Here is a 72,089-nt window from a genome sequence, read left to right on the forward strand (position 1 = left end):
TCTTTAAAAAAAAAAAAAAAAGTGGCTCTATAGCCACCGTAGGGCTCCTACTAGTTCATTTTGTGTAGTTTGTTTTTTAACTTTTTTTTTTAACATACATTTTTTTAACACTTTAAAATATATTTTTAAAAATAAAAAAAAAAATTCAGAAGGGTCATTGGGGTTTTTAAAATACATTTCCCTGTGTAGAGGTTTTTTTTTCCTTGTCTGAGTAAAGGTTCTCTATTTTTCCTGTTTCATTGGGGTGACGTCTGCTGGGTGATCGGAAGGGTCATGATGGAGGTAAATCTGGAGGCAATGTACAAGAAACTCTCTCTGATGGAAACGGAGAGTGAAGAGATTCTTGTCGACGTGTGGAGGTTGCAAGATGCTGTTTTTTGTGGTGGAAAATGTTTGTTAGTCAAACTTATCACTCAATGCCACTATAATCGGGAGGCCTTCAAATCTACGATGAGGAGAGCTTGGAGGCCGGTCAGGGTTATAAAGTTCAGAGATCTAAATTCAGTTATCATGTTAATCGAGTTTGATGATGAACGTGACAAGGAGCGAGTCATTAGAGATGGTCCTTGGTCTTTCAATAAACATTTGGTGTTGGTCATGGAAGTTGAAGGCCATCAACAAGTGCATCAAATCTAGTTCACGGAGGCATTTTTTTGGGTTAGGTTGCACGATTTGCCATTCATTGCTCGAAATGAGTATATGGGTAGTCTGATAGGTAGAAAGATTGGCAGAGTCATTGAAGTGGATATAGAGAAATGAGAAATGGCGTGGGTGAGTTTCTGCGTGTGAGGATTTCCATGGACATTTCTAAACCTCTATTACGTGGAAAGATGGTGAATATTGGCCTTGCAGAACCTGTGTGGTCCGATTTTCTTATGAATGGTTACCCAATTTTTGTTATTGCTATGGTCTCTTGAACATGGTCATTTGGAGTGTGTGAAATGGCAAGAGTTTCAGAATAGTGTAGAGGTGGAAGGATTCCCTTATGGTAACTGGTTACGTTTTGGATCCCAATTGATAAGACGCTGGCCTCGCCGGGAAGTGGTCCAAGAAACTGGTAGCAATACTTCGGTTGCACCTCCGGTCTCACCCAAAAGGAAGGAAGGTGACTCTGCCTCAGATCTTGGTGAAAATCACAAAGTTGTTTTGGAAGTTTCGGCGGCTTCAACAGAGGTGTTAAATCCCCTGAATCCAGCAATGATTGTTGAGTCTGAGAGTGCAGTTAAAAAGGCAGTTCTTAAGGAAACAGAGGCAGCTGATATGCATGATTTGATGAAAGTGGACAAGGGAACACAGAAAGAGGAATCGATTACTCAGAATGTAGGCTTAGTGTGTTTGACAACCTCAGGTGAAGTCTCTGAAGTGGGCTTAAAAGGCCCTCTTGATGAGGTGGAACCCATGAGTTTTGAGCTTCAGGAGTGCCCAGATGGGCCTAGGCTTTGTAAGCCCAACGTGCTGGAGGGGTATAAATGGAAACGGTTATCCATTCTTGATAAACCGAAGTCTCCACTTTCAGTTTCCCCCCAACGTCTTTTTTTAGCATGAAAACGGAAGGCAAAGGTGGAGGATGAGGGAGCTGAGGTTCGAGTTTCAAAACTGACGATGGTGTCTCCTCTTTCGAATGTTGATTTGGAGAAAGCCCATGAATTTTCAACGGCGGTGGCTGGGTCCCAGCACTACCGAGAGCCATGAAATGCCTCAGTTGGAATGCTCGTGGGCTTGGGAACCCACACGACATTCGGGTCCTTCGAGATCTAATCAAGAAGGAAGCTCCCGATATAGTGTTTCTCTAGGAAACACGATTGATGGTACATGATTTTGATCGGTGCAAATTTAAATTTGATTTTGTTAATTGTTTAGTAGTTGATAGTGAGGGTAGAAGTGGGGGACTTGCTTTGCTATGGGGGAGGGAAATTAATCTCTCAATTCTGAGTTACTCTAAGTACCATATTGATGCTTGTGTTGAGGAGGATGGCTCTAGTCCTTTGAAGTATTTTATTACGGGCTTTTACGGCAACCCTGATGCTAGCCAAAGACATAGATCTTGGGATTTACTTCGTTTTTTATGTCGCAATGATGATGAGGCTTGGCTGGTCTTTGGGGATTTTAACGAGATTCTGTTCAATCATGAGAAGTTGGGGGGAGGGATAGGCTGGAGAGTCAGATGAGCGATTTTAGGTAGGCTGTTGATGCTTGTTTCCTTAGGTACATTTGTTTTAAGGGTCCTAAATTTACCTGGTGTAATGGGCGAGATCCAAAAACCAGAGTGTGTGAACGTTTAGATCGTTTTTTTGGCAATCCTCATTAGTGGTTCTTGTTTCCACAAGCTGATGTAGTTCATGGGGGAGTGGCATACTAAGACCATATTCCCGTTAGTTTTGTAACTGAAGTCTATCAAGCTGAGAAGAAAAAGGATAGAGTGTTCAGATTTGAGGCCATGTGGATTAGGGAACTAGGTTGTGAATGCATTGTGCATGACACTTGGGTCCTCTCTAGTGGTAGAAGTACGATGGAAGAATTTATGCCAAGAATTGGGGACTGTGGTCAGAGACTTCAAGCTTGGAATTGTATGGATTTTGGGAATGTCCAGATACAGTTGAAGCAGGCTAAAGATCACCTTCAACTGTTGCAAGATTGTGATCCAATGGGCTTGAGTAAAGAAGACCAGAATTATGCCAGGGAAGAGGTCCATAAATGGTTAGAAAGGGATGAGGTTATGTGGAGGTAGCGGGTGAAGGCTTTGGGGTTGCAAGAGGGGGATCAAAATTCTAAGTTTTTCCAATCAAAGGCCTCTCACAGGAAAAGAAAGAACTCAATTGGCAAGCTGCAAAATGAGGTTGGGAAGTTGCAATTTGGTGAACAGAGAGATCAATTGATAGTCGGTTATTTCAGGAATATCTTTTCAGCATCTACTCAATGAGGCACTAGTGATTTCTTGGAGGCTTTAATAGGGAAAGTGACAAGCGAGATGAACGAAGAATTAACCAAGCCTTACTCCGAGGCTGAGGTATATTCAGCCTTAAAAGAAATGGAACCAGCTACAACACCTGGTCCCGATGGCATGGTGCCCTTGTTTTTTTAGAGCTACTGGCCTATTCCAGGTAAGTCAGTTTCTATTGTTGTTTTGGAAGTGTTACACTCCGGCATTATGCCTTCCTCCTTGAATCATACCTTTATCTCTTCGATTCCTAAGAAGAAGCATCCTACTAAAGTGTCTGATTTTAGACCTATTAGTCTATGTAATGTGCTTTATAAATTGATTTCAAAGGTCATTGCTAATAGACTTGAGAAGGTACTGCCAGGCATCATCTCAGATTCTCAACGTACTTTTGTGCCTGGTCGTCTCATCTCTGATAATGTGCCCGTAGCCTATGAGTTAGTCCATTATTTGAGAATGAAGAAGAAAGGAAAAAAAGGTTTTATGTCTATTAAACTTGATATGAATAAAGCATACGACCGAGCTGAATGGGGTTTTTTAAAGGAAGTAATGAGTATGTTGGGATTTAATGCTCGGTTTATTGAGTTGGTTATGAATTGTGTTCAATCCACCTCTTTTTCAGTCTTAGTTAATGGGCACCAAAGGGCTATATAGTCCCAAGTAGGGGGATTCGGCAGGGGGATCCTTTATCCCCTTATCTCTTCTTGTTTGTCACTGAAGGTCTGATTGCTTTGCTGAATGCTGCAACCACCCATCAAGAGATCTCTGGCATCAAGCTGTGTAGAAATGCCCCCTCCATTAATCACTTATTATTTGCTGATGACAACATTATATTCTGTAAGGCTAATCTGAGTGAGAATAGGAAAATCCAAGTTCTGCTAGAAAGGTATGAATATGCTTCTGGCCAAAAAATTAACATGGAGAAAACGGCAATGATTTTCAGTGGCAATGTTTCAAGAGATAGACAAGCAGAGCTAATGCAACTATGGGGTGTCTCTAAAGTGCAGAACTATGAGAAGTATTTGGGCCTTCCTCCTGCGGTTGGTCGAGCTAAGTCTAAGGCTTTCGTGGAAATAAAGCAAAGGGTATGGAAGAAGCTTCAAGGTTGGAAAGAGACTATGCTGTCACAGGGGGGACGTTAAATTTTGCTCAAGGCAATAGCCCTTTTGATCCCAACTTATTCAATGAGTTGTTTCCTTCTCCCAAATACTCTTTGTTCTAAGTTGGAAACTACGATGTCAAGGTTTTGGTGGGGTCAGAAAAAGGATTAAAGGAGAATTCATTGGATGAGTTGGAAAAAAATGTGTGAATCGAAAGGGAAAATGAGGACTTGGGTTCAAGGATTTATGTGTGTTCAATTTGGCTTTACTAGCCAAGCAAGGTTGGAGGATTCTGCATGAGATAGATTCTTTGCTTCACAAAGTATTTAAGGCAAAATATTTCCCCCAAGGAGAATTTTTAAGTGCTGGATTACGGATAAGACCTTCTTTCACCTGGCGTGGCATTTGGGAGGCTAAAAAGTTGATGAGTCAAGGATGTTCTTGGAGAATAGGCAATGGTAAACTTACTAAGCTTTGGAAGGAGCCCTAGATTCCTAGCCATCAGTCTTTGATGAAGGAAGCTATTTTAGTTCTAGAGGCCTTTCGGGAAGCTTCTGTTGACAGATTGTTTGATGCAGCTCAAAGAGGATGGAATCTAGCTCAGCTTTGAGCTCTCTTCAATCCAAGTTTGGTTTCAGATATTTTGAAAGTTATGATTTACCTAAATGACCAACCAGATAAGATGATTTGGACCTAAGAAAGAAGTAGCAGATTTAGCGTGAAAAGCTGCTGCAAATTTTTTAAAATGCAATTAAAGGGCTGTAAAGGGGAGTGCTCTAATGAAAGGCAACAACAATCCCTATGGAAGGTTTTGTGGATAATGAGAGTTCCTAAAAAGATCAAGGTCTTTGCATTGAGGGCTTGTAGGGAGATTCTCCCATCTCAATAGAATCTTCTTAAAAAGCATATTAATGTTGAAGGTCCCTGTTGTTTTTGTGCCCAACAAACTGAGACTACAGCACATGCCTTACTTTACTATCTTGCAGTTTTCCCATGTTGGACTTCATATGTTCCTCTTATTCAGCAGCTCGAGATAGACTTATCAATCCAGTAAGTAGCTTTGGCAATGTTAAAGCAAGGTAAGGAGTATGAGCTAGCTGTGTTCTTTGCTATTGCTTGGGGCTTCTGGTGGAGAAGAAACCAAATGGTCCATGAGCAGAAAATACGTGAGTTTTATGATTGGAAGCCTCCTCCTTCTGGTTGGTTAAAATTAAATGTAGATGGTGTTGTGTTTGGTGAGATTCATAAGGCTGGGGTGGGTTGGTGCTCATGGATGATGTGGGTAGAGTAATTTCAACAGCAAGTAAGGTTGAATATGAAGTGTCTGATGCTAAAGCCATTGAAATGTTGGCTATTTTCCGTGCTCTACAGCTATGCGCCAGTATGGGTCTCCGAAGACTAATTGTGGAATCAGATTGCTTGATGGTTGTCCAGGTGCTCAACAATGAATTGGTCCCTGATGCAATGTTAGTACCATTATTGAGTGAAATTAGAAAGTTGAGTGGAATGTTTGTTGAATGTAATTTTCAACATGTTTATCGAGAAGGTAATCGGGTTGCTCATATCCTTACCCGATATGCTTGGAATGTTGAAAGTATCTCAATGTGGAATGACTGCTATCTAGACTTTATTTCTCAGACTGTTTGGCTTGATAAATATTTGTAAACTCTTTTTTATTAATGAAAGTTTGAGGTTTTCCTATCAAAAAAAAAAATCATTAATTTTAAAAAATTAATAACGAATAAATAAAAAGTCCAAGTGGGAGCTACTAGAGGGAAAAGTAGCATTTAAAAAAGTGCATTTGAACACTATTTTTTTCTCAAAAAATTTAATAACATATAAGTTTTTGGGAAAAAAAAAATATCCGCCTTACAGTCCTAAATATGCCTATCAAATATGTCCACTTATGTATTTTTGTTTTTTATTTTTTTAAATGATTAAGGATGTTTAAAAAACGCTTAATAAAATAAAATAAGAAAGCTGGTTTACACTAGTGTACATATTTTTGTTACACATTGGATGTATATCATAGCATTGTCCCTTTTTTATATGGGCGGTGCTGCTCCGACTGCTGGGGCTCCTGCTTGTGCTTTTGAGATATTTTTTACATATTTAAGTATTTTTTAAAAAAATTACAATATTATTAAAATATATTTACTTAATCATTAAGTAAAAAATAATAATAATAATAATCTAAGCGGTAGAAACCATTAGTAAGAGTAGCATTTTCCTTTTTATATTTCTAACCTGTCAGTTTTGTGCATTTCAAGATGTGATATTTTTATTAAATAAAAATAATAAAAGACAATCGTTTCCTTTCGAGAAATTATTTGTAAGTACAAATCTTGTACACTTTTTGTTAAAAACACAAATTGTATTGTATCGGATTTTAAAAAATTATAAAAAAATATATTAATTTTTAGTGAAATTTATTTTTTTATAAAAAATTTGTACCAAACGTATTTATTTAAAAATTTTACTGAGTACGTCTCTCTATACGTTATTTGTTAGAAGATGAACCAAGAAGAGGGATCTGAGTCCCCTCTTAGGAATGGATGTATATGAGTGCAAATTAGAGGGTGCATCCTTTCTTGTTTCCTTTTAGCTGTTTCTCAGTTGCACATGGAGAGATGCTCTCTTTCCCCCAACAAAAGCATTGGTAGTTGAAGTTCTCTTAACATATCTTCACCTGTTTTCTTTTATTTGTTTTATTTTTACTTGAATTTGTCTAATTTAAAATTATAATAATTAGATGAAAAAATTAAAAATTAAAAATTAAAAAATATTTGTATTCGAGTAATATTTGGAAATGAAATGAAATGAAAAAAGATGATATAAGATAAGATGGGATAAGATGAAACCATCCAATCTCCCAATCAACTCCTAAGATACTGCGGTTTGGATAGTAAGATGAGAAGATAATTTTTTTTTTTTTTTTATTTATCAACAATGTAAACTATTTTATTCAAAAATACCATAAAAATTACATCAAAGCATCATGCCATATGACTTGAGAAACACTCTCAGGAAAAGAGTCCCACCAAATCACTAGATCATCTATATGCCATGAATGTTTCGCCAAACAATGGGCTACAGCATTGGCCATGCGACCTCTATGCTGGACAAACACCTTAGGGAACCTTTGTAGTAGTCTCCTAATCTCAAAGACCAAATTCCCTTATATAGACATAGAATCATATTATGTATTAAGCTCTTGGACCACCAATAAAGAGTCACTTTCCACTTCCAGCTCATTGAAGTAGTTGGGGATCGACGGCTTCTCTCTAGACTCTCTCCTTTCTCTCTAAGAAACCCTACATCCAATTTGTTCTTCGACCGGGGGGGGGGGGGGGGAGCCGAACCCTTCTCTTCCCTCCCGCTCCCCTTTTTTCTCTTTTCTCTACTCAACATTCTGTTTTTCCATCTGTTTTTGTTTAGTTTTCTTTTGTAGTTTGTGTTTTTAGGCAAATAAGGGGGAGTGCCGATCGGGTTGCCTTCTAACTGCCGTCTGCAAACAAGCGCCCCGCCAGGATGTTTGCCAACCACCGATCTTCAAGTCCACCGAACGTGGCGCCAAACAGAGTGGCGCGTAACCCACACTCGCAGGATGAAGTCTCGAACGCTCCAGAGCGTGGCCGCCACGCGCCATCGAGGAGCTACCGACTGATTCAAAACTGGGCTTTTCTGGAATCCCAGACCTCAGGAAAGTACATTCTGACCGTCAGCTCTCCTCCAGCTACTCTTGCACCACAACCTCTGGTTTTTGTGTCTTCTACCTCCGTTTCAGTGGGTTTGTTGGTGTCTGTTCGGTATTTGTAGTTTCACTACCTCTGCTGCCATGTTTTGTGTTGGTTTTTGGTGTTTTGTACGCTTTATTTGAAGTCCACGATGAGGTGGTGAGCTGTTGGGCGGCCTCAATCTGAGGCAAAGAGTTTAGAGCAGCGGGCGATGCTACGGTCGGTGGTCCTACGGCTGGCCTTCGCTGAGGAGGTTTTTGTGGTCCGTATGCAAGTTGGGTGCTCGTGCCGTTAGTGCTCGTAATGCCGATTGCCTGTGGAGGGTGTGCCGTCGGAGCTCGTGGTTGGGTTGTTTTTGTTGGCTCTGTTTTGTAGGTTGTCTATGTTGTTTAGTTTTAGTCTAGGTATATGCTATTGGACTATTTGTTCATAGTATTTGTCTTCGCATTCTGCCTCCTTGGAGGTTGGAGGGGCCATCCAGTCTCTGGTCATACAGAGCGGTTACTCTCTCTTTTGAGAGTTTTAGAAGTTTTAGACAATGTCCGTCACTTTGTGTGCGGGGAAGCTCCCGAGCAGTTGCGTTAGTTGATTTTATAGTCTAGTTCTCTTGACTTATAGGTCACAGTTATAACTTCATTTACTGAATGAATGCAATGAAGCATATTTCCATCAAAAAAAAAAAAAAGGCAAGCATACTTGGGGCCCCTAAAAACTGCCAAAAATTCTATTTCCATAGGGTCACTCACTTCATGTTCTGGTTTACTAGCTGTGAAAATCACATGACCCCCCTCATCTCGAAGAGCCATACCTATACCAGATTTGCACTGGTCATGGAATATAGCACCATCGATATTAAGCTTTAAGACCCCACAAGAGTGGAGGTTTCCAACTGCATTGAGGCATCACCCCCTTTCTCTGCTCCTCTACTACTGACTTGTGTTATTGCTGAAGTCAAAAAGCATGATCTAGCACTTGCTCAGGAGACAGCTTCTTCTGTTCATATAGAAATTTATTTCTTCTATACCATAGTCCCCACGAACATAGGACAAGTTGTTCCATCTCCCCTTCTCTATTCCTTGATGCCAACTGTGTCATAACCTGAACAAAATCCATCTGAACTTGGATATCTTGCAAGAATCTGAGCTGGGCCAGTAATGCATCCTTGAAGCTTGTACAATTGAGCAGGGTATGATTGATATTCTCCTCTTCCACATTACACCATTGGCACAAAGCTTCTGTCACCACTTTTTTTGCCTGTAAATTCTTTAATGATGGTATCCCATTTTTACACACCCTCCACACAAAGATCTCTACTCAATTAGGAACTTGCAATTTCCATATTTTTCTCCACATTCTTTTTTGCTCCTCTTGATTTGATACCTCACCTTTTTGACTATCTTCGGCAAAAGACATGAACAACCTGTAAGCACTTTTAACACTAAAATATCCATTCTTTTCATTTTCCCACACCAGATCATCAAGCCTACTGTTAGAAGCTAACACCATATGTAGCACTTCTTTAGCTTCCCTTGGAGGTAGACAGCTTCTAACCTTATCCATATCCCACCTATTAGTGTTGTCATCTATCAACTCAGAGACCTTCCGAGTTTGAGTAATTGAATCCGAGACTGGGACCAGCTTATGATTTGGTAACCAGTAGTCAGACCAAATATTAATAGCCTTACCATCTCCTACCCTCCATCTACACCCTTGTAGTAAGTATTTCTTAGCTTCCCATATGCCCCTCCACACAAAGGAAGGTGATGCTCCCAGCTTGGCCTCTTTGAAGTTGGTAGAAGGAAAGTATCTAGCTTTATAAACCTTGTGTAACAGCAAGCCTTTCTCCTTTAGAATACGCTAAACCTGCTTAGCCAAGAGGGCCATATTAAAGGTTTCCAAGTCCTTAAAGCCGATTCCCCCATGCATCTTTGAAATACACATCTTCCTCCAACTAACCCAGTTTATTTTATTTTCCTCCTTTTGCACCCACCAAAACTTTGCTATCAAACTCTCCAACTTAGAACACAAAGAACCAGGCAACTTAAAGCAACTCATAATGTAAGTTGGGATAGAGAGGGCTACTGCTTTAATGAGCACCTCTTTACCTCCTTGAGATAATAGCTTCTCCTTCCACCCTTGTAACTTAGTCCACAACTTGTTCTGCAACCCAGAGAAAGCTTGATATTTTCCTCTACCCACCATAGGAGGAAGGCCCAAATACTTGTCATAGTTTTGATGCTGTTGGACACCCCAAAACGGCATAATCTCAGCTTGAGTATTAGTAGAGACATTTTTGCTGAAAACCATAGAAGTTTGATCCCAATTCACCATTTGACTAGATGCTTTTTATTATACTCTCAAAAGATGAAGGATATTTCTATTAGTTTGTAATGTGGCCCTACAAAAAAAAAACACTATCATCTACAAACATAAGGTGATTAATTTTTGGAGCACCTGTACAAACACAGATCCCCTCCACTACATCTTTCATATCAGCTTTCTGAAGAAGAGATATAAGGCCTTCAGTGCAAAGAAGGAAAAGGTAATGGGATATGGGATCCCCTTGCCTTAGCCCTCTTGTGGGGTATATTGGACCCTTAGGCTCCCCATTCACCAAAATAGAGAATGAGACTGATTTCACACAATGCATCAACAAACTAATCCATCTGGCTCCAAACCCCATCTTGTTCATAACTATTTCTAGAAAATCTCACTCTATTCGATCATAAGCCTTACTCATATCAAGTTTTAGGGACATGAAGCCATTCCTTCCTTACTGTTTTCTTCGAATAAAATACATTAATTCATAGGCAATTAGCACATTATCTGTGATTAACCTTCTAGGAACAAAAACACATTGTGAAATAGAAATCAACTTAGGAAGAATTCCCTTTAACCTGTTTGCAAATACCTTTGACACCAACTTATACATGACATTATAACGGCTGATTGGCCTAAAATCATATACCAACTTGGCCTTTTTTTTCTTGGGAATCAGAGTCACATAGGTGTGATTTAATAGAGAAGGAAAACTGCCAGTGTTCAAAGCATTTAAAATAGCTTGAGTAACATCCCTGCCCACAATAGACCAATATCTTTGATAAAAAATAGGAGCCATACCATCTGGACTAGGAGCCTTTTTAGGATTGATCTCCTTTAAAGCTGCTTCAACTTCTGTTCCTACAAACTCCATCTCAAGTCTTTGCTTCATCTCATCTTTTACTCTACCCCTCAAGTCATCTAAAACCTGCATACTGTCTCATTGGGTTGAAGCTGTGAAAAGCTTTTTGAAATAGTTAAGGATGACTTCATCTCTTGCCTCTTCCACTTGCCAATTACCAGTATCCTTTATCATATTCTTAGCTTTTCTCTGTGATGCCTTGTGATGGAAAAAGCTAGTATTTTGATCCCCCTCAGTCAACCATAGAGCTCGTGACTTTTGTCTCCACATGATTTCCTGTCTTTCCAACCATTTCTGAACCTCAATTCTAGCCTTCTTTAAATCATTTCTCCTATGACCCGTAGGATCAGAATCCTCAGTCCTTTTCAAATGCTCCTTTGCCTTTCTTAGTTGTTTCTGCACATTACCAAAGCTAACTTTGCTCCACTTTTCTAGTTGTTCACCACATCTTTGAATCTGACTCATGACCCCCATCATTGTTCTCTCCTAGGAGTACTTAACCAAGCCTTCTCAATAAGTGGTTTACAAGTCCTATCCTCCACCCACATGGCCTCAAAACGGAATAGCCTTTTTCCCCTCATCTGATATATGTCATATTGCAACTGTAGCTTAATTGGCACATGATCAGAATATGCCAGACTACCATGACTCACACTGGCCATAGGATAATAGGACTTCCATTTAAGATTAGCTAGCCCTTGGTCTAGCATTTCACTTATGTTGTGATCAGGTTCCCTCTTATTTCACCAGGTGAAACGATTGCCAATATAACCCAGGTCCAACAACTCACAATCATCAAGTACTTCACCTGTCTATCAGTTCTATCTCTTCCACCACTTTTCTCATTAATACTTAACACCTCATTGAAATCTCCCATCACTAGCCATCCTTGATCACTTGGAACTTGTATAGAACGTAAAAGACTGCAAGTTTCATGTCACCTACTAGTCTTAGGTTGACGATACACCCCAATAAAATACCAAGGTTCACTGTCAATAGAAGAATCCTAGATAAAGGCATGAATGTGACTCTTAGAGTAATTCTTAATAGCCAAACTAACATTATTTCTCCATAAAAGAGAAAGTCCACCACTCCTCCCTTTACTACTTACTACCAAACAATTCTCATACCCCAAACTATATTTAAGTTTCTCCATTTCCTTTTCATGTAACCTGGTCCAAGACCTTGGGACCTTCCTCCCTGACTAATTCAGAGAGAGCTCGAACTCCCCGTTGCTTCCCAAGCACACAGAAGTTCTAATTGAGTAAAATCATTGGGTTCGGCAGGGCTTTTCAACAGCCTCTACCGATTTCAAATTATCTTGATCAATATCATAATTCAAACTTCCTACTTCCACTCCTTTCACCCCTACTTCCACCCCTTCCAACTTAACCCTCTTCTTCCCTTCATGGACTAAGCTGGTACTACTCCTACCCTCAAATTGTCATTTTTTGCATCACTTGCAATTTGAGAAATAGTACTTGTACCTGAGTTTCGAGACCCTTTTTTCCAAGTTGACCGAGGGGACCTTCTCTGGGGATGTTGTATCACAAAAATTAGATGGGCTTCACTTCCTATGGAAACATGGGCTTGGGAAGACTCCACGTTCACCTAGCCCACCATAGTAGAATCCACGTGGACAACATTCAAATTTCCGTTAAAACTGCCACCTTCCAAAATCTGTGTAATCGATATACCAAGATCATGCCTATCCATTGGAGATTGATCATTTTCATAAAAGCCTCCCTCATCCACCAACCCCCCTTTATCTTCATTTAAATTTTGAATAAGATCCTCCATTTCTCCTTCTCCAACATTTCCTGAAAATCCACTACCCATTTCTGAAGGTTCCAAAGATTCAGCGCTGTTACCATTCAAATTAACTGCCATCTTCTCTCCAACTTTTGCCGCTACTGGCTGCCCTTCCTCCGACTGGTTACTCCTCCAAGTCATGCTATTCCCTCATTGAAGATTAAACCAACATCAACGACCTCCTCTGTCCGTGCGAGGCTAGCTACCAAACTGTGTACTCTCAACCTCCTTCCCAGTAGGTTTTTGGCACTCTACATCATCATGGATAATTCTACCACATTTTAGACAGAATTGTGGCAGCTTCTGATATGTTATCGGAACCCATGTTTTCATCCCTTGCAATTTTATGGCTCGACCCCTTGCAAGAGGCTTCTTCAAATCCAGTAATACTTTGACTCTAAGAAACATTCCCCACCCGACATCATCCATATCCACCTCCACCTCTTCCACCACCCCAATAGAATTTCCTAGCCACACGCCTCACTCCTTTGACATCCCTACAAAAGAAAAATTATGAAACTGCACCCACATTGCTGCCTTATCAAAGGACATCTTACTCAATGGGGTATACCCATCAAAAGCATTCATTACAAATAGATTGCTATCGAATAACCATGGTCTCCCACTCTCCACCCGATTCTTATCTGCATGGGTAGCAAACGTGATAATAAAGACGTTCTGTCCCACTTTTGTAAATGTTGCAGGTTTACTTAGCCTCCACACCTTAGCCATAGCATTTTCAACTATGTTTTTCCCAATCACCCTATTCGACCATATCTTACTAATCAAGTTATGATCACCCTTTTGCAACACCTCAGTACTTCCCTCCCCCTCAATATCAATACCCTCCCCCTCAATATCAATAGCCTCACCTTCTTCCTCATTCAACTGGAAATTTCGCCACATCTCCTGAAGTTTTTCCATCACTCGCACTCAAATTGACTTGACAAACCTTTAGAAACACCACCTCTATTTTCTAGAGAGAAACATAGAGAGGAGACTCATATCCGCCAATAGCCACTCAAGTTGGCTGCATCTTTGATATGGACATTAATTCGGAAAACATTAGGTGCAAAATAAAACGAAATTACTTCTTTGCCTTGCTTTCAAATTGCATGAGATGAGATAATTTTATAAGAAAGTTGAAAGTTAAATAAAATATTATTTTTAATATTATTATTATTTTGAGATTTGAAAAAATTGAATTGTTTATTATATTTTGCATAAAAACTTAAAAAAATTATAATGATGAAATAATATAAAATAAGATGAAATGAAATATTTTCACTGTCCAAACATGAAATCTTTCAAATGTGAAATGAAATAAGAGGGATAGCGTCGACTGGAACTCAAATCAATTTGATATGAATATGATGAAATAATATATATATATATATAAGCATGATCGGTCCCTAAACAAATTAATGGTTTCATAGACTCTATATATACTTTATGTATATATAGGTCAAGATAGGGTCAGACCAAGGAACCTTTCATCGGAGGGCCAACCGATGTAAATACATGAGCATGAAGATTCATGCGCTCTCCTCTCTTTTTTTTTTGATAAGTAAATCATGCGCTCTCCCTTTATATGGGTATATGCACATTACTAAATATCTTCTATACATAAAAAGTGCTTATGAAACGGAATTTATAGTTCTAACGGAAAATCTTGTTTTACCATTAATTTTATTGTTCCTGTTAAGTAGCAGTTAAGCCACCGTTTGTGGCCAATTTTGTTGTGTCTGTTTGAATTCCATTATCTAATAACTTAAAATCTGCAAGAAAAACAGTGCCAAATTATAAGGATACCCATTAGTGCCCATTTGTGTTGTGTCCGTTTGAATTCTATTATATAATAACTCAAAATTTTTAAGAAAAACAATGCCAAATTAAATTCATTGAGTCTAGGCAATGATACCATTGTCTTTTCCTATACATTATAATGGCAAAACACTATAATAAGTTACAATTTGAAAAAATTACAATCCCATTTGCTCTCCTTTTTCCCCTTTTGTACGTGTGCCAGCTATTGAATTTGTAAATATTGTCCATGCATTGGAATGGAAACTGCAAATAGAGAGAAAATATAAGTTATAAATCTGTGGAGGCAGATTTTAATCACATGTAATAGAAATTTATAATATGCAGTATAACTTATAATTTATAATAAGTTACTTTTTATGTTTGTGTGTGTAGGTAGGGAGAAATTAGTAATTTTCAATCACTTGATGGGGCAGCTGAATTGCCAAACAATGCGGTAGTCATGTTCAAAGTTTGAATACAAGAGACATATTTCGTCGGAACCCAAGAGGCATTGAATTGGGTTTAAGAAAACCCTTCTATTACTTTCAGTCCAGTGGTGCTAAGGTTTGAAAAGTGACTAATACCTTCTATTACTTTCAGTGCATTGGTGCTACGGTTTCAAGGAAGATTGAAAAGTGAGTCTAACTTTCTTTTTTTTTTTTTTTAGTATAAGTCTATCTATGCATTACATATGTTTGATCATATTTCTAAGAAATGAAATAACTGATACCATGAAACCATGAAATTCATAAAACTTATTAAAAAACATATCACATAACTCAATTCAAAAACCTTATTTGTACTCTGTCTCTCTCAAATCAGGTGTGGCAAAGCAGCAGTGGTGCAAAGGTTTGAAGGTACATTAAAAAGGTCAGTCTTATTGCTTTTTGTGTGTTTATATTATATATAGTCCATCTATGCATTACACATGTTTGTTCATATTTCTAAGAAATGAAGTAACTAATATAATAAAACTTAGAGATCCATAGAAGTTATTAAAAAACTTATAAAAAAAAACTCAGAAACACATAAAACCTAATCCCTATAGTCAAGCAATAATAAGAAGAAGAAAAATGTAGCAGAAATAATCAGAAAATCAAGCCCAAAAACTGAGGTGATAAAAAATCAGAAAGTACCTAGAAAAGTGGTCCATCCTATAGTGATAGATTATAAAACCATGAAAATAGTACGATTATCAACAATATTATTTAGCAAATTAGAATTTATTTGTGGAATTTTAAATATCCCTATAGATTTTAAATATCCCTATAGATTCTAAATATCATTGGTATTATTTTAATCTGAGGTTTAGATTTTACATAATCACCATGTATATTTAAACTACAAGAAATATGCTAACAATACTTTAAAACTTTGTACTAACAAACACAAAATAAAAAAGAATAAAAATATACATTGCTAATCTAGAACTATACCAGCCAAACAAACATAGAATCATAAATTCCAAACAGACCCACAAAGAGAATGATTTTTAAAAAATGAGACTTTGTTATGGACTATACAAGTTAGAAAAACGATACCAGGAAAAATATTAAAAATGTGCCCATTGATGATCAAAAGAAACTTAAATATCTTCATACCAGATATAAAACAAAATAAGCATAATCAGATTCCGTTTGGTCTATGCAGAAATCAGTATTGTCATTTGGACTAATTCCCACATAAAGTTTTAGGGAGAATCTTCAAATGCAAATTAAAATGTACTTCACAGTTTATATTGCTCCAGTCATGAACTGAAAAACCAGTAATATATGCAAATATGGATAACATACTTCAAGCACACAAAATAAAATAAAATCATTTAAAAGGTAACAAAATCTCAAAAACAAATAAAACCTAATCCAAACAGTCAAGCAATAATAAGAAGATATTTATATTTATACAAGAAACTCATCAAAAGATCTGAAACCTCATTAAATAAAATAGAGTCTTGCACTTACAAAAGACACCCCCTTATATCTTTTCATCTTTCTATAATTTTTCTTTTCCCTCTTTTGGACAGGTGCATGAAACAAAAACCCATAATCTATAGTCAAGCTTTATTATTGAAACGTGGAAACTAAACTCCAATAGGGAAAATTCATTTATATTTAGCTCATTCAATAACACAAACAACAACAATGATTAATCACTATACTCTTAACATTTGCCATACATGGATATTCAAAATGAAAAAGTTTTACATAGCAATCTGCCAATCAGTGCGTCAAAATAGAGATGATAAATGAGATATACACATACCTAACCTCTCCAGTAAAAGCACCACCTTTGCGAACCCAATAGTTCTATGCCGAGACATGGAAATCAGAGCACAATAAGATTTTCACCAAAGGAAGAAACACAAACGAACAAAACGGATTGCACAAGGATAATGAATGGTAAAAGGGGAGAGACTTATATTAAAGTTACAAGAAGAATATTGTCAAATACATACAAGGCCACCAGATTGACGTATCATGAAGAAATTAAAATCATTTGATAAGCTGTAAATACATATTTTTTATTTAACATTTCAGTAACTAATTCTCTATAACTATAAATAGACATTGTACATGACAAATCAATACACAAAAATTATTCTTTCGGACCAGTTTATGCGCCTCTGCCATTCTATTATTCCTCTCACGTCTGTGTACGTCCAAGGCAGTTAGATGATCTTCATCCTTGCATTTGTGTCATTCTTAATATGGTACCAGAGCAATGAATGAAGACCCTAACGCCAACATGACATCCAAAACTCAGAATACTCCACAAAATCCCGCTAGCCCATATTTCATTCAACCAGGTGAGGGTGCTTCTTCTCCCTTAGTCCCTGATATTCTAACTATCGAAAATTATGTCACATGGGCGAGGACGATGCATAGAGCTCTCAACATTTTAAACAAAGCTTGGATTTATTGATGGAACCATCACCAAGCCTAAAAACACTTCTGATCCTCCCTTTGCTCCATGGGAGCGCTACAATGACATGATTATAGCATGGATACAACATTCGATTAGCTTAGACCTCAGATCAAGCATTGCGCATGCCAATACCGCTAACAGTGTTTAGAACGATCTTAGGGAGCATTTTTCCATTCACAATGCCCCTCAGATCTTCCAACTCACTTCGCCAAATCTATTTCATTCTCCATGCAGGAATTTGACCCCGTTAGCCAGTACTACAATAAACTCAAGACATTTTGGAATGAGCTTGAAATCTATGAGCCCATGCCAACCTGCACTTGTGGTGTGGTCAAAACCTTGCTAGATTACAGCCACACTAATAAGGTGATGCAATTTCTAATTGGTTTAGACAACTCTTATGACTCTGTTCATGCCCAAATTTTGCTTCAAGACCCTCTTCCACCTCTCAATCGAGTTCTATCACTAGTCCAACAAGAGGAGAGTCGTTGACAACTACACTCAGTACCAGCTCGCTTGCTATGCCCACTAAGACTTCAGAAATTCGCAACTCAAGCTATGAGCCCCACTTTTTCTCTCATTGCAACATTCCTGGACATTCATTGGAGCGCTGTTTCAAGGCAAACCCAAATTTGTCAGTCTGCTCTCATTCCCGTATACCTGGACACACGCAGGAAAAATGCTACAAGTTGCATGGCTTTCCTCCAGGACACAAGAACAGCTCAAAATACAAGTCCAGTGCTAACCAATCTTCTCTTGCGTAGGAGGAAATTAAACATGGTCCACCTCTTACTCAAGAGCAATACTCTCAGCTCATTGCCTTACTCGATTCTCATCACAGTGAACCCACCACGCTTGTTGCAAACAACATTCATGCCAACTCCTCTCCAGTGTTTGGTATTTTATCCCCTCTTTCCACACACACTCTAGCTTGTGCCACCACTACTCAAACACCTTGGGTCATAGACATTGGTGCTACAAATCACATGATCTGTAGCCCCTAATTCTTCACACATAATATCACTCCAACATCTCACACCGTCAAATTGCCAAACGGCTCCACTACCACCGCTTCACACATTGGTGATGTCCACTTATCACCTCAATTAATCCTTCGTCATGTTTTATGTGTTCCTACCTTTACCTTTAATTTAATTTCTTCCAAATCCTTAACACAGCATTCTAATTGCCGTCTGATTTTTTTTTTTTCCAATTCTTGCTATATTCAAGGCCTTTCATCTTTGATGGTGATTGGAGTGGGGACGGTGTGTGACGGCTTGTATCACTTGCAATTATCCAGACCAAAGCCTTCTCTCTTGCAATCAGTTTTCCACAACTTATCTCCTTCAATTTCTGTCAATCATACATCTAGTTCCAAACTTAATCAGTTTATGTTATGGCATTATAGGCTTGGACATAGTTCCATGACTAAGCATATCTTGCATGATATTAATTTTAATTTCAAACACTCAGATCATTCCCAACTTCCCTGTGATGTTTGTCCACTAGCAAAACAACACAAACTTCCCTTTCCTAAATCAGAATCCAAGGACACCATACAGTTTGATGTTGTTTCAGTTGACATCTGGGGGCCAAACCCAACACAAGGCTACAATGGTGCAAAATATTTTCTAACCCTTGTTGATAAATTCACAAGATGCACTCGGATTTACCTACTTAAAAATAAAGCTGAAGCTCGAACCTCCCTAATAAAGTTTTTTGCACTCATTGAGACCTAATTCAGCCATCCAATTAAACTTCTCTGATTCGATAATGGCGCTGAATTCACATACCACATTTCTACACATCCAAAGGTGTCATCCACCAATTAACTTGCATTGCCACACCTCAACAAAATGCCCTTGTCGAGCGCAAGCACCAAAACATACTCAACGTAGCGCGTGCCCTCAAGTTCCAATCCAGTTTGCCCCTGCAATATTGGCCTGATTTTATCACCACCACAGTCTACCTAATCAATAGAACACCAACACCAATTCTTCACAATAAAACCCCGTTTGAAGTCCTCTATCATACCAAGCCCTCTTACTCCCACCTCAAGGTCTTTGGGTGCTTGTGTTTTCCCTTTACCCTCTCACATTCCCGAACCAAATTTGACCCTCGTGCCAAGAAATGTCTCTTCCTTGGATACCCATACTCAAAGGATATAAATTACTTGACCTCACCACCAAACAAATAATCATCTCTCGAGATGCCATATTCCATGAAGAAATTTTCCCACTCAAACATCAAACACCGTCTCCTACAAGCATCATTCCACCTACACCCACTGTTGCCCCTTTCATCAAAACCCCTTTTACTCTAAATTTTCCCAACCCACCTACCTGTACCAAAGAAAACATGGCCTCACCTCCAAGCACCCAGATTGATGATGCCAACCCAAACCCCAACAACGATTCCCTCTCATTACGTTCTACTCCAACCACTCCCACTCACCACACCGCTGATCACACCCTAACAATTTCTCCATCCACTTCCAAGCTCTCTCATTGAACCACACGTACTTGCAAAGCTCCTGCTTACCTCCGTGAATATCATTGCCAACAAGCCTCCACACCTGATGTGCACCATTCGACATCCACGATAACACCTCCTGAATTGCATGCTCCCTCAGGTAATGTTCTCTTTCCCATTTCTTCAGTTCTATCTTATTGTTGCGTCTAAACTTTGACTCAAACTAATGAACCAAAAATTTAGTGCAGTTTTACCTGCAAGTATACAAGTATTGTAGTATCTCACAGGGTTGAATCCATAGGGATTGACTTTTGTGATAAAGAAAATAAATTCAAACAATGAAAAGAAATTATTAAAAGAAACATGCAATCGAATATAAAATAAAATTACTGAGATGAAGATTTGTAAAATAATTGAATAAAAATAAAATGATAAAATGAATTGATATAGAGAAAGACTAAAGTTTCGAGGATCCGTCTAATAATTTATAATATTGTTTCCGATTGATTTATTTCAATTAAACTAGAATAATGATTCCATTTAATTGGAACATTTAGCATTTAAGTCAAGAAAAAAAGTTGCTAATGATTGAGCACGATCAATTGATGATTAAAACATTCACAAATCTATTTGAATATCACAGGAATTCTTCAAGCATTCATTGTATTCAAAAATCGCAATGAATCAAGATAAATATATAGATAATCAAAATATCCAATAATAAAATCCTTCAATCGATCAAGCTTACAAAATAAATTTTACGTTGATCTGAAAATAATATTTAAATCATTAAACTTCACCTCTAACCTTAGTATGAAAATTTAGCCAACCATGTTCATCACAAGTGCTATAAAAATCACATAAATATTTTCCATTAGAAAACTAAAATAAAACACAAGAAATACTAGAAAACAACTTAGAAGCAATAAAATCTGGAAACCCAGCCGAAAACCAAATCCAGTCAAACGAAAACATAAGTATCACAAGAGCAAAATAAATAACTAGCCGCAGAATGAAAACTGAAACAAAATAAAACAAATTGTGAAAATGAAAAATAAAATGAACATCCGAGAGAGCTTCACGCTGACTGTCCAGCCAGTACACGAAAACTAGAGAAATTAATCAATTCCAACCGACCCCTTGAAAAATATAAAACTGAACTGCAGAAAAAATAAATAAATCCAGCCACTCCTCAAAAAGTCTGGACGAAGAAGAACGCTAGACGTTCCCTCCCCTGTCCGTAAATTTATTCCAACCGACACCCCCTTTCCAGACTTACATTCACACTCCCACGTCAATACTCTCAGCAAAATAAATTCATTCCAACCGACACTCCCTTTCTTCCCCTACCGACAGTCTCTCCTCTTCAATGAAAACTCCAGAAAAAATCCAAATGACCGACACCCCTCAACTCCCCCCACGTCAAACCAACCGACACTCCCTTCCTCTCTCCCTCAAGAATAGAGCAAGCAATATATATATGCCTCAAGTCCAAGTCAAAGATGCCAGACGTGAAGTTCTTTCCTCCAAAAAAATAATATCTCTTGCCTTTTTCTCTATAAAATCCACCGAACTTTTTATTTTCCTTTCTGTATACGTCTAGCTCCATTTTCTTTTTAAGGTCACTTCCGAAAACTTTCGTCTAACTTCAGTGTGTTATTATTACTTTCCTTATTTTCGTCAATCCTGTTCCTCTTTTTTTTTTTTTTATTCTCTTCTCAGATTTTCATTCCAACCGTTTTTTCTTCTTTTGCCAAACCTGCTCTTGACTTTCAGCCTATTTCTATGACTTTTACATTGCATGTGTTGTCTATCACAAACTATTTTCTTCACCGCGTGCGTCTATGAACAACCAAGGTAAGAAAGTCACCATCGAAATCATCTGCGTCTTTTTTCAGCTGTCCAAATACACCGCTTCATTCCTTCTCTTCATTCCTCTCAATTAGTATTTGCTTTTGGTCAAAAGTTCCAACCAGATCCCATGTGAGTTTTATTTAAGCTGAAAATAAGTAGATAAAAATAGCACTAAAAAATAAATTAAAATGAGAAATAGATTGTCAAAAATATATTATATTTGTGAGAAAATATTGTCCAATTAAATCATAGTTATAAAATTAAGCATAAACATGATATCAATCAATTAAAAATCACAACTCGTATTTATGCTTATTAACCATTTTTCCATCTAAAACCAATAGTAGTGTCACCAAGAATTTAAAATACGTTAGTTTTAAAAAATGAAAATATGCAATATTTTAGCTCAATCACTTATGCCTTACTCTCACCTTGATTTCGTGGTTTTACCACCTCTGTTTCCCTCAATTTGGGCCTACCTCATACAGTTAAGCCATCAAACACCCTATTTGTTGTGAGGCAATGAACCAAGAACTCACTGCACTTGAGCTAAATGAGACCTGGACCATAGTTGATCTTCCTCCAGGTAAGACCACGATTGACTGCGAGTGGATTTACAAGTACAAATTCAAGGCTGAAGGCACAATTGAACGCGCTAAGGCGCGACTAGTCGCAAAGGGATTCACCCAACGTGAAGGTATTGACTTTCACGATACATTTTCCCCTGTTGTTAAATTAGCTTCCATTCATTGTCTCTTAGCAGTTGCTGCCATCAAAGGTTGGGATCTCCAACAACTCGACGTCAACAACGCCTTTCTATATGGCGATCTCAACGAAGAACTCTATATGCAACCACCTTCTGGTCACTATGCAGCTAAAACCAAACAAGTGTGTCGCCTACAAAAGATCTTGTATGGCCTCCGCCAAGCTTCTTGACAATGGAATACAAAGCTAACCTCAACTTTAGCTACATTCGGCTTCATCCAATCAAAAGCGGATTATAGCCTATTTACCAAATGCACAGATGACTTATTTGTTTCCCTCATCGTGTACATTGATGATATCATCCTCCTGAGTTCCAATCCCAACTCAAGCTTTACTACCAAACAATTTTTGGAAACCAAGTTTCGCATCAAACAACTGGTCCCTTACGATACTTCCTCGGCATGGGAATTGGACGTTCCAAAGCAAGAATCCAAATTTGTGATCGCAAATATGCATTGGACTTACTCTCGGAGACCAGTCTCCTGGCCACAAAGCCCTCCCCATTGCCCATGGAACCGAATAGCAAATTCAAGAAAGATGAAGGTAAAATTTCCATGATCTTACACTTAATCGGAAATTAGTTGGCAAGCTGCTTTATTTAACTAATACAAAGCCAGATTTGAGTTATAGCGTCAACTTGCTAAGTTAATTTATGAAAAATCCTGGTGTCCCGCATTATGATGCTATGATCAAAGTTCTTAAATATATTAAAGGAACCCCTGACCAAGGTATTCTTCTTCCTGCTAGCTTGAATATGGAGCTTGTAGCCTATGCCGACGCCAATTGGGCAAATTGCCTAGACACGCGAAGATCCACCATCGGATTCTATGTATTCATTGGAACCTCTCTTGTCTCATGGAAATCAAAGAAACAAAACACAATTTCCAGGTGTTCCTCCGAATCAGAATATAGAGCAATGGATGCCGTTGTATGTGAACTCACTTGGATTCGCTACTTGGTTAGTGATCTGTGTCTCACCATTGGAACACCCTCTACTCTTTACTATGACAATCAAGCCACTTTGCACATTGCCGCAAACCATGTATTCCATGAATGCACAAAGCACATTGAATTAGACTGCCACCTAGTTCATAACAAGATCTCCGAAGGCCAAGTGAAAACTGCTCATGTCTTCTCATCCTTCCAGTTAGCAGACTTGTTCACCAAGCCATTACACTTTTATACATTCAATCGTTTATTGCTCAAGATGGGAATCATCAATATTTACTCTTCGTCTTGTGGGGGGCTATTGAAGTTACAAGAAGAATATTGTCAAATACATATAAGGCCACTAGATTGATGTATCATGAAGAAATTAAAATCATTTGATGAGCTGTAAATACGTATTGTTTATTTAACATTTCAGTAACTAATTCTCTGTAACTATAAATAGACATTGTACATGACAAATCAATACACAAATATTATTCTTTCGGACCACTTTATGCGCCTCTGCCATTCTATTATTCCTCTCACATTTGTGTACGTCCAAGGCAGTTAGATCATCTTCTTCCTTGCATCTGTGTCATTCTTAATAACGTATGCATTTCCAGTTGCCTCCGAAAACCATGTTTAACATAAGAAGCTCCAGGATCTAAAAAATAAAATGAAAACTAAAAGATCTAAATGAACACATATAGATTTGATGTTGTTTGCAAAAAACAAGAAAAAAAATAGAGAGGTTCCAAGCGGGAGAGAAAGAAAGAGATGTAAAATAAGTTAGGGTTTTTACTTGCTTCTTAGCTCCTCCTCAAGATGAAATGGAGGGCCGGAAATGGGTTAAGAGAAAGAAATGCAGTCTGCCATCGAGACCATTGAAACAGAGGGACAAAGAGAGAGATTGAGATGGAAGATGAAGTTGATTTAGAGAGAGAGAGAGAGAGAGAGAGAGAGAGAGAGAGAGAGAGAGAGAGAGGTTGGGAGGGAGGGAGAGGAAGGAGAATCATAATTGAAGAGGAGAGGAATTTATGTGGCGTAAAACCGATTTGGGAAAAATATCCCTGCCACGACATCACCATCATGCAAGCTGCAAAGAATAAATTGCCTCTTGAAACCTTCAAATTTGAAGCTTTAAACCTGTTTAGTTGGTACCCATTGCTCAATTTCATATAATATCAATTTTTTTTTACCTATCTCGTCAAAATCCTAATGCCACATTATATTATTCATTTAAGTTTTATATAATAAAAAATTTTTATTTATTTTAAATTTTTTATTATTCCATTAGAATATTTTTTTTTATCATATTTCACAAATCTACTGGTTATATTTTATTTTATAATCAAATAAATACATTTTTATTTTAATTACCATAATTTTTAACACACTTTTTTGATATCTTTTCAATATCAGAAAAAGAATTTTATTTATATTTTCAATATTTATTATTTGCAAGCTAGAATCTAATTTTAATGATTATTATTGTATTCATCCCAAAAAAATGATTGTTTTAGTTTCAATTTTACACAACTATAAACTTTAATATCTTCATGATCTAACAATCCAAATATTTGTAAAATTTTTATGTCTATATTTTTAAAATACATTAAACAGCAAACTGTACATTAAAATAAAACTATAGTCAATAAAAAAACATGATTATTAAAATTTATTTAGCATTTTACCTATACAGAGAAAATAACATTACATATAGTATATGTTGTATATGGTAGAGAAAAAAATAAGACTAATGAAATATAATATTTTATAATAATATTTACATCGTCAGCGTGCATAGAAAGTATTACCTTCCATTTCGTCATGAAAAATCATGTACATGTGAGCTCATGCACATGCATGTCCCTTTTCATTATAGAGTTGGTCAACTTTGGTCTATTTGTTTACTTTTCCAAGATACCAACTCTCTGACTCGAAATTTAAAGTTAGAAAAAAACTCATCTGATTTGACTACACAAACCTAGGAAGGAAGAAAGAAGAAGAGTATCATATTGATTTCATTATTCAAATGGTAAGAGACAAATGGTTAATAAAACATGCATCTGAAGTTACGTGTTTAGACCAAATAATAAAAAAAAAAAAAGTCAAATTGAAGTTTGAACAACACAGCTGATGAGGCAGGCTAGCTAGAGACAATGTTTAGTCCTTATTTCCAGTTCTTGTTATTTTCTTTTTATATGGGCCAGGCCGAATGTAGGCCGGTTGTTGCATTTCTCTTTTATGCTTAATTGTTCATGTGGACTGAGATTGTTTGAGAATACAATTGTTACTCTCATATTTACTTCACTATTATTCTCAAACTATTCAGTATTCACTTTTATTCACTGATTGTTTAAAACAGTTTTAGTATCCAAACGATTATTCAACATACCTAGGATTTCCTTGTACCCAAACACTATGTGTTGTAAGGCTTTCTGGACCTTAATAGAACTTTCTTTTCCAATCACTCCTCTCTATTTCCTTTCCCCATTTCAAAAGAGGAGCTCCTCTCCAAGAAAGCAGTTCATTCTTGCATTTTGTCAAACACTTGGGGTGTCCCCCCCCCCCCCCCCCCCCCCCCCCCCCCCCCCCCCCCCAAACAAAAAAAAAACACCTCTCTATTTATATGTGTGGAACTGAAATGGTTGTAGATTGGTATTCATTTTCTTGCTTGAACCATCTAGTTTATAGCTTATATTGGACCCTGGCTACATGCTAACCTGATAGATTATGGAATTTGTGACCCACTCTAATTTTCTACATCCTTTGTTATTTCAAGTATAACCAAATACATAAATGTATATACATGCACAAGTTGTGGGAAGGTGGGAATGGCCGTAAAGTGTTAAGCTTCTAACGGAGATCTGATGTTCAATATACGATTCTTTATGCCTGATATAAGCTATTGGCTGAAAAAGGAAAACTGGCATTGACTAATGGAATTTTTGACAATGCACAAAATTATTAAACAATTTGTTATGTTTTTAAAAATTAGCAATTTAGCACACAATTTGGAGCCCCCTGCATTGTTGAAGGCTCCAGTTAGAGTACATTAAATCAAGTTTCACACACACACTCTCTCTCTCTCTCTCTAAAAGTTTCACATTCTCTTTGTTGCAATAACTCTCTCCTATCTCAAAATTTTAAATGATACTAATTAAAAATTAAAAAAAATGTGTAAATTTAAATGATCTAGGTATAATAAAAAAACCGATTGATACAAATCATATGCCACATTCATTGATTTATTTTCTCAAGACTCAAATCATCCTTTTTCTCTAAAAATTAACAATAAAAAACTAAAAAATCATAACATCCAAATAAAAAATTAGTAGAGAAATATTTTTAAATAATTAGTAGAGAAATAGTTGATAGTTGCTTGGAATAGGGAATTAAGTTTGACAAATAGTTTCTAAAACATTTTTTGTATGTGATATTGAAATATGCTTTTGTTAGATTCCAATTTCATAGTATTTTATCATTTGATTATTTATTTAATTTAGCGTAGGAAATAATTGTTATTTATTTCCTTCATCTTGCTTGTGTAGAACAATATCCAACAGTTGAAACAATCACTTCCTTAATTAACATAATGAGAAGTGGTAAGATTTTGTAAAAAATTTTTAAAAAAAAAAAGTACAAACAAAAATATAAATTTCTGTAAAATTTAAGTTTCTAAACTGTGACACCCCGTTTTTATGTGTATTTTCACTGAAAGAATATTTTAATTTAATTAATATAATATTTCTTTTATTTTAAATTATCGAATTTTAATTGGATTTTAATTGCTGTTGAATTTAAATTGCTGTTTAATTTATTTTAGCTTGTCTTTGGATTTAAAATTAAATAGTTTATTTTTACTAGTTAATTATTATATTTTAGCTTTACGTTGTGTTTAAAATATTTTCTTAGTTTTATTGCTTTTAAACTTATTTTCGTTGGATCAGTTGTTGGACTCCAGAGGTGAGGATTGGACCTCATTTCTTTTCTTTTCTTTTTCTTTTTCCCTTTTTCCTTTTCTTTTCTTCTTTTCTTTCTTTTCTTCTTTTTTTTTTCTTCTTCTTTTTCTTCCCGTTTCCCCCTCTCCCCGTGCGCAGCTCCTCTCTTTTCTCCTTCCCGTCACCTCCACTTTGACCGGCCAGTTCTCCGCCGTGCGGCCACCGTTTAGTGCACCATTCTCCGCCGTGCGACCGGCCAGTTCTCTCCCGTGCGACCACCATTCTCTTCCCCTTCCACCAGAGATCATCCCCACCAATTTTCAGAGCCATCGGACCAGCTGTTAGCCTTCGAGAGCCGCCGGAAGTCGCTGCACCTGCTCTGTTTTTGCCCCTGTCGCCGGTTGCTTTCGCAGCCCAGAACCGCCGCTCGTCGGCGGCGTGGCCTACACCACCCACCCAGTTTTCTTCCCCTCTCACCGGTGAACATCCCCACCAAGTTTCACCTCCATCCGAGCCACCGTTAGCCGCCACGAGCTCCTCCAAGCCATACGGTTTTTCACCGTTTCCGGCACCATCGCACCACCTCCGGCCACCATCTTTTCACAGTTTCTTCCCCTACCTCTTGCCGACCTAAACCACTCATTTCTGGCCTCGATCCGTTGCCAGAGCAGCTCCCACGAGCTCAACTCCGTTCAGCCCCTTTTTGGCCTTCGACCGCCATTTCCACCACCACCCACGACCAAAACTCATTTTCTTTAGCTTCATAAATATCTCAAGGCCATTTCCTATCAATCCCGAGCCTTGGTTTGTCCCCGTTCAAAAGTGGGTATTTTACAACCCACGGCCACAGTGTAAATTACACTGTTACGTTGCTTTTCCTCCGCCGTTTGCAATGCCGCAAGCTTTCTAAAAATACCGTATAGCGCTGTAAGTATTTTCCAAGCCCTACTTTTAAATTTAAATATATTTTGCTCTTACAATAAATTATTGCTGCTGGTTGGTTGATTCCGGACTGAGTCCGAGGAGTTCGGGGGTCGGATGGATGGAGGACGGAGTTGCTTGTTTTATTGATTTATGGTTGGTTGATTTTTTTGTGCATTGAAATTGCATTTACATGGTGCATGCACGTGCATTTTATTTTATTTGAGAAATCCTGTTTTGCTGGCGTGAATGGATTTTCGGGTGCGTGTGTCTCACGAGCCCAAGCCGGGATGAGTTATTATCTCGGTAGAGCTCCTCTGGTCACTTGGGAGTGGATAATACTGAGTGACGTCCCCTGAGTTGTCGCTGGGCGACGACGGGAGCGGGGCTAGAGGATGGCCTGGCCAGGTACTCGCTGGGCGCAAGTCTGGGTATCGCTCTACTCACCGACTCCGTGGCCCTTCGCTGGCGAGGGCTGGAGGATGGCCTGGCCAGGTACGCGCTGGGCTCGAGTCTGGGCATCGCTCGTTTAGGTGTCACATGCGTAGTCGTTACCTGTGGTGTGGCACAGAGCCAGGGTGTGCGGGTGATCCTTAGGGGAGATCATGGTGCATGCATAACCAGATTGTTTTTATGGCTTTTGGATGTGGGCCATTTTCTGGGAGAATGATGATGTTGATTTTCGAGGCATTGATCCATTTTCTGGGAAAATGGTGATTTGGGCCATTATCTGGGATAATGGCGAGGCTTGGTTTTAAGGATATGTTTTTATGGACCAAATGGGTTTTTGGCGTGCATGGTAAAAATGTGGTTTTGCGGGACATGTGCATTGACTTTTCTTGCATCCATATTGTTTGAGTTTTATATGTTTTTATCTAGTGGTGTTTGGAGTTTACTTACCTGTGGCACCATTTTTGGTACCGTAGATTTTGGTACAGAGATCGAGGATGAGGAGGAGGAGGCTGAGCCCAAGGATGCGGCTCCGCCGGGATGCTGAAGTTATGTTTTGTAGTTGATATTAAATTATATTCGTGTCTTGTAATATTTATTTATGTATGTTTTGAATAGCTTTGTATTAAAATTAAGAAAAATTCTGGTACTTAGTTATTGACTTGCTTTTCGCTGCGTATTTCTCGTGCACATTCGTCGCTTATACACACACTTGGCACACGTCGATACGGTGATGACCCGTGATGTCATCATCCGGACGTCTCGATTTTTCCGTGTCCGTGCATGGGGATTTGGGGCATCACAGGTGGTATCAGAGCGGTTCGGCTCTGGGTAAAACCATATGTCCCATAGGTGGAGTACCAGAAAGTTTTAAAAGCTGGTGTTATAATTATTTTAATTTATTTAAGTTGAATTGTTTTTCTTTAACTTGATTCGATTTTATTTGATTTGAATTTATTTTATTTAATTCCATTTGATTTGGTTTGGTTTGATTTGATTTTATTTGAATTGCAAGTATGTTGTTTATTTGTTTTATTTATTTTGTTTTAAGTTGTTTTGTTTGGTTTTGTCCGGAGTTAAAAAGTGGGGTTGAGAATTGTGCTATGGCAGGAGGACAGTACTATTGAGAATGTCGTTGATAGGAAAAAAAAAAATACTTAGTGAAGTAGGGTTGAATTTTATAGAGGTGAGTTACTTTTATAATATTGTGGCTAGAAGGGAACGACATGGATTAGGCAATTTCTTGGGAGTAGGAATGTAAGTTGCAACTAAGGAGGGGAGTTAGCTTTAAGTCGCTTAAGATGGTTGAGGTCTTAGGTTTTGTAGAATTTATGTAATGAGGCTATAGAATAGGAGAGTGTAGGTTCAACGAACTTTAAGGATTGGTCTAAGATAACTTTATCTAAGGTTTGAGGCCTTATAGATTTTAGGAAATAAGATTTTGGTAATTAAGGTTTTAGGTTCGACAAGCTTTGGGGGAAATAATTAAATTTCAAGTTTTAAATTTCGCTAATTCGGATGAACAATTTGGTGGCAATTGGGGTTTTAAAATTTACAGGTTTTAAGGTGAATGTTTTGGATTAAAGCCATCAATCTCGAAGATTTCAGAAAATGATTTATTATTCGTTAATGTATTAGATTTTAAAAGCTTTGGGAGCCAATTGTTCTATTATGGGGTGTAAGCTCATTGATCTTAGAAATTCTAGAAATTATTCTTATTTGATTTAAGGATTTAGAATTGCAGAGTTGAAGGACCAATTTATAATAAGAGTTGAGTTCTTAGTTTTACAGACTTGGGGTGCTAGCTTGATCCACTCTAGAGAGTGATTAGTTTGCAACCATTAAAATGGGGTTGATCAGAGTTTAGTTAATAATATGAAATTTTTCTGGGGTACATTTCTTTGAGAATGGAAGGTAATGATTTAGCTCATATACTTCTTTGAGGATTGTAGATATTGATTTAGTTCAGAAAATGACTATTGTTAACTCGAGGTTGTAGTAATCGATTTTAGGAAATGATTTTTGTCGGTTCGGAAGAAATAGATCCATTGAGGTTTTGGAAGCAATAGTTTAATTGTTGGTATTGAATTCGATTGAAGTTGAGACCTTATGTTCTAGAGACTTTTGGGAACGGATTATTAGCAGGTTTAAGGTTATTTTCAGTACAAAGCTTTAAGCGATATCTATTTGCTGATATTAAGGGTATAAGTTAAGCAAATATAGGAATGATTCATGTTGATTTGCGGATATAAGTCCAGATGATGGAAATAGTAGTAATGGATTACTTGTACGTTGGAATGACTATTGGTTTCGACTAAGGACGTATGAGACTGACACGTGATAGTGGTGAATCGATTGGAGCGTTCAGTCGAAGCGTGTTACTCAATGGAATGTGGGTTGGCAATAATTGTTATAGCTCGAGGTTATAGTGACAAGTTTTAGGATTGATTCATACCGAGTTGAGGATAATAGAAGATGCAGGTTTTGGGAAATGAAATTTTGTTTATTTTGAGGATAAGGTACGGATGTTGGAAATGGAAGTGATGGATCACTTATACGTTAGAATGATTATTAATCTTAGCTAAGGGTACATGAGATCCATTTATAGTGGTGGTGAGGGTGTATGGATTTCGGAGAGTACAAATCCTAGTCTCTTTTTGGCTTGAGAGAAGTGGCTTTGGTGAGTACTGAAGTGGATTAGATGTGATAGTATTAAATTCAATAGATTTTAACTTCGAGTTCTTAGTGAGTTGATCGGAGTGTACAGTTGAAGTGGGTTACCAATTGGAGTGATGGTTGGCATTTATTGTTGAGACTATCTTCAAGAATTAATTGTGACTTGAGGTCACACAGGAATTTAAATTTTGAGGCTATACTTTCCTTTGGAGTTTGAGTGTCCATCTGGGAGAATTATATACATTTTATTTAACTTGAAGAGAGATTGTTGAGTCGCCATGTGTAGTGGATAATAAAATCTTGAAAGTGGAAGTTTGGGAATCAATGGTGATTAGCCTAAACAGGTACGTAAGGTAATAAGCAGTAGAAGTCAGGAGGGTAGTGCCATAGTTTTGATGGATTGGAGGTTTGAATAGCATGGCCTATCTTGAGATTTAATTTTGTATGCAATTGAAGGAAATAGTCGTGCTCATATTAGGGTTATGAGAATAGAAGTAGCTAAGTGAGTTTATAAGAAGGGTTTATTAAGGTTATCGTGAATTTAATCATGGTTCGTAGTGAATTTAGTTATCTCTAAATTAGACGATATTCAGAATTTAAGTGATGATCTTGAAAGTGTAAGTTGTTAAGTAGGAGTTATAGGTGCTTTATTAGTTGGTCGGGACGGATTCGAGCCCTATGTTCTTTATCTTAGATGAGATTGGCGTATTTTGAGATAATGATACTTGTTTTTAATTTGGAAGGTTGCAATTGATTGATATCGTCTTCTTTGATGATGATCATGGGTGTCGTTGCGGAATTTTGATTTAGTTAAGGTAGCTAGAGATAATTGAGGAAATAAGAGTGATAGTTCATGATTAGGTGTGCTGATTTTGAGTAATTAGTGATGACTTAAAATTTTGAGAAGGTGCTTGTAATTGGAGAGTAATATTTTGTTTGGGCGAATTATGTTTATTGATGGTTTATTTTGGGAGTGACTATTAGGTTACCAAGATATAGTATACAATGAAAGTTTCGATGATATAGCATGAAGGTTGATTGAGGTTAATACAATTCATTCTAAGAAGTAATAATTTTTAGAATTTTCTTGGGTGTGTTTTTGAAGTTCTTGACGATATGGTGATTTCGGTTCACGTGGCTGCTTTAGGAGTTTTAGACGTGATGCGTCGCTGGGAGACTAGTACGAATATGATGGAATTGCTTTAGGAGTATAATTGGAGAGATCTTTAATCATACTTGTGTGGAAATGGCTGATGGTATGATTTTCTCAAGTATACTCTGAGTTGCGTAGTGTATCCTACTTGGCGCTGATATTAATCTCACAAATTTCGAGGACGAAATTTATTTTAAGGGGGGAAGGATGTGACACCCCATTTTTATGTGTATTTTCACTGAAAGAATATTTTAATTTAATTAATATAATATTTCTTTTATTTTAAATTATCGGATTTTAATTGGATTTTAATTGCTGTTGAATTTAAATTGCTGTTTAATTTATTTTAGCTTGTCTTTGGATTTAAAATTAAATAGTTTATTTTTACTAGTTAATTATTATATTTTAGCTTTACGTTGTGTTTAAAATATTTTCTTAGTTTTATTGCTTTTAAACTTATTTTCGTTGGATCAGTTGTTAGATTCCAGAGGTGAGGATTGGACCTCATTTCTCTTTTCTTTTTCTTTTTCCCTTTTTCCTTTTCTTTTCTTTTTTTCTTTCTTTTCTTCTTTTTTTTTTCTTCTTCTTTTTCTTCCCGTTTCCCCCTCTCCCCGTGCGCAGCTCCTCTCTTTTCTCCTTCCCGTCACCTCCACTTTGACCGGCCAGTTCTCCGCCGTGCGGCCACCGTTTAGTGCACCGCCACCACCATTCTCTTCCCCTTCCACCAGAGATCATCCCCACCAATTTTCAGAGCCATCGGACTAGCGGTTAGCCTTCGAGAGCCGCCGGAAGTCGCTGCACCTACTCTGTTTTTGCCCCTGTCGCCGGTTGCTTTCGCAGCCCAGAACCGCCGCTCGTCAGCGGCGTGGCCTACACCAGCCACCCATTTTTCATCCCCTCTCACCGGTGAACATCCCCACCAAGTTTCACCTCCATCCGAGCCACCGTTAGCCGCCACGAGCTCCAAAACTCATTTTCCTTAGCTTCATAAATATCTCAAGGCCATTTCCTATCAATCCCGAGCCTTGGTTTGTCCCCGTTCAAAAGTGGATATTTTACAACCCATGGCCACAGTATAAATTACACTGTTACGTTGCTTTTCCTCCGCCGTTTGCAACGCCGCAAGCTTTCTAAAAATACCGTATAGCGCTGTAAGTATTTTCCAAGCCGTACTTTTAAATTTAAATATATTTTGCTCTTACAATAAATTATTGCTGCTGGTTGGTTGATTCCGGACTGAGTCCGAGGAGTTCGGGGGTCGGATGGATGGAAGACGGAGTTGCTTGTTTTATTGATTTATGGTTGGTTGATTGTTTTGTGCATTGAAATTGCATTTACATGGTGCATGCACGTGCATTTTATTTTATTTGAGAAATCCTGTTTTGCTGGCATGAATGGATTTTCGGGTGTGTGTGTCTCACGAGCCCAAGCCGGGATGGGTTATTATCTCGGTAGAGCTCCTCTGGTCACTTGGGAGTGGATAATACTGAGTGACGTCCCCTGAGTTGTCGCTGGGCGACGACGGGAGCGGGGCTAGAGGATGGCCTGGCCAGGTACGCGCTGGGCGCGAGTCTGGGTATCGCTCTACTCACCGACTCCGTGGCCCTTCGCTAGCGAGGGCTAGAGGATGGCCTGGCCAGGTACGCACTGGGCGCGAGTCTGGGCATCGCTCGTTTAGGTGTCACATGCGTAGTCGTTACCTGCGGTGTGGCACAGAGCTAGGGTGTGCGGGTGATCCCTAGGGGAGATCATGGTGCATGCATAACCGGATTGTTTTTATGGTTTTCGGATGTGGGCCATTTTCTGGGAAAATGACGATGTTGATTTTCGAGGCATTGATCCATTTTCTGAAAAAATGGTGGTTTGGGCCATTATTTAGGATAATGGCGAGACTTGGTTTTAAGGATATGTTTTTATGGGCCAAATGGGTTTTTGGCATGCGTGGTAAAAATGTGGTTTTGCGGGACATGTGCATTGGCTTTTCTTGTATCCATATTGTTTGAGTTTTATATGTTTTTATCTAGTGGTGTTTGGAGTTTACTTACCTGCGGTACCATTTTTGGTACTGTAGATTTTGGTGCAGAGGTCGAGGATGAGGAGGAGGAGGCTGAGCCCGAGGATGCGGCTCCGCCGGGATGCTGAAGTTATGTTTTGTAGTTGATATTAAATTATATTCGTGTCTTGTAATATTTATTTATGTATGTTTTGAATAGCTTTGTATTAGAATTAAGAAAAATTCTGGTACTTAGTTATTGACTTGCTTTTCGCTGTGTATTTCTCGTGCACATTCGTCGCTTATACACACACTTGGCACACGTCGATAGGGTGATGACCCGTGATGTCATCATCCGGACGTCTCGATTTTCCCGTGTCCGTGCATGGGGATTTGGGGGCGTCACATAAACTATTTTTTGAAGATCATGGAAAACAACCTGCAAAAAGAATCTTGTATAGAGATTTACTAAAAGAGAAAAAGGAAAAGATCCGTAAAAAATAAAGAGAAAGATATGCTAAACAAAAAGCATCCAAAAGGAACTTGATTTGTATAAATGATTTTGATACATCTGTTGGTGATCAAACGACTACGTTCATTGCTCGATATTCAAACAATGATGTCCAATATACAGATAACATTCAAGACTTTAGTCTTGTTCAAAGAGTATCAAAGAGACAGCGGAATTCTGATGTTCATACTGATATTGTTGAAGAGGATTCGTCTGGTGAAGCATTTGGTCTTCCTGGTGTTGAAGTCTGTGTCATTAATTTAGAGGCAAATTTATCCATAAACAATGTCTCTGAATCTTCTAATGAACTCTTTATCTAGCAGGTTCTCCTCTAATCATTTTTCGATATTTCTTATTCAACCATCATTCTGTTCTTTTCCTCTGATATTTCAAACTATATTATACAAATAGGATCCATATGTTGTTCGAGAGGAGTCGAGCTACGATACAAATATGCTACCAATAATATAAAATTATTGGTAGGGGTAAGAAACAAAAATAAAATTAGTTGGTTCTTTTAATCCAGTCATAAAATCTTGCTACCAATAATGTCCTTACTCAGATAATTCAAACAATATGATGAGCTTGCGTCTGTTGCCTTGTTTTGATTTTTTAACCAAATAGGTCAGTCGCATCACATTTCTATCAGATTTAGACAATTGTTGAAGGTAGTGTCATCTGAAGCATATTCTTTGCCATTAGTACCCAGCTGCATACATTGTAAAGCAAAGTGATTCCACCATGAAACAACTGGCTTTTGTTGTGCTGATGGAACAATTTCTTTAGCCACAAATGATGTTCCTGATTAGCTTTATGTGTTGTTTACCTCCAACACAGATGAATCTACACATTTTAGAACATACATTCAAACTTATAATAACAAGTTCGCTTTTACATCCTTTGGAGTGAAATTTGATAAAGATCTTTGCAGGAGAAATAGAGGAATCTATACTTTTAGAACTCAGGAACAGATCTATCACTATATCAATGATTTGCTTCCTTCAAATGGTCGTCCTTCTTATCTCCAGCTGTATTTCTATGATACAGAACATGAATTAGAAAATTACATTTCTGATTCAAACAAAATGGATCCATCAATTGTAACGCAACTCATTGATATTCTTCGCATCAATCCGTATTCTATTTTTTTTCACTCTCTTGGTGATTTTCCAGATTTGAAAAATTGAATAATTCATATAAGATCAGATGCCGGCCTAGATCAATGTGTATTCAATGCCCCCAACATCATCATAAGTTCAACAATATGGGTAGAAAATGATGATGAAGATCCACTAAGAGGACGTGACATTTTTGTCTTTAACCATTCTGGTGGAAGTCATATAGTTCAGTACTATTTTGGGTGTTATGATCCATTGCAATATCCATTGTTATTTCCATTTGGCAATGTTGGTTGGCATCAAGAGATTGAAAGGATTAGTAGAGGAAGCAGATCTACATATAATGAAACAAACCGATCAATAAATCCTCAACAATCAATGACTGCAGAAGAATTAGTTGCAAGAGAACAATGAGGTAGTATTAATATTCAAAAATTTCATTTAGTATGTACGTCCAACTTGGTAATGTTTCATTCACATTCAACTTTTGTAGTATTAAACAGAAAAATGAATGATCCAGTATGAAACTGAATGTTATTGCTAAAAATTACAAATTAGAGAAAATGTTAGATCAATTTTGCTACTTTCTGGTTGACTATTGCAACAATTTGTAGTAGATTATTATGTCAAGATTAGATTATTTTAGGAAGAAGTGACAACATATTCGATCAGAGTTATATCAAGGTATAGTTGATACAATTACGCTTCGGGAAACAAACGTTTCTAATGTTGGAAAACAGATTATACTGCCTTCATCATTTATTGGAGGTCCAAGAGACATGAGAAAAAGATATATGGAAGAAATGGCTTTAGTTCAGCGCTATGGCAAACCAAACATTTTCTTAAAAATAACGTCCAATCCAAACTGGAAAGAAATTACAAATGAACTAAATCTGCATGAGGAGAGTCAGAATCAACCTGATTTGGTTGCTCGAGTCTTTCATGCAAAATTCGAAGAATTAAATGACTAATTATTCAAGAGGAAAATATTTGATAAAGTCTCAGCATATGTCTACATTATTGAGCATCAAAAGAGAGGTCTTCCACATGCGCATTTTTTAATTATCTTACAGAAGGATTGGAAAGTCTATGCTCCTAAATCTTTTAACGAGATCATATCAATAGAGATACCTGATAAAAATACAACCTTGCACTTGCATAACATTGTTATAAAGCATATGATGCATGGACCATGTGGAGTCATGAACCCATCAAATGTTTGCATGAAAAAAAAAATGGTTGTTGAAAAAGTAATTATCCAAAGAATTACGCATCTGCTACAACCGTTGGAAATGATTGCTTCCCAATATATAGGCTTTCAAACAATGGAATAACTGTCAAAGTCAGAGGCCAAAATTTAGATAATCGTTGGGTTGTTCCATATAATCCATATCTGCTTGCAACATTTGATTGTCACATTAATGTCAAGATTTGTTCTACGATAAAAGCTGTCAAATATATTTATAAATACATTTATAAAGGACATGCTCGTGTTGCTTTCAACTTGATTTCTTAACAAAATAATCAACAAGCTTATGAAATCCAACAATTCTAATCGGCCTGATGGATTCCCCCCCCCCCGGGAAGCTATGTGGAGGATATATGGTTTTACTATTAATGAAATGTACCCAGTCGTGTATAGTTTACATTTAAATCTGGAGGATCAACAGCTAGTGACTTTCCAAGCAAATGACGATCTAATCAATGTCGTCAACGTAGATCGTTCTAGGAAATCGATGTTAATAGAATTCTTTGCATTAAATCGAGTAGACGAGAATGCAAAGAGATTATTGTATAAAGAATTTCTAGAATATTATGTTTGGAGCCAACAAAACAAAGATTGGACTCCTCAAAAAAATAAAACTGTTATAGGCCATATTGTTACAGCAAATCTATTTGAAGGCGAGAGATATTATCTGTAGATATTGCTAAATCATGTAAGAGGACTTTTGTCTTTTGAAGATCTTAGGACAGTTGATGGTGTTGTGGCCCCAACATTCCGTGAGGCAACAACAATGCATGGGTTGCTACGCAGAGACAGTAGCTCAAAAGATTGTTTGCACGAAGCATCTCTATATTAAATGCCATCCAGTTTAAGACGATTATTTGAAAAAATATTGGTTGCAATCCAATGGAGCTTTGGGAATGTTTTGAGCAAGATATGTCGGTTGATTTCAAATCAACAAAAGATTCTATATCAAATGTAAGAACCCAAGTATTGAGGTCAATCTCTTTTACAATTAAATCAATGGGGAAAGAAATTAATTCCTACCATCTTCTTGATGACGACATTTGCTTCGATGAAGAAGAATTTCAATCTAGAGAAATTGATGATGAATTGACTGTTGAAATTCTGGAAGAGGATATTGCCGCATCACAATCTCTTAATAGTGAACAGCAACATGTCTATAATGCAGCACTGGAAAAAGTATTTGCAAACCAAAATGCTGCATTCTTTGTGGATGGCCCAGGTGGGACAGGAAAAACATTCCTGTACAAAGCACTTCTCGCAATAGTATGATCAAGAAAATTAGTAGCACTTGCAATGTCGTCAAACATAGTTGATGAAACCATACAAAATCTAAATAGGATGCTTGTTCCCTATGATGATGACAACACTTCTTTAGATCATTTGATAGAAGATGTTTTCCATAATATTTATGAATATTCAATAAATATTTCAACTATGATGAATTGGGCCATATTAACACCGAAGAATGGTTATGTTGGCGAAATAAATGCATTGTTGATTCATAGGTTCCTAGGTGAAATTCAGCGATATTACAGTTTCGATGAGACAATAGATGCATCTGAACAATCAGTTTTGGATGATTTCTTAAATACTCTAACCCCAAACGGACTTCCGCCTCATGAATTATTACTCAAGCAAAACTGTCCCATCATGCTGCTTAGAAACATTAATCCTTCAGAAGGGCTATGCAATGGAACCCGTTTGACTTATCGGGCTTTTGATCGAAATGTCGTAGATGCAGAAATTGCAGTTGGACACCATATCGGAAAAAGGAGTGTTCATTCCAAGGATACCATTTTTACCAAATGTTGATGAAAATAGTGGTTTTTCATTCAAACAAACTCAGTTCCATATAGGATTAAGTTTCGCAATGACTATAAATAAGTCACAAGGGCAGACATTGGATTATGTTGGGATTTATTTACCTCAACCAGTTTTTTCACACGGTCAATTATATGTGACATTATCGAGGGCAAAGACAGCATCTGCAGTGAGGATGTGACGCCCCCAAATCCCCACATACGGACACAAGGAAATCGAGATGTCCTGATGATGACAACACGGGTCACCACCTTATTGACGAGTGCTAAGTGTGTGTAAAAGCAACAAATGTGCACGAAGGAACACGCAGCGGATAGCAAAAGTCTCATAACTAAGTACCAGAATTTTTTTCTTAGTTTAATACAGAGCTGTTTAAAACATACATAATAAAATATTAAAACTACAAATATAGTTTCAAAGCCAACTATAAAGCATAAACTTCCACTCAAAACTCCGGCAGAGCCGCATCCTCAGTCTCAGCCTCCTCCTCCTCCTCATCGATCTCTGCATCAAAATCTACACTACCAAAAATGGTGCCGCAGGTAAGAAAAATCCAAACACCACTAGATAAAAACATATTAACTCAAACAACATGCATGAAAGAATGCCATGCACATGTCCCATAAAACCATATTTTCCCACACACGCCAAAAACCCATTTGGCCCAAAAACATATTACTTTACAACTCACACCAAAAGTCTCATTTGGCCTATATTCAACTCATATCCAATAACCAATTAATTCGAATGACCATGACCTCCCCTAGGGGTCATCCGCACACCCTAGCTCCTGTGCCACACCGCGGGTAACAACCATGCGTATGACACCTAAACTAGCGATGCCCAGTTCTGCGCCCCGCGCGTTCGTAGCCAAGCATCCTCTAGCCCTCACTAGCGAAGGGCCACGGAGTCAGTGCGTAGAGCGTTACTATCCCGCCCTCTCCCGTTGTCGCCCAGCGACAACTCAGGGGACATCACTCAGTATATTACGCTCCCGAATGAACAGATGAGCTCCACCGGGATAATACCTCATCCTTGCTTGGGGTCATGATACACACGCACCTGAAAATCCATTTATGCCAATAAAACAGGATTTTTTTTCTTAAATAAATAAAATGCACATGTATGCTCCATGTAATGCATGCCCCAAGGCATAAATAACCAACAAATCACAAAATCAACCAAAACAAGCAACTACGTCCTCAATCCATCCAACCCTCGAACTTGTAGGACTCAGTCCGGAATCAACCAACCAACCAGATAATTTATTCTAAGAGAAAAATATATTTAAATCTAAAAGTAGAGTTTGGAAAATACTTACAGCGCTGTACGATAGTTTTTTGAAAGCTCACGGCGTTGCAAACGGCGAAGGAAAAGCAACGTAACAGTATAATTTACACTGTGGGGACAAACCAAGACACGAAATTGATAGGAAAGGGTCTAGGGATGTTTATGAAGTTAAAGGAAGTGAGCTTTGGCCATGGGTGGCGATGGAAGGCCAAAAAGGGACTAAACGGAGTTGAGCTCGTGGGAGCTGCTTCGGCAACGGATCGAGGCCGGAATTGAGTGGGTTAGGTTGAAAAGAGGTAGAGGAAGAAGCTGTGAAGAGGTGGTGGCCGGAGGTGGAGCAACGGCGCCGGAATCGGTGAAAATCCGTGTGGCTTAGATGGGGCGTTGGGGTCTAACGGCTGGCCAGATGGGAGAGATATTTGGTGGGGGTGATCACCGGCCGGAAGGGGAGATTTTGGTGGGGCTGGTGCCGGCCACGTCGCCGGCGAGCGGCGGGTCTGGGCGGCTGGGCCGAACAGCAAAGGGGAGAGGGAAGAGAGAGAAACGGGCGCACGGGAGGAGCAGAAGAAAAAAAAAAGAAAAAGAAAGAAAAAGGAAAAAGGGAAAGAAAAAGAAAAGAAAAAGAAAAAAGGGAAAAAGAAAAGATGAAGGAAAAGAAATGAGGTCCAGTCCTCACTTTCGGAATCTAAAAACTGATCCGCTGAAAACGATTTTAAAAACATAAAACAACTAAAATAAATTAAACATCACATCAAATAAAATAAAAATCAATTAAAATACAATAATTTAAAATAAAAGAACTAATATATTAATTAAATTAAAAACACACCTTCAGTGAAAATACACGTAAAAACGGGTCATCACAGAGGATTCTAATAGGACCAGTACCCACTGAACAACTTAAAAAAAACTACACAAAAAATATTATGTTTACAAAATTACTTACATTATCATGTTTGAATTAATGTTATGCAGGTAACTAGATTGAATTGTATAGTTTCGATTTATTGTGTATTATAATATTTTCTCTATATGTCTAATATTCAGTCATTTAATTAAATGTCTTCGTCAATTGTTTTAGTAGTTTATGAATTTAAATTAAGATATGTTATATTTATACATCTGATATTTTTGTATCTGAAAAGGAAAAAAATGTGGAAGGTGTATACATCAATAAAGGATATCACTCCGAATACCAAAAACTGGAAGATTAAGATGATCATTTCGAAGAAGTTACCTAAGCGAATAAGCCAACGCACAATAATGAAGCACAAAATTTGATATTAATTGATCAAGAGGTATGATATTTGTTAGCATATATTATGTTTCCAATTTCCAATATCCTTTGAAATTAAAGGTTCTTAAATTCTATCATATTATATAAAAATATTAATTACGTTACATTTATTTATTTATCTTTTTACAACATATTTTGTTTAAAAAAATAGAAAATACATAAATTATTTAAAAAAATTAGTATAGTAAAATAGTCCTCACAATTTTATATAATACACTATTAATCACAATTATTTTTATTGTTGGTCTAGGGAAATCGAGTGCAGGCAGCAATGTTTGGAACTGATATTGACCCTCGGGATGACACTTTAAAAATTTTATAGTCGTATTATATCATAAATGCACATGTCAAACCAGTGGATCCAAAGTACAAAATTGGATAATATAAATATCAATGGACTCTGAACTCAAAAACAATAATAGAAGATGTTCCACAGAATGAAGAGCAAATAGATGCACCGAAATATGAGATCGTCCCATTCAAGGACTTAGAGGCTTATAGAGGGTCGATTGGAGAAATAGGTAATTTAATTTAAATTTTATTATAAATTAATTATCAATAAATTAACATTTCATATTTAAATATTTAGATATTTTAGCTGTTGCAATCAAAATTAAGCCAACTAAAGAGGTAACGACAGCATTTGGACCAGCAACAATCCAAGAGATATATGTTACTGGTGAATGGTAAAAAATTCTTATAACTTCTCATTTCTTTTAAAATTGAATTCCAATATTAATTTAGGAATATTTTATTAATTCTTTTAATTATCTCAATTTTGTAGCTTGAACCCCATATGTTTGACCATGTGGGGTTGATTTGTCCAAGACGAATGTCAGAAAATATCAGATATTATTGAAGATAAGTCAATAATACTTGGAACAAAAATACCTATTAGATTATATAACGGTATTTATAATAATAAAACATCTTAGATATTTTTCCATATTGTATATACTTGCACTAATATTGATCTCAATTTCAACAAAGGATTGTCTCTGTCTTCATGTTCATCAAGTACCTTTATAATCAATCTTCTTCTTCCCGAGGCAGCTACAATGAAGCAATGGTAATTCTCGTAAATTAACAATTGCATATTAATGCATTTATATTAGGGTTAATTATGTGATTTACATAATTTACCTGTATATTTCATTTCCTTACATTATTCTTCTTTTCTGAATTTTAAGGGCCGAGAATAATGATTTGATAATTAAAAGATTGTTGCAAGATCCATGACATACCCATCTGCACCACTGCCATCTGTTGGTATTTGGAAAATTGTGAAGAATTGCGATATCACAGAGTTGATTAAGGGTTTACAACCTATGGCGGTAAATATTATTTTATTAGTAATAAATTAAAATATTTACACAAACATTCATTCTAAAAATTGATTATGATTTAATGTAGAAAGCAAAATTCTGAATAAAGACGAAGATAAATGTGATTGACTTTGCCCAAGTATTTTATTACATGTCATGCGATGACTATAATAAAGGAACTGGATATAAATAGAATGAAAGTTTCGTTTGTATATATTGAAAAAGCCAAGCGGTCTACAAACCACGGTATTTATCTTACAACTTTAATTTATAATTTAACACTTTTCAAATTGAAATTAATATATTCAATGCATTTAAAGTGCTAGGTCATATGTTGAACTGGACGATAATACTAGAAAGCTAGCTACTACTATGTTTGATGAAGTAGCAGAACATGCACTTGGTTGTTCAGCAGTTGAATTGATGGAACATGCTGGAAAGGTATCTCTTAAATTTTTATTCAAAAGTTGAGTTTTTTTTATAATGAGTTAATTAAAAAAATTTGGGTTTTTTTTATTAATCATGTAAAGGTATTCAAAATTTATTTTGTAGGAAAATCGACCATATGTTAAAAGCGTTGTGGAGAAATTATCAAAAAAAAAATTGGAAGATTCAAGTTTATGTAGATCCAAAGAATTTGAAGGAGAAAAAATATAGGCATTTTAATGTCCTCTCTATTGAAGCAGTGCAAGATGAGAAAAATGTTGGATCATCATCTTATAATCAAAATTATCTCAAACCGCTTTCATAAAACTATGAACGATGTTTATTTATAGGACCATGCTATATATTATATTAATGCTCTTCTTTTTTAATATATCACAACATGTAATTATTTATCAATTACATAAATATTACATCATTAGTTATTTAATTAACCAAAAATATTACATCTTTATTAATAAAAAATTATTTCTTAACCAAAAAAATTAAATATAAACTAAGCAAACGTGCATTGCACGTTGCTTTTCACCTAGTATATTCAAAAGTCTTAACAATGTTTCACAAATCCTTCACAGTGCATAAGTAAAGATAAAAATTAAGAGAAGAAAAAATAAATTTCTTTGTTGAATGTTATAACTTATTAAGCATATATAATATATATTAAGAATAGTCATATTAGCTACTAGAGATTTGTTGCCTGCACTCTAATTGTTAACTTAATAGTGATCTAGATGTAACTAGGGGTATAGAACTGGACCAGTTTTTTTCTTTTCTTTTTTCCTTTTCCATTTTCCTTCGGTCTGGTCTAAAACCCGAAATCCAAGTGAATTGGGCAGATGACTCCCAGATTACACCCAGGTGGGTAAGAGTATTTCTTACCCGCCTAGACCCAGTTATGGTTCTGGTTATATAATCAAATATCCGTAACCGATTTAACTTTAAAAAAAAAAAATTAGATGCACAAAACAACATTGTTTTGTGCATGACAAAATGACATCATCTTGTCATCAACATATGAATTCAGCCAGCCCCTTCAGCCTTCACAGTTCAGAACTTCAAAGTCTTCAGACTTCAAGTGAACCCTTCCACTCGAGTCCTCTCCCCCCTCCCCCCCACCCCGCCCCCCTCCCCCCCCCCCCCCCCCCCCCCCAAAAAAAAAGCCCTAACTTTTGCTCAGCGCTAGATCCGTCGTTGCTAGTGACAAGGCCGTCGTCTTGTTACAATCCGGGTTCCAAATCTTGATATCCATCCAGATTTTGATCGAATTAATTAATCCGGGTGAATATCTACTTGCTTTTTAAAATTGGGATCCGGATGTGGATGTTCCCGGATATCTAGATCCAGATTTGGATGCACACTTATTAATGATGGAGAAAATGTGCAAGTATGAAAAAATTATTGAAAAAACAAAAGAAACCTAAGAGATCTAAAACTGAACTCTCAAAATTCTTATCGCAATCACAAAATTCTCATATTATCATTACAACTTTCTCAAATTTCCATACAAAATATAATAAACAATTCAATTTTTTCTTAACTTTTTCAAATTTCAAAACAATAATAATAGTATAATATAATATTTTAATCTTTCATTTAAAACTCAAAATTTTCATCTCAAAATTCTTAAGTCACCAAAGCGGTAAATGACCCTAAAAATAAAGAAAGGGTATAAAAAACTCGTTAACAAACAAAAATATTTCAAAATGAGATTAATGCGTTCAAAGTTGTCTTGGGGGGCCAAATGACCTAATTTTTTGGGCCTCTTAAAAAAATTTAGGTCCATGGTAAGGTTTTAAAAATATTTTGGGGGGCTAGTTCTACCCTTATCAGTAGCCAACAAGCATAGATGAAGCTAAAAATCTAATTTAGGGTAGCCAGGGCACATGTATAAACTTGGCTAAAAAAATATCACATAACTCCATATATATATATATATTAGAAAGAGAGAGTAGTCACATGTCCAATAGTGACACCCTCCCGCATTTATTAATAAAGCCCTCACTTACGGCAGAAGAAAACCATGGAAACAAACAAGGCCCTTGAGAAATAGCCTCAAAAAGCCCAAACCCAGAAAAGACCCTAGACAAGCCTATGAACATAATCAAAAATGAAAACCAAAAACAATAACAAAACTATCAACACCTTAAGGAGGGAAGACCAGATAAATCTAAACAGAGCAACCCTTTAAGGGCCCGAGGCAAGATAGAATTATTGGTGTAGACCACATCAACGCCATTGGTACCATCCTTGGCCAACCAATCCACCACCTTATTTCCTTCGCATAATACATGCTGAAAACGAGAATTAATAGATTGAGTCAAACCAACAATATCTTCCCAATTATCTTCCATATACCAAACCCCACACCGTCCTTTATTCCACCAAGACATAATCACCATCGAATCAACCTCAACAATCACATTGGAAATATGAACTGAGTTGCACATCCGCCGGCCATTAAGAAGCGCAAGAAGCTCCACTTTATTATTGGAACCAAAACCAACAGGAGAGGCGAAGGCTTGCACAAGCCTTTCTAGATCATTGCAAATAACTCTACCAATACCACTAGAACCTGGATTTCCAAGACTGCTACCATCTGTATTCAGTTTAAACCACCATGATGAAGGTTTATTCCACTTGACTACTTTGCACCGCCTTTCTTTTAAAGGTGTTGGTTTGATCCGTAAGGCCTCAAGGATCAGTCCATCAAACCAGGATAAACAATAGGAGTTATCAATCACTTGATAGAGGTAACTAATCCATACACAAATAGATTTGACAACAACTTCATGTGATTCCAATGTGCCCTCCATTCGAGCTCAACATCTTCTCCAAAGTCTCCAAGTAACTATGACAGGCATAAGACCAATTAGAACACCCACCTGAGAAGAGGACTTAGCACGTCGGAACCAAGAGGAGACTTGATGTGTCCAATTGCTACCAAGCAGAAGTCCAAAGAGGTTGCCAAAAAATGATTAGACTTTTTTAGGAAAATCTCCTGCAAAGAGAATATGGTTAATGTCTTCATAATGACCTGCACTATAGCAATCACATTCGAAAACAATTGGAACGCCAATACGGTGCAACCTATCATCCACACTTTGAGCCCTGTTGTGATGCCCCCAAATTCCCACGCACGGACACGGGAAAATCGAGACGTCCGGATGATGACAACCCGGGTCACCACCCTAAGACGAGTGCCAAGTGTGTGTAAGAGCAACAAATGTGCAAAAGGAAACGCAGCGGATAACGAAAGTCATATAACTAAGTACCAGAATTTTTCTTAATATAATACAAGCTGTTTAAAACATATATAAATAAAATATTACATAACACAAATATAGTTTTAAAAACAGCTACAAAGCACAACTTCAACTCAAAACTCCGGTGGAGCCGCATCCTCGGGCTCAGCCTCCTCCTCCTCCTCGAACCCTGCACCAAAATCTACGGAATCAAAAAATGGCGCCGCAGGTAAGTAAAATCCAAACACCACCAGATAAAAACATATAAAACTCAAACAATATGCATGAAGTATGCCCAATGCACATGTCCCATAAACCACATCTCAAAACCCATAAAAACATATTTTTTTCCACGCACGCCAAAAATCCATAAGGAGTCTTGCTGCAAACTTTCCATAAGGAGTCTTCTCATCCCACAAAGCAAAGAATCCAATTTTGACGGCTCGGCTTCATCTTCCAAGTGCGATTTTCAGCTCAAAGCATCAGCAACTATATTGGCCTTCCCCGGATGGTACTTGATCTCACACTGGTAGTCACTGATTAGCTCTAGCCATCGCCTCTGCCTCATGTTCAGATTTTTCTGGGAAATCAAATGCTTCAAGCTCTTGTGATCAATGTATACCTCACATGCTTCCCCATACAAAAAGTGCCGCTAGATCTTGAGAGCAAAAACAATCACAGCCAATTCCAAATCGTGCGTCGGATAATTCTTCTCATGGTCCTTTAACTGACGAGATGCATAGGCAACAACCCGTCCTTCCTGCATAATTCGCATCACTGAAGACTACGAATGGCTTATGCGGTTCTGGAAGCGCTAACACTGGTGCCATCGTCAACCTGTTCTTTAATTCTTGGAAGCTTCTCTCACACTCATCTGACCAAACAAATTCTGCATTCTTCCGAGTCAAAGCTGTGAGAGGTCCGGATAGGCGAGCAAATCCCTCTACAAATCTTCGATAATAACCAGCAAGCCCCAAGAAACTCCGGATCTCGCGCACTGTAGTCGGACGCGGCCATGATAAAATGGCTTCCACCTTAGTAGGATCACCAGCCACTCAGTCTTGAGAAATCACATGCCCAAGAAATCTGACTTCCTCCAACCAGAATTCACACTTGCTGAGCTTGGCATATAACTGGTGTTCTCTCAATTTTCCAAGTGCCAGACGAAGGTGATACACATGCACTTCAACATCTCGGGAATAAATCAAAATATCATCAATAAACACTACCACAAAGGAATCCAGATAAGGTCGAAATACTCGATTCATTAAATCCATGAAAGCAGCAGGGGCATTAGCTAACCCAAACGGCATCACCTTAAATTCATAATGCCCATACCTCGACCTAAAAGCAGTTTTAGGCACATCCTTATCTCTGATCCTCAGCTGGCAGTATCCTGACCTCAAATCAATCTTCGAGAACACGACTACTCCTTGAAGCTGATCAAATAAATCATCTATCCGCGGGAGAGGATATTTATTTTTGATGGTCACCTTATTTAATTCCCGATAATCGATGCACAAACGGAGGGTTCCATCTTTCTTTTTAACAAACAAAACTGGCGCACCCCACGGCGACGTACTAGGTTGAATAAATCCCTTATCTACTAGCTCTTGCAACTGAGTCTTCAACTCTTTTAATTCAGCCAGTGCCACGCGATAAGGAGCTTTATGTACAGGAGCCGCTCCAGGTTCCAAGTCTATAACAAACTCTATTTCCCGAACAGGGGGTAGTCCGGGCAAGTCATCCACAAACACATCGGGGAATTCTTTTACAACTGGAATGTCTACCAAAGACTTCTTCTCGGACGGCGTAGACACCATCTGAACTAAAAATGCATCCGCTCCCCATGCAATCTCTCTTCTTGCTTGAATTTCCGATATAATTACTGGCTTTTCTTTTAACTTACTCCCCACAAATTCCAGACAATCACCATCTGGAAGCTAAAAGGTAATTACCCGACTTCTGCAATTAATACTCGCAGAATATCGGTATAGCCAATCCATCCGGAGGATGATATCAAAACCCAACAGCTTAAACACAACCAAATCAGCGTGCAAGAACCTTCCATCAAAATTTAACGGGCATCCCAAAGCAACCTTGGAACACCACACCATTTCACCATCGGGTAGAGCCACTACCAATGACTTTGGCAAAGGTTCCGTGACCAAATTACACATTCGCGCAAACGTGGAAGATACAAATGACTATGAAGCACTGGAATCAAACAAAGTGCAAGCATAAAACTCATACAAACGGACTCTCCCTGAACCAAACACATAACCCATGAAATCCAAAATAACAAAGGAGAAACCAAATACACCAAAATTAAATCCAACATAAAATTAAATTAAATTAATCCATACCTGTAATTACTCCAGCATCATGGGTCGCTGGTGCCTCATCATCCACCTCTCCGGGTGTGACAGCATAAACCCAAATCCCCACGCACGGACACGGGAAAATCGAGACGTCCGGATGATGACAATCCGGGTCACCACCCTAAGACGAGTGCCAAGTGTGTGTAAGAGCAACAAATGTGCAAAAGGAAACGCAGCGGATAACGAAAGTCATATAATTAAGTACCATAATTTTTCTTAATATAATACAAGCTGTTTAAAACATACATAAATAAAATATTACATAACACAAATATAGTTTTAAAAACAGCTACAAAGCACAACTTCAACTCAAAACTCCGGTGGAGCCGCATCCTCGGGCTCAGCCTCCTCCTCCTCCTCGAACCCTGCACCAAAATCTACGGAACCAAAAAATGGCGCCGCAGGTAAGTAAAATCCAAACACCTCCAGATAAAAACATATAAAACTCAAACAATATGCATGAAATATGCCCAATGCACATGTCTCATAAACCACATCTCAAAACCCATAAAAACATATTTTTTTCCATGCACGCCAAAAATCCCATTTGGCCCAAAAACATATCCTTTCCAAATATCACACCAAAAGTCACATTTGGCCCATATCCATCTCAACCCATTATCCAATTAATCCGTATGCACCATGACCTCCCCTAGGGGTCATCCGCACACCCTGGCTCCAGTGCCACACTGCAGGTTACGACCACGCATGTAACACCTAACGAGCGATGCCCAGTTCCGTGCCCCGCGCGTTCATAGCCAAGTATCCTCTAGCCCTCGCCAACGAAGGGCCACAGAGTCGGTGCGTAGAGCGACGCCCGGTTCCGCTCCCGGCGCGTTCGTAGCCAAGCATCCCCTAGCCCCCGCTCCCGTCGTCGCCCAGCGATAACTCAGGGGACGTCACTCAGTTTATTCCGCTCCCGAGTGACCAGAGGAGCTCCACTGAGATAATACCCCATCCCGGCTTGGGGTCGTGATACACACGCACCCGAAAATCCACTTACGCCAATAAAACAGGCTTTTCTCAATTAAATAAAAATGCATGTGCATGCACCATGTAAATGCGATATCAATGCACAAAAATAAACAACTATCCATAAATCAATAAAACAAGCAACTCCGTCCCCCATCCATCCGACCCCCGAACTCCTCGGACTCAGTCCGGAATCAGCCAACCAACAGATAAATAATTATTGAATGAGCAAAATATATTTAAATCTAAAAGTAGGGTTTGGAAAATACTTACAGCGCTATATGGTATTTTTAGAAAACACTCGGCATTGCAAACGGCAGAAGGAAAGCAACGTAACAGTGCAAATTCACTGTGACCGTGGGTTGTAAAATACCCACTTTTGAACTGGGAAAAAACAAGGCTCAGGATTGATAGGGAATGGCCTTGAGATATTTATGAAGCTAAGGGAAATGAGTTTTGGCCGTGGGTGGTGGTGGAAATGGCGGTTGAAGGGCAAAATGGGGCTGAACGGAGTTGAGCTCGTGGGAGCTGCTCCGGCAATGGATCAAGGTTGGAAATGGGTGGTTTAGGTTTGCAAGAGGTAGGGGAAGAAGCTGTGAAAAGATGGTGGCCGGAGGTGGTGCGACGGCGCCGAAAACGGTGAAAAATCGTATGGCTTGGAGGAGCTCGTGGCGGCTAACGGTGGCTCAGATGGAGGTGAAACTTGGTGGGGATGTTCACTGGTGAGAGGGAAAGAAAATTGGATGGGTGGTATAGGCCACGCCGCCAGTGAGTACGGTTCTGGGCTGCGAAAGCAACGGGCGACAGGGGCAAAAACAGAACAGGTGCAGCGACTTCCGGTGGCTCTTGAAGGCTAACGGCTGGTCCGATGGCTCTAAAAATTGGTGGGGATGATCTCTGGTGGAAGGGGAAGAGAATGGTGGTGGCGGTGCACTAAACGGTGGCCGGGACGGCGGAGAACTACGCGGTCAAAGGGGCGGCGACGGGAAGGAGAAAAGAGAGAAGTGCTTTGTGGGGAGAGAGAAACCGGGAAGGAAAAGAGGAAGAAAAAAAGGAAGAAAATAAGAAAAGAAGAAAAAGAAAAAGGAAAAGGGAAAAAAAAAAGAGAAATGAAAAGAAATGAGGTCCAATCCTCACTCCGGAAACCAAAAACAGATCCGCTGAAAACGATATTAAAAACCGTAAAACGACTAAAATAAATTAAACACCACCTCAAATAAAATTAAAAACCAATTAAAACACATTAATTTAAAATAAATAAACTAATATATTAATTAAATTAAAAACAACCCTTCAGTGAAAATACACTTAAAAGCGGGTCATCACACCTGTGCCAAGCCTTCCAAAACTAAATAGACATTTTTAAGGGAAGACTTTTATGCCAAATCTAAGAATGATAATCGAAAGAGGAGCTCTGACTCTAATACAATGCCATGCAGATTTAGTAGAGAACATACTTGTCTCAGTTTGGGTCCAGACAAGAACATAACTCCATATATATGATAAAAGTAATACATGTTATATAAGTACAAGTTTAAATGCATATAAAAAAGTAAAATATAATCAATTATGCTAATTAAACTCGTGCTCTTGCATTGAATAAAATTAATCAATTATGGCATTTGTACTAAATCTTATACTAATTTCCATCTCAATATAGACTATCAAATAATCTCCTAGAAAGTCATCCTCCATTAGGTTTCTAAGCTTGTCTTAATGATGTTCATAGTTGAAAAAACTCATTTAGTAGTAGTTGTTGAAACTGGAAGTATCAAGACAAGTCGAATTAATCTATCAACCAGATAATAAACATTGGCCTTTTCAGTAGTTTTCAATGCCCGACATAAATAAGAAATTGTGAGCAAATATTGTAGATCTAGATGATAAGGCACATCGTGCTTGTAATGTTGTAACTAAGATTTTAGTTGAGATTTTTCTTGTTTAGTAAAATCTTTGAGATAAAACTTCTCTACTAGACTACATATATTGTCTGTAACACCCAGGCCCAAGCCTTGGCTTACGTTTGCAGAGGAGCCCAACCTACTAGAAGGAACGACGTCACTTTGATTAGTAGAGTTTCTCCTCTTTTCCCTCTTTTTCTTCCCTCCCCAGCGATTTCTTTTTTCACCCTTCAATTTTTCTCTCCTACGTCACTTTCTTTAGCTGTTCCCCCTCGCGCTATTTCAATTTCACTCATAAATGCTCTCTCTCTCTCTCAATAGTTGCTTTCTTCATCTCTCTCTCATTCCTACGTTTGGTTTGGTGTTGCTGGCCACCGCCTCTAGTTCTAGGGTTCTTGTCGCCAATGAGTTTCTTCACTTGAGTTCGACGTCGATAAACTTCTCACCATGCCTATCAGAGTTTCTGTTCACCCTCTCTCCTTTGTGTTTGTTTCTTCTAGCACTTTGCTCCCTCTCTAATTTATTTTCTCCATGTCTCTCATGGTTGGTTGTTCCTCTGCATTCAGGTTTATTTTTCACTGTACACTACACATTGAAGCCTCTGTTTGCAAGTTTCATTTCCAACACCTCCATCCCTAGTTTCTCTCGCCAACGCCCATAAGTCTCTTTGTAATCTCTGTTCATATATCACTTTCTAGATATTTTTTTTACTCTTTGTCTCATTTGTTCTCTCCCTCTCTGTAACTGTTGGTTCCTCTTTTCCAGAAACACACATGATTATGCCCAAAGAATAATGTGGTAGTTGTAACATAGTTTTGAGGTTTCAATCCATAACAAGACAAATTAAAAGAATAGCAGAAGGAACAAAGAAATAAAAAAAAATATTAAATGATTAATAGAGAACAAAGATTAATTTTAAATTCAAATTAAAGTGAAACAAAGTGACTAACGAAAAAAGTACTCAAATTTGACAAATAGTAAAGCTTCGGGAATCCTTTGCACAAATCTGGTATTTTAATTATTCTTACTTCAATGACTAACTCACTTTGGAACTCAATTCCCAAAATTTCCAATTGGAAGGTATAGAATTATAAACCAAATGTAATCATTTGAAAAATCATTTACCACTTTTAAAATACGTAAATAATTATCACTATAAAGAAAATCCAACAACGACAATATACTCAAGGAGTGATATTGCAGTAAAGAATTAAATCAATATAGAAAAATAATTTATCCAAACATTATCAAAGAACTAACCCATTTAATAAAAAAAGTATAACAGAATCCATAAACAGAATAAATTCTATGACTATTCGGAGAAGAAAACATAAACAATGAATTGAGAATGATAAAATAAAAAAGTTTTAATAATTGAAAATCAAATACATAAATTAAAAATATCATCTAATTTGCAAGATCATCCCTAGCCGTACTTGAGAATTTAGTTACCCATTCAAAAGAAGAAGAATTATTTTTTTGGAAGATGCATTTTTCCAAACCCTAGCATCCTCTCTCCCAAAAGCCAGAAGAGTCTTTTCCTTTTTGCCTCGTGCCTCTCTTCCCCCACAATTTCATGCTAATGATATACTTATATAGGGTAGAAAAGAAACCCTAATGTCTTCATAATTCTTGCATAAAAAAATCGCCTAAATTTTAGGACTCATCTTGGTAGCCATCTACGTGCTTCAGGAGTTTGAGTTTGGAAATCCTTATTAGAAACAAATTTATAGCCCTTTAAGATAGCTTTCCAACCCATCAATCTAATATGTGAGTGGAAAGATATGATTAAAATACTAAACTATATCTAGGTTGTCTCCTAGCGAATTTTAGACTTGGGCTTCTTGCAGTTTCCTTTTGTGATTTTGTTTTCTTTTTTTTCTTAATCCAAATTGCTCTCAAACCCTATAAAAGTCCTCCTTTAAATTTTACTGGGCTTTGACTTACTCTTTTATAAACTCTGAAATTAATCATAAAAATCTGCTTAGGAGTATCCAAAGTAAATAGAAACTCAATTTAAGAACACACATTAATTTCTATTATTTCTATTCACATTTTAGCATTTTAATCTAATAATAGGATATTTAGAGTGCACTTTCGCGCACTCATCACACCCCCCAACTTACTTATTGCTAGTCCCTTGCAATTTTCATGCCAAAACAACGAAGGAGACCAAAGCAAATCACACACAAAGGCCATCAAGTCACACTTTCTAGATTAACATATCAAAACAATATTAGGAATTCAATAACCCTATCACAAGCAATCCACCTATAGCAATCCACAAAGTGTGTGTGTGTGTGTGTGTTCCAAAATATATCCATCTAACCATAAACCCTAACACATGCAACATCAAGAACATCTCAAGTGAAAGGTTCAACTCCATAACTCACGGGTATAAAAGTGTTTCATGTGAGAATTCTCTCTATGGAGTTGACAATGGGTGTACACACACTCTCATGGAGAATTAGGAAATTATGTACAAGCAACAAGCAAACATTGATCTTATGATAGGAACACTAACAAATGAGATTTCCACCACTTTTTCCAAAAGATTCCACTTTTTCCATAAGATTATAACGTGGCTTGGGCTTGGGGCTATATGAAAAAAAGCATGAAAATGATTCAAAAACTTCCAAGTACATACAAATGGAATCTTATTAAATATCTTAATAGACCACCCTTTTCACTTGATGCACTCTCCAACTTTTCATATCATTGAATAATAATGTTTTTCCTTCTTCTTCCTCTTTTTTTTTTTAACAATTTAATGAATAAACACACGTCACTTTGGTATTCTTGCCATTTCTACCAAACCTTGACTTTTGTTTTTCAAGAACCCAACACAAAAGAAATAAAATACAAATTCCACACCTAGTTTACACTTGGAAGTAAAAAGGGTAGAAAAATTAGTGTATAGGCTATACTCCAATGTGAAGGGGCATGGATGATATGGGCATATGAAAAGAAAAAGCTACATGTACTTATTGGCTCAAAGTTGGCTACTAGGGGTCTATGATGGAAAGAGTTAGCTTGAACGGCTCAAACATTGATCCTAAGTTGACCTTCATCATATCCCAAGTATATCCACCATCTTACAACAAACCATATAAAGATATTCTCAAAAGAAGTGCCCAATTCAACAGATCAATGAACGCTTATCACAATTTACTACATTTGTAGGCTCTCAATCCTCTCTAAAACTCACATGAATACTTAAGCAAAAGAGTTCTCTAGTTACATATGTCAAGCCACTATCTTACCACAAAACTTGGATGAGTAGATTAGGGATTCTATGAATCTATCAGCAAAAAATGATTATGGTGGGTTTGGTGAATTCATGAAGATGGCTATGAATGAAAATGAGTATACATGTGAAAATGATGCACATGTGATGCAAAAAATTGACACATGAAAATATGCCACAAAGTTCCAACAAGCATTTGAAATACTAAATTTGCACCACCACCTCCTAACTTAAATGAAACATTGTTCGCAATATTTAAGAATCAAAATTGAATGGGGAGTAACTAAAAATGGTAGAATACACTTGATGAGTGACGTAGGTAGCTTGCTAAGCACCAAAGATGGTAACTTGAAATGACAAAATGAAACTAACTTACAAACAAAAAACAAAGACAACAACAACAAATAAATAGGAAAAGAAAGAAAATAAGAGAAAACAAAAATAAAACAAAACAAACAAAACAAATAAAGAAAAATATACTTATATGGTGTGGTCAAGGTTGATAGACTGGATTCACAAGTGGAATGTCTTCCACTTCCGAAACTTGCCTATCAATTAATATTTTAAGGCATTGACCATTTACTTTAAAATTCTGACCATTCTTAGGATCTCCTATTTCTACCACCTCATTTACAAAAACATTCTTCACTACAAAAGGGCCGGTCCACCTAGACCGAAGTTTTCCTAGTTGCTTATGGAGTCTAGAATCATATAAGAACACTTGATCATTAGGTTTAAACATTTTTCTCAAAATATGTTTATCACGAAACTCTTTCATTTTATCCTTATAGGTTCGAGAGTTCTCATAAGCATCATTGCTCAACTCCTCTAACTCAGTTAATTGAAATTTCCTAAGCTTACCTACTTCTCCCATGTCAAAATTGAAATGCTTGATGGCCCAATAAGCTTGATGCTCAATCTCCACAGGTAAGTGGCAAGGCTTTCCGAAAACAAGCCTATAAGGTGACATACCTAAGGGAGTTTTGAAAGTTGTACAGTAGGCCCAAAGCGCATTAACTAGTCTCAAAGACCAATCTTTGCAATCTAGGTTGATTGTTCTTTCTAAGATTTGCTTAATTTTCCTATCCGCAAGTTCTACCTGTCATCTTGTGTGGGGGTGGTAGGCAGTAGAGATCTTATGTACCATTCTATATTTTTTCATCAAAGCCTCAAAAAAATGGTTGCAAAAATGTGTACCTTGGTCACTAATGATAGCACGGGGTGCACCAAATCAAGATAACACATTCTCTTTGAGAAATTTAATTATCGTCCAATTACCATTCCTCCTGCAAACTGCTGCCTCTACCCATTTTGACACATAATCTACTACCACAATAATATATTGATATCCAAAAGAATGAGGAAATGGTCCCATAAAATCAATGCCCCAACAATAAAAAATTTCAATCACTAAAATTGGGTTTAAGGGCATCATAGTACGATGGGACATAACTCCTAACTTTTGACACTTTTCATATGAACAATAATAGATGTTTGCATCCTTAAACAAGGTGGGCCACTAAAATTCACACTGCAAAATTTTTACAGAGGTTTTCTTCATTGAAAAGTGGCCCTCACAAGTTTGGGAGTGACAGAATTCCAAAATGCTAGCAATCTCTTTATCAGGGATACAACGCCTTAAATTTTTGTCAGGGTAGTATTTGAAAAGAAAATGGTCATCCCAATAGAAATTGCGTACCTCATTCATGAACTTCCTCTTGTCATGAACACTCCAATCCATTGGTATCTCACCTGCAGCCAAATAATTCACAATATGAGCAAACCATGTTAGAGAAGTAATAAAAAGTAAAGGCTCATCAGGAAAATCATCCCTGATTGCCAGGTGGTCAGAGGTGTCCTTAGATGTGACCCTCGAGAGATGGTCAACCACTACATTCTCTACTCCTTTCTTGTCTTTGATGGTGATGTCAAATTCCTGCAAAAATAAAATCCATCATATTAGTCGTGCCTTAGTATCCTTCTTTGTAAGAAGGTACTTAAAGGCTGCATGATCTATGAAAATAATAATAGGGGAACCAATCAAATAAGCACGAAACTTATCCAAAGCAAACATTACAACTAGCAACACTTTTTCAGTGGTGGAGTAATTCATCTAAGCACTATTTAGAGTTCTACTAACATAATAAATGAAAAAAGGGTTCCCCTCCCTTCCCTGTCCAAGAACAGCACCTATAGCAAAATTACTAGCATCACACATGATCTCAAAAAGTAAAGTCCAATCAGGTGGTTGTATTATAGGCGCTAAGGTAAGCTTGCTAGTTAGTGTTTTAAAGGCCTCTTGACAAGCTTGTGTCCACTCAAATGGGGCATCTTTAGCTAGAAGGTCACATAGTGGTTTATATATGGTGGAAAAAATCTGTATGAGCCTTCTATAAAAGTCCGCATGACCAAGAAAGGATCCCACATCCTTTGCTATCCTAGTAGGTAATTTAGAAATTAATTCAATTTTAGATAGATTAACCTCTATCCCCCTAGAAGAAATAATATGCCCCAAGCCAATACCTGAAGGTACCATAAAGTGGCATTTTTTCCAATTCAAAACCAATTCCTTCTCCTCACAATGAGTCAACACTCTCTCTAAATTCAATAAGCATGAATCAAAAGAAGATCCAAAAATAGTCAAGTCATCCATAAAAACATCCATGCAATTTTCAATCATTTTACTAAAAATGCTCATCATGCAATGTTGAAAAGTAGTAGGTGCATTACACAATCCAAATGGAATTCTATGAAGAGCATGAGTACCAAAAGGACAAGTAAAAGTGGTTTTATCTTGGTCTTCTAATGCAATTTCAATTTGATAATAACCAAAATAACCATCCAACAAAAAATAGAAAGGATGACCAACCACACAGTCAAGAATTTGATCAATAAAAGGAAGAGGAAAATGGTCTTTCCGGGTGGCAGCATTCAATTTTCTATAATCAATGCACATCTGCCACCTGGTCATAAGTTTCGTAGCTCTCCCAGGTCATTCTTCACCACATTTACACCTGAGTTTTTAGGAACAACCTATGTAAGACTTACCCATTTACTATCAGCAATAGGATATATGATTCCTGCATCTAATAGTTTCAACACTTCATTCTTCACCACTTCTTTTATAGTGGGATTAAGCCTATGATGGGAGTCTCTACAAGGGCTAGTTCCTTCCTCCAAATTAATTTTATGAGAACAGACTAGGGGACTAACACCTTTTATATTAGCAATGCTCTAACCTAAGGCTGACTGATGCTCACTTAGTGTCCAAATTAATTTCTTACTTAGTGTCCAAATTAATTTCTCACCTTGAGACTCACACAATTCAGATGAGATAATAACTGGAAAAGTACCTGGACCAAGGAAAGCATGCTTTAAACCCTTAGGCAGAGGCTTCAATTCGACTTTGGGTGCTTCCACACTTGAAGGAATTTGTTTTTCACTTTTCTCAGGCAATTCCTCAAACTTCAATTGCCATGCTCGACTGTGATAATCATGAGTTCTATAAAAAATAGTACAAATATCAACACATCAAATGGATCACTAAAAGAATCAAACTCAGAATTAATAAGAAAATATTCAAGGGGATCAAAATAATGAGCTGTAGTAACTCCCCCATCCATGAGTGAGTCAATCCTGTATGTTTGGTAGCTCTCATTATCATCTTCTGACTGTTTTGCAGTATGGAAGATATTTATCTAGAGAGTCATGTTTCCAAAAGACAGCTTCATGAGCTCATTCCTACAATTAATAAGAGCATTAGCAATGGTAAGGAAAGGCCTACCTAAAATCAAAGGAATTTTAGAAGTAGTATCAACAACAAAGCTAGTGTCAAGGATTAGGAAATCAACAGGATAATAAAATTTGTCAATTTCAATTAGAACATTCCCTACCACACCCCGGGGTACTTTAATTGAATGGTCAACCAATTGTAATACCACAGTGGTTGGTTTGATTTCTCCCAACCCCAACTACAAATAAATAGAATATGGCATTAGATTCACGCTAGCTCCTCAATCTAGTAATTCTAGCCCAAACTCATGATTTTCAATGCTGCATGCAATGGTTGGACAATAAGGATCTTTGTACTTGGTAAGAATCCACTGCTCAATTAGAGCACTAACTTGCTCTATTAGGAACGCTGTTTTCTTCACATGGTGCTTCCTCTTAACTGTACACAAATCCTTGAGAACTTTTGCATAAGTAGGAACTTATTTAATTACATGCAAAATAGGAAGATTGATTTTTACCTGCCTTAGATTCTCTAGGATTTCATTGTTAGGATCCAGAGTTTGCTTGATTGATTTTAAAGCTTGAGGGAATGGTACCTTAACAGGAATCTTTGTCACCTCAGGTTCCTTGGGCAGCTCGGTATCACTACTAACTATATTCTTTTCCACATCCTCTAATTTGTTTGTTGTTAGGATGTGTAATGACTTACGACTTCATGTCACAATTACATTCACATCCTTCAAATTCTCTTGCACCATGTGTTGACCATAGGGTGTGGACTTAGCTTGAGAAGGAAACTTATCTCGCTCATTCACACTACATCAATTTGGACACTTGGTTCTTTATCTCATTGTTTTCTTCAACAGCCTATGTAATCAAATATTCAAATTTTTGGTTAGTCTTACCACGTGCCTCAATAAAAGCATGTGAAGTGTCTTCTAAAGGACTCCTAAAAGATGAAGATGCATGATATGGTGTAGGATATGATCTAGTGCAGGATATGATTTAAGGGATTGTGCATGAGGTTGGTTTTCAGACATCCAGCTAAAAATGGGGTGATTGCACCACCCCAGATTATAGATATCAAAGTAAGGTGTAAAAGGCTTCTTGTATATACCTAAGGCACTACATTGTTCCTTATACATCCCTCTCATCTCGACAAATGTGGGACACTCTTGGGTGAGGTGATCTACCCCGCCACACACAAAACATGGTCCAAAAGACTCTGCATGATTAGCCACGTGTGTTGGCTTTTAAGTCCTTAGTCTTTAACACCTCTAGCTCCCTAGTGAGCATCTCAACCTTAGCCTTTAGGTTATCCCCTTCCTTGAGAAGGTAAATTCCACCACCATTTGGATTTCCTGCAGGTTGTGACCTATTTGCACTCTCAGTAGCACTAGATCCAGTCCAAGTGTGAACTTTTTCAATAAGCTCATTGAGGTATTCTATGGCCTCATCAGGATCTTTCTGTAAATCCCTCATAAAAATAGCTCACTAAGCTCCAATTCTCATACCCATGGTGAGGACACATACTCAACAACTCCTTAAATCTATCTCAAGGCTGATACAAAGTCTCTCTGTCCTTTTGTACAAATGTGAAGATTTGCCTTTTTAAAGCGTTGGTCTTATGTTGGGAAAAGTGTTTATTAAAGAAGACCTGAGTCATCTCATTCCATGACCCAATAGATTGTGGTCTCGGCGAGTATAGCCAACTCTTAGCTCTATCCTTTAAAGAGAAAGGAAAGAAGTTAAGTCTCACAATGTTATCATTTGCATTTTGACTACTTCCTCAAACTCCCTAATGTGCACATATAGATTTTCATTTTTCAGGCCATGAAAAGTAAGGAGTAACTATATCATCCCTATTTTAAAATCCAGTTAGCGAGTATTAGCTAGAAACATGATGAATGATGGTGTGCCTATGCATGTAGGGTAGAGGTAATCCTAAAGGGTCTTAGTGGGTTGATCTATGTGTTCACTCATTTCCTCGGAATTAGAAAAATTATCAAACAAATAATTAGAAAAATTAGACTCTGACTTTGACTCTAAAACAGGTCTACAAGCAAATTGACCCAAGGCATCTCTATACCTGTGCATGCAAGGTAGAGAAAAATGCAAAACTAAAAAAAACTATAAAAATAAAAAAAATAAAATAAAGATACAACAAGCTAAAAGAGGGAACGAAATTACCGCCTTTACAAACTGCTGAAAAGAAAAACTATCTAGCAATTATTCTACCGTCTCCTCAACAACGGTGCCAAAATTTGATTATCCAAAGAATAATTCAGTAGTTGTAGTACAGCTTTGGGGTGTCGATTCCATAGGGAGACAAATTAAAAAAATAGCAGAAGAAATAAAGAAACTAAGGAAAAATATTAAATGATTAATGGAGAACAAAGATTAATTTTAAATGTAAGTTAAAGTGAAGTAAAGTGATTAATGGAAAAAGTACTCAAATTTGATTACTAGTAAAGTGTCGGGAATCCCTTCCACAAATCCAGTATTTTAATTACCCTTAATTCATTGAATAACTTGTGATGACCCGTTTTTACGTGTATTTTCACTGAATGGTTGTTTTTAATTTAATTAATATATTGGTTTATTTATTTTAAATTATTGTGTTTTAAATTGGTTTTTAATTCATTTGATGTTGTGTTTTATTTATTTAGTCGTTTTACGGTTTTTAATATTGTTTTCGGCGGATCTGTTTTGGTTTCCGGAGTGAGGACTGGACCTCATTTCTTTCCCCCATCTTTTCTTTTCTCTTTTTCCCTTTTCTCTTTTTCTCTTTTCTTTCTTTTTCTTTTTCCCTCCTTTTCTTCCCATGCGTCGACCCCCCCGCGTGCGTTTTCTCTCTCTCTCTCTCTCTCTCTCTCTCTCTCTCCTCTCCCTCACGCCGTTCTGTTCAGCCACCCAGTACCGCCGCTCGCCAATGCCGTGAGCCAAACCACCACCACTTAAATCTTCCCCTCCCACCGGTGAACCACCCCACCAACTTTCATCCCCAACCGTGCCGCCGTTTAGCTGGAAAGTCACCATCAAACCGAACGGCTTTTGCTCCGTTTTGCTGCCGTCGCTCCACCTCCGGCCACCACCTCTTCACCACTTCATCACTGACTCCTTGCCGTCCTAACCCACCCATTTCCAGCCTCGATCCATCGCCGGAGCAACTCCCACGAGCTAGTTTTCGATTTGGGCGTTTAAGCCCTTCCTCCGCCGTTTTCGCTGCCACCCACGGCCAAACTCCACTTCCCTTAGCTTCATAAACATCCCTAGATCATTCCCTATCAATCCCGAGCTTTGGTTTGTCCCCATTCAAAAGTGGGAATTTTACAACCCACGACCACAGTGAAATTTCACTGTTACGTTACTTTTGCTTCACCGTTTGCTGCGTGCCGATCCATCAAAAATTAATATATAGCGCTGTAAGTATTTTTTAAACTCTACTTTTAGATTTAAATGTATTTTTCTCTTACAATAAATATTTATCTGTTGGTTGGTTGATTCCGGACTGAGTCCGAGGAGTTCCGGGGTCAGATGGTTTGAGGACAAAGTGCTTAGTTTTGGTTGTTTGTGATTGCTTGACTATTTGTGCCATGAGGCGTGTGTTACATATTGCATACATGTGTATTTTATTTTAATTGAAAAAATCATGTTTTGTTAGCGTAAATGGATTTCGGGTGCGTGTGTCTCACGAACCCAAGTAGGGATGGGTTATTATCTCGGTGGAGCTCCTCTGGTCACTCGGGAGTGGATAATACTGAGTGACATCCCCTAGGTTGTCGCAGGGCGACGACCGGATCACACGATACGGTAACACTGTCGTGTCGACTCCATGGTCCCTTGAGTGGCGAGGACTAGAGGATAGCCTGGCCAGGTACTCGCTGGGCACGAGTCTGGGCATCGCTCGTTTAGGTGTCACACGCGTAATCGTTACCTGCGGTGTGGCACAGAGCCAGGGTGTGCGGATGATCCCTAGGGGAGATCATGGTGCATGCATAATTGGATCGTTTTTATGGTTTTCGGATGCGGGCCATTTTCTGGAAAAATGGCGAGATTTGGTTTTGAGGCTTTTGATCCATTTTCTGGGAAAATGGTGGTTTGGGCTATTATCTGAGATAATGGCGAGGCTTGGTTTTAAGCGACATGTTTTTGGGCCAAATGGGTTTTTGGCATGCGTGGAAAAATATGGTTTTACAGGACATGTGCATTGGCTTTTCTTTCATGCATGTTGTTTGAGTTTTATATGTTTTTATCTAGTGGTGTTTGGATTTTACTTACCTGCGGCATCATTTTGGTACAGTAGATTTTGGTGCAGAGTTCGAGGAGGAGGAGGAGAAGGCTGAGCCCGAGGATGCGGCTCCGCCGGAGTTCTGAGTTGAAGTTATGCTTTGTAGTTGGTTTTTAAAACAATATTTGTGATTTCTAATATTTTAATATGTATGTTTGAACAGCTTTGTATTTAAACAAGAAAAATTCTGGTACTTAGTTATATGACTTTGCTATCCACTACGTGTTTCTTCGTGCACATTTATTGCTTATACACACAGTTGGCACTCGTCGATAGGGTGGTGACCCAGGTTGTCACTATCCGGACGTCTCGATTTCCCCGTGTTCGTGCGTGGGGATTTGGGGGGCGTCACAGGTGGTATCAGAGCGGTTTGGCTCTGGGTAAAACCATATGTCCCATAGGTAGTACCAGAATGTTTTTAAAATTTGTGTTTTAAAAATTATGTTAAGTAAAGTTGCTATTTGACATGTTTTATTTGTTTTATTTGTTTGAACTTGTTTGCTTGTTTTTATTTATTTAGTTATGTTATTACATGCTGGTTTCTTTTGTTTCTTGCTGTGTGGTGTTGGTTTTGATTTTTGGTTTTGTGTTGGTTTTATTTGTTTTCTTAAAGGGGGTCAAAGGTTGTGTTGTGGCAGGAAAAATGGTGAGACCAAGGAAATCTACTCAGGAGCCACAGGACGATGCATCGAGAGATGAGTCCATAGCTCAAGCAATACGGCAAATGACAGAGTTCATGTAACAGAATTTTAGGCCACAGCAGGCAGGGCCTTGGCCATAACAAGGAGGACCTTGGCCACAACAAGGGGGTCCTTGGCCACAACAAGAAGGGTCTTGGCTATACCCAGGAGGGTCTAGTAGCATGGTGCAAGCCGGATGCACCTATGAGCGCTTTCTGGCGCATAGAACTCCACACTTCACTGGAGAATAAGATCCACTTCAAGTTGGAAAGTGGGTCAGAGATTTGGAAAGAACTTTTGAGGTGTGTGGTTGCACTGAGGAGCAACAAGTGCTCTACACCAGCTATCTGTTGCAAGGCACTGCTTCTAATTGGTGGGATGCCAAGAGAGTAATGCTAGAAGCAGAGTTGGGATCTTTTGCCGCTGTAACCTGGCATCGTTTCAAGAAAGAGTTTAATGATCGCTTCTTTCCCGCTTCTGTAAGGCGGCAAAAGGCAAGAGAATTCTCAAGCTTGGTCCAAGGGAGCATGACTGTGGAACAATACACCCAGAGATTTATAGAACTTGGGCGATTTGCTCCCCACCTCATCGCCACAGAGGAAATGCGAGCCTAGCGTTTCCAGGAGGGACTACGCCCTGATATACGCCGTATGGTGGTCAGTCACCGGATATCCACTTTTTAGGACTTAGTGGATGTGGGCACCCTTGTGGAGCGAGAGAATAATCTGAGTATGGGCTCCCCTCCAGGACATAAGAGGCGAAGTTTTTCTGGTGAAGAAAGCAGCTCAGGTTCGCCTCAGAAAACTGTTCAGCGGATCGGAACTCGACCGCAAGCATCCTCAGGTGTTCGTATGGGAGGACGTGTGCCAGTTTGCGGAGTTTGTAATAGAGCCCATGTGGGTGAGTGCCCTTCTGGTGGGGCTCGATGCTATAATTGTGGCCAGTAGGGTCACTTTGCCCGTGAGTGTCCGAGGCCAGTTCAAGGAAGCCGTGGAGGTAGACGCAGTGGAAGAACAAATCCAAGACAAGCAGTGCAAGCCCAGGTTTATTCTGTCACACCCGGAGATGTGGATGATGAGGCACCAGCGACCCATGATGTTGGAGTAATTACAGGTATGGATTTAATTTAATTTTATGTTAGATTTGATTTTTGGTGTGCTTTGATTTCTTTGTGTATTTGGATTTCATGGGTTTATGTGTTTGGTTCAGGGAGAGTCCGTTTATATGAGTTTTATGCTTGCACTTTGTTTGATTCGAGTGCTTCACAGTCATTTGTATCTTCCACGTTTGCTCGGATGTGTAATTTAGTCACGGAACCTTTGCCGAAGTCATTGGTAGTGGCTCTACCCAATGGTGAAATGGTGTGGTGTTCCAAGGTTGCTTTGGGATGCCCATTAAATTTTGATGGAAGGTTCTTGGATGCTAATTTGGTGGTGTTTAAGCTGTTGGGTTTTGATATCATCCTCGGGATGGATCGGCTCTACCGATATTCTACGAGTATTAATTGCATAAGTCGGGTAAATAGCTTTTAGCTTCCAGATGGTAATTGTCTGGAATTTACGGGAAGTAAGCTAAAAGAAAAGCCGGTAATTATATCGGCAATTGAAGCAAGAAGAGAGATTGCATAGGGAGCGGATGCCTTCTTAGTTCAAATGGTGTCTACGTCGTCTGAGAAGAAGTCTTTGGTAGACATTCCTGTTGTAGAAGAATTTTCGGACGTGTTTGTGGATGACTTGCCTGGGCTACCCCCTGTTCGTGAAATGGAGTTTGTTATAGACTTGGAACCTGGAGCGGCTCCTGTACATAAAGCTCCTTACCGCATGGCATCGACTGAATTAAAAGAGTTGAAGACTCAGTTGCAAGAGCTGGTAGATAAGGGGTTCATTCAACCAAGTACTTCGCCGTGGGGTGCACCAGTTTTGTTTGTTAAAAAGAAAGATGGAACTCTCCTTATGTGCATTGATTATCAGGAATTAAATAAGGTGACCATCAAAAATAAATATCCTCTCCCACGGATTGATGATTTGTTTGATCAGCTTCAAGGAGTAGCTGTGTTCTTGAAGATTGATTTGAGGTCGGGATACTATCAGTTGAGGATCAGAGACAAGGATGTGCCCAAAACTGCTTTCAGGTCAAGATATGGGCATTATGAATTTAAGGTGATGTTATTTGGATTAGCCAATGCCCCTGCTGCTTTCATGGATTTAATGAATCGAGTATTTCGACCTTATTTAGATTCCTTTGTGGTAGTATTCATTGATGATATTCTGATTTATTCTTGAGATGTTGAAGAGCATGTGTATCATCTTCGTCTAGTTCTTGGGAAATTGAGAGAACACCAGTTGTATGCCAAGCTCAGCAAGTGTGAATTCTGGTTAGAGGAAGTCAGATTTCTTGGGCATGTGATTTCCCAAGACGGAGTGGCTGTTGATCCTAGTAAGGTGGAAACCATTTTGTCATGGCAACGTCCGACTACAGTGCATGAGATCCGGAGTTTCTTGGGACTTGCCGGATATTACCGAAGATTTGTGGAGGGATTTGCTCACCTATCCAGACCTCTCACAGCGTTGACTAGAAAGAATGCAGAATTTGTTTGGTCAGATAAGTGTGAGAGAAGTTTCCAAGAATTGAAGAACAGGTTGACGACTGCACTAGTGTTAGCGCTCCCAGAACTGCATAAGCCATTCGTAGTCTTTAGCGATGCGTCTAAATTGGGTTTAGGTTGTGTCCTTATGTAGGAACGATGGGTTGTTGCCTATGCATCCCGTCAGCTAAAGGATCATGAGAAGGATTATCCGACGCACAATTTGGAATTTGCTGCGATTGTTTTTGCTCTCAAGATCTGGCGACACTTTTTGTATGGGGAAGCTTGCGAGGTATACACCGATCACAAGAGCTTGAAGCACTTGTTTTCCCAAAAGAATCTGAACATGAGGCAGAGACGATGGCTGGAGTTAATCAGTGACTACCAGTGTAAGATCAAGTATCATCTGGGGAAGGCAAATATAGTTGCTGATGCTTTGAGCCAAAAATTGCACTTGAAAGATGAAGCCAAGCCGTCATAATTGGATTCTTTGCTTTGTGGGATGAGAAGGCTCCTTATTGAAAGTTCACAGCAAGAAGAGATTTTATCTTCAGTTCTTGATATTTGGGTAACTGATTTTGAGGAATTGAAGACTCTTCAAAGGAAGGATCCGAAGCTGCTGGATATCAGAAAAAGAGTCAGAAAATCTCGAGGGCCGTTGCACTATAGTATGGATAAAGATGGAATTCTTCGGTTCTGAGATCGTAGGGTGGTCCCCAAAGATTCAGAATTCAAGGAGCGGATCATGGCAGAAGCTCATGCGGCCCCTTATTCAGTTCATCCCGGCAGTACAAAGATGTATCGGGACTTGAAAAAAAATTATTGGTGGGATGGAATGAAGAGGGATATTTCCTTATATGTTGAGAAATGCCACACATGCCATCAAGTCAAGGCCGAGCACCAAAGACCAGCAGGTATGCTCCAACCCCTCCCTATTCCTGAGTGGAAATGGGATGACATCATGATGGACTTTGTAGTGGGCTTGCCGAGGATGCCTAGTGGGAAAAATTCTGTTTGGGTGATTGTTGACCGGTTAACGAAGAGTGCTCATTTCTTGCCTATTAATAACACCGATTCCTTGGGTAAGTTGACCCGCTTGTATGTCAAGGAGATAGTACGGTTGCAACGCATACCGAAGAGTATAGTGTCGAATCGAGACCCAAGGTTCACGTCTCAGTTCTGGAAGAGTTTGCAGGCAGCATTGGGTACTAAGTTGAAGTTCAGTACTGCATATCACCCACAGACAGACGGCCAATCAGAGCACACCATTCAGACCCTTGAAGATATGTTGCAGGCATGTGTCATGGAATTTCAAGGGAGTTGGGAAAACCACTTGTCGCCCATAGAGTTTGCGTATAATAATAGCTTCCATGCGACCATTCAGATGGCTCCTTATGAAACTCTTTATGGGAGGAACTGCAGATCGCCTTTGTGTTGGGATGAAGTCGGGGAGAGTAGGATAATTCGACCAGAAATAATTCAAGAGATACAAAGCCAAGTCCGGATCATCAAAGATAAAATGGCAGCAGCTCAGAGTCGTCAGAAAAGCTATGCTGATACCAGGAGGAGAAAGTTAATTTTTGAAGAAGGTGATTGGGTTTATCTCAAAGTCTCTCCCATGAGAGGAGTTAAGCATTTTGGTAAAAAGAGGAAACTGGATCTGAGGTATATCGGCCCTTTTCAGATTTTGGAGAAGGTAGGGTCCGTCGCCTATAGAGTTGCTTTGCCATAATATTTTGGGGATGTTCATGATGTCTTCCACGTATCATCCTTGAAGAAGAGTTTTGGACAACAAGAGCCGCGCTTTGTCGACCCAGAGAGTATTCAGTTGCAACCGGACCTTACTTATGAGGTTGTTTCGTCGAAGATCATGGATTGGAAGGAGCAACAGTTGAGGTCCAAGACGATACCTTTGGTTAAGGTGGCATGGGGGGATTCGTTACCTCAAGATTTCTCCTGGGAGCGAGTATTGGACATGAGGGAGCAGTACCCATACTTGTTTGAGTAAATGACAGTACGTCTCTTAATCTTGGTTTTATGTGGTTTTATGTGGCTTGTTTCAAGTTGGTGTTTGATCTTACAAATTTCGAGAACGAAATTTGTTTTTAAGGAGGGGAGGATGTGATGACCCGCTTTTACGTATATTTTCACTAAAGGGTTGTTTTTAATTTAATTAATATATTGGTTTATTTATTTTAAATTGTTATGTTTTAAATTGGTTTTTAATTTATTTGATGTTGTGTTTTACTTATTTAGTCGTTTTATGGTTTTTAATATCGTTTTCGGCGGATCTGTTTTAGTTTTCGGAGTGAGGACTGGACCTTATTTGTTTCCTCCATCTTTTCTTTTCTGTTTTTCCCTTTTCTCTTTTTCTCTTTTCTTTCTTTTTCTTTCTTTTTCCCTCCTTTTCTTCCCGTGCGTCGACCCCCCCGTGCGTTTTCTCTCTCTCTCCTCTCCCTCACACCGTTCCGTCCAGCCACCCAATACCGCCGCTCGCCGGTGCCGTGAGCCACACCACCACCACCGAAATCTTCCCCTCCCTCCGGTGAACCACCCCACCAACTTTCATCCCCAACCGTGCCGCTGTTTAGCCGGAAAGTCACCATCAAGCCGAACGGCTTTTGCTCCGTTTTGCCGTCGTCGCTCCACCTCCGGCCACCACCTTTTCACCACTTCATCACCGACTCCTTGCCGTCCTAACCCACCCATTTCTAGCCTCGATCCATCGCCGGAGCAGATCCCACGAGCTAGTTTCTGATTTGGGCGTTTAAGCCCTTCCTCCGTCGTTTTCACCGCCACCCACGGCCAAACTCCACTTCCCTTAGCTTCATAAACATCCCTAGACCATTCCCTATCAATCCCGAGCTTTGGTTTGTCCCCGTTCAAAAGTGGGTATTTTACAACCCACGGCCACAGTGAAATTTTACTGTTACGTTGCTTTTCCTTCACTGTTTGCTGCGTGCCGATCCATCGAAAATTAATATATAGCGCTGTAAGTATTTTCAAAACTTTACTTTTAGATTTAAATGTATTTTTCTCTTACAATAAATATTTATCTGTTGGTTGGTTGATTCCGGACTGAGTCCGAGGAATTCGGGGGTCGGATGGTTTGAGGACGGAGTGCTTGGTTTTGGTTGTTTGTGATTGCTTGATTATTTATGCCATGAGGCGTGCGTTATATATTGCATACATGTGCATTTTATTTTAATTGAGAAAATCGTGTTTTGTTGGCATAAATGGATTTCGGGTGCGTGTGTCTCACGAGCCCAAGCCGGGATGGGTTAATATCTCGGTGGAACTCCTCTGGTCACTCGGGAGTGGATAATACCGAGTGACATCCCCTGGGTTGTCGCCGGGTGACGACCGGATCGCAGCGTTACAGTCTATGTCTACCATTTTGTTTGACTATCTAACGTGTAATACCTCATTGTGCAAACTCGATTTTTTACTTCTTTACTTGGTGTCACAGGGTACCTCCAAATTCCTAGTGTTAGTCTTGCATTTTGCACTGTTACTCTTGTGACATGTACAATTGATGGTTGCTAGAGATTTAAAGGCCTCTGTTGGTATGGTAATCTGTAAATTATATTAATTCATAGTGGGTAGGTGTCTAAGAAAGTTTCCTTTGTACCATTGTAGATTGAAGAATAAATGGACTTGAAAATGTGTTATTTGTTTGATATGTTAGTTTGTGGGCTATTTGGTTTTTGACACATTGGGAATAAGTTGTTCGGCATGAAAGTATGGACTGTTTAGAGTTAGGATAGATTTGTGCGTGCTAAACTGTAGTTTAGAGTTATGAGATTTTGTTAGTTAGATTGTATTTATACTTGTGTAGACTATTAACACATTAGTGAATATTTTTTCTGGTTAGGTTGTGATATTGCTAGAGTTCAAGTTCAAGGCTTAAGTAATTCTTTGCAAGAGTTAGGTAGGCTGTGCTCCTATGCTAGAATTATGCCTAAAAACGATTTAAGATTGATTTTATGAGAAACTTGCATATTTTGTTTTGGAATATTGTAAACAACCTCAATCATTTTTCTGCATAACTCTTTGTATCCAAATATGAAAAGAAAATTATTTTTTGTCATGACTAGTATAGACATTAGCATTTTTGCTAGTCTGTTCATAATTGTATTAAAAGATTGAATATGAAAAATGAAATTTTGTATATGATTATGTGATCTGTATTTGTTCAATACTCTGTTATGATACGATGTTACATATGAAAATCCTCTAGCATGACATCCTGTTTCTGCTTCTACCACGATCTTACCACAGGCGTAAACTTGTGGTATCTATTATTGTTTTGGTACCAACATCTTTGGTTTTGAGTGCACCCACTTTGGAAACAAAGTACTTTTTGCATGGTCTTTTCATTGTGCATACTCGAGACTTTGAGAATAATTACGGAAAAATATCACTTCTATTTTTCTTATCAAAAAAAGATTTAACTTCTATTTCTACCCGATTTGGCCATTGTGGATAGCACAACCCATTAAATATGGAATCTATTCTGATATGCTACTGTTAAGTTATGCTTATGCCATAGGATTTATGTATATTTTATTATTGTAAATAAATGTTTCTGAAGTTCATTATGATATTTTGATAATCTGTTTTGTTTTGCATTCTATAACGGATTCATATTTACGTATTAGTATATGTTCATTGATTACTTTGCTGTTGATAACTCACTCAATTACTTTCAATATTTTGAGATAATTTTGTTGATGGTTTAGCAAGTGGGGGTCGAGCATCGATGCCCACCTGTCTGGCCGCCCATACCATATATGTTAAAAAACCCTAATCCTAACATCATTTCTATTCTCTCCCAAATCTCCCTTTGTTCAACCTCTCTTTTCTTTTTCATCTCCTCTAGCCCTCATATTCTTCTTCATCTCCTTCTCCACTTTCTTGTTCTTCTCCTCCTCTTTATCACATTCAACTTCTATCTTTCCTCTCGCAAACCCATGGCCATGGCAGTGGATCACTCGAGCTGGTTGTGGCTATGGGACCCACAACCATGGTTTGGCTGTCTAAGGGTGGCTTTTGAGAACAATCAAAGCCACAGCTTGGCTGTGGGGCTACATAAAGACCCATGACCAAGCCATGACCGTGGGTTTCCATGATACACAACCACGATTTGGCTGTCTATTTCTTTGTAAGACCAACAGCCAAGACTTGGCCATGGGTAAGATGCTCTCCACCACATATCTATATTTAATTTTTAATTTTGGTTGGATCTACACATTTGAAGTTTGATCTACAATTTTGGATTTGAATGTGAAGTTCTGGGATATGGATATGATGATTTGAAGTTAAATCTGTGTGGAATCTATGG

This window comes from Carya illinoinensis, chromosome 4 (assembly GCF_018687715.1).
Source record: "Carya illinoinensis cultivar Pawnee chromosome 4, C.illinoinensisPawnee_v1, whole genome shotgun sequence".
Taxonomy (NCBI): Eukaryota; Viridiplantae; Streptophyta; class Magnoliopsida; order Fagales; family Juglandaceae; genus Carya; species Carya illinoinensis.